Here is a 61,734-nt window from a genome sequence, read left to right as displayed (position 1 = left end):
ACCGCCGGACCCGCTCGATAAGGTGCTGGGCGAGTCGTTCAAGGAGAACCGGTCGGTGGGGCGCGCGGCGGCCGGCACGCGGCGGCCCTATCCCACCCGATATCCCAGCTAGTCAGGATAGATTCCTGGCCGGCCCGGTCGTGGACATTTATTTCTGTAATTGGCTGGGTCGAGCCGTCTTCGGGGAGCCTGACAGCTGAACGGAGAGGGTTGGGCCGACGGTCCGCCAATGTCCGGCCACGCCATCAGATGCGCTGATAATGAGCAGCACAGCCAATTAACCGCTGAGTTACATGCAGCCAAGGCACCCGGCGCACTAGTTCATATCAGGCCAACGGGCCAACAACCTAAACAACCCCGGGCCCCGTTTTTGCCTCCGTCGGGTTTTTCCACCCACTGATTGGCTTGTAAACCGTCGCGAGCGAACGGCACGGAGACGCCCGATCGGCCGGCCGATGTCCACGGAGACGCCCGATCGGCCGGCCGATGTCCAGAGCCGCCGCTTCGAAAGCGCGCGCGAGTGTGAACAGACACCCGAACATCAGCCAGCGGGCCACCGCCGACCACCGTCCCACGCCGCCAGGGGGTGGGTCGGCGCCTGATTCGGGGTTATGTGCAGCTAATGATCCGTGAATCAGGCCGTCTGGCCTTCCGCGCTTGCGGACACCAACCGTTACGGACCCCGTTCGCAACGTTCTCTCGGCGCCAGACCGTCACGGAAACAACGCCGATGATGCACCCCACAGCAAGAAGTTCACAGTCAAAAAAAGCGCAAGAAATGACAAAAAGCGCCGGTCGAGCAGGATTTCACGCCGGGCGTGACGTGTCCGAGGCCAAGCCAACTTAATTAATCCCAATGCGGAATGTCAACGTCTCCTCGCATCGGTGGACACAGGTGGTCGCCCTGACGGCGACATGCATCGTCCACCGTGCCTCGTCGTTACCCTGTCGCGCACGCCGGTGCTCGCTACACCCGGCAGCGCCGCCGCTTTAGCGACGCGTCGTTCTCCCACGGGGACCGTCGCTTTAAAGCACGCAGGCTCGGAAAAAACACGCAAGCGCGGCGCCGCGCACAGGCCGGCCGCCGCAGCCGGTCTTCGGCGGACAGATGGCCGCGGTACGCACCCGGCCGGCAGATTATGGACGGCGATAAGAATTGGAATTGTACTGACCGGCCGTGCGGGACAGATTTAAGCCCTTGGTCACAGGCGACAAGGGCATGTGACCCGGATCCGACGGAACACTTCGCGACGCGGCGGGAGAAAATACCGTTGGGTGTCACTGGCAGACGCGAGACAAGGGGGGTAGACAGACAAGGCTGCACGGCCCGTGTTGCGCATCGCCATACGACGGGGTGATAAAAAGAACACGACAGCCGAACGGAAAACTTCAAGATAGAGCTTGACCAGCTCGATTTCGACAACCGCCGTGCACTGGCCGAGCCTGGAACTCACCTGACCGGTTGGCCGCGCCGCCTCCCTCTCCGCCGGTGAGCGGGCGAGAAGGGGTGTCGGTGAGAAGCAGATCCGGCGGAACCGCGACGGCCGTCAACTCGCGGTCACGCTCCAGCCGCTGACCGTCGACCTTCTCGCTCGAACCGAGCCTCGGGAGCGCTCGGCGACTGGACGGCCAGCTCCTCGCACCCAGCTTGCTGTCGGTCCGCGGCAGGGTCGGAGGTCCGCCACTAGTCCGGCGGTGTCATCCACGCGCGCGCCGGGACAAGCGCACGCGTTCGGCGCCCACGAGCCGGTAATGCGACGGTCAACTGGCGAGTCGACGCGGCCGCGGCGCGAGCCCGGGAGGGGTAGCGGAACACCCGTCGTCCCCTCGGTCAGCAGTGCAGGGCTGCGGGTTCGGGGCGCGCTGACTCCGCTCGGCGAGGTTCAGAACCGCGGCGGAGACGACGCCCGTCTTCCCTGAAGCGTCGCGTGGCGTTTCTGGCGCGTCAGCGGCGCCGAGTCTATCACACAGAGAGGCGGGCGCGTGGCGACCGAAAGAAGCGTCCGCCGCGCCTCCGAAGCCGGCCCCGCGCCAGCAAGAACGCCGCGCATCCAGACCACGTCAAGCGCACGTCCGGCGCACGTCCAGCAGTGTCTCTCACACCCACCGCGCACGTCCCATGCATGTCCCGCGCGTGCGCGCAGCCCGCTGGCTCACACGTGGTTCGGCTGCACGACGCGGCCGTCGGGGGTCCGGTAGACGACCGCGGGCTGGCCGTATCCGCACAGTCGGCCCCACGTCTGCAGCGTCTTGTGCGACCACACCCAGAAGCCGGACGTGATCCCGACGATCAGCAGCATCACGTACTTGATCATGAAGAACTCGAAGTACGGTTGCGGCCGCAGCAGGCCGTCGGCGGCGGCCGGCGGGCAGGGGATGGCATATTTGGACCAGTTGGGGTTCCGCAGGCCACAGTGTTGCTCCTGCCAGCCGAGGGTCCACTGATCGAGGAACGCCTGCTCGTAAAACAGGCAGGCGATCACCAGCGTGGCCGGCAGCGTGTACAGCACCGAGAAGACGCCGATGCGGATCATCAGCTTCTCCAGCTTGTCGGTGCGCGTGCCGTCGTGCTTCATGATGGTGCGGATCTTGAAGAGCGAGACGAATGCCGGCCAGCAGGAATACGGTGCCCAGCGCCAGGTAGACGACCAGCGGCGCCAGCACGAAACCGCGCAGCGCTGGTACGTTCAGCACTCCCACGTAGCAGACGCCGCTCAGCACGTCACCTGGCGGCAGAGGGTCAGGATCAGTCGTGGCAGAGGGTCGCGGTCAGTCCCGGCAGAGGGTCGCGGTCAGACGCGACAGAGGGTCGCGGTCAGTCGCGGCAGAGGGTCGCGGTCAGTCGCGGCAGAGGGTCGGGGTCAGTCGCGGCAGAGGGTCGGGGTCAGTCGCGACACGAGGCATGGGTCACGGCCGAGTCAGCGCCACACGCCACGTTACGCGGCGCTCGGCTGACGGCAGGATGCGGATCGCACACGGAGACGTGATGACGTGTCAGAAGCTGCATACGTTGTCTTCCAAATGAGATAAACCTACGCCACCGATAGGACATGGGTCGCCATTCAGTGACGGTTGCGGCCGGCCTCAGTCATGCGCCTGACCAATGACGGAGACTGTAGCCTCCGTTTGCCGGACTCAGTGTCAATATGTACACAATACGCGCGTGCATTACGGATATTACGCATATGGAGCGACCAAAGCTCCACCGCCCTAACGAATCCGATGTAAGCCGACAACGTTCGCGCGATTCAGGCGCATTTTCAGACGCTACCACCCCCACCCACGCTAGAGACAAGGCACCGAGCAGGGGCCGGCTTGTGGGCACGAGCCCACGTGCTGGGCTCCCGCGGCCGGGCAGGGCTTTCTGTTTCGTCTGCGCGGCCCATTCCGCAGCTCGGCTTCGTTCACCTGAGACCACCAGGCGGTCGGAAGACACGCCCACGTCAGGTAACTCGCAGGAGGCTCCGATGCAGAAACGGAGGCCATGCATGGGCTGCAGCACATGCTCCGCTACTGGAGGGGACTCCATGAACCTCGCCGAGTCGTGCGAGGTTATCGCCCATACCAGCAGAACGTGCTGGTCGGCAGGGATGCATTTCCTCCAGTGTCTACCACCTTGTTCGTCCAACAACACGCTCGTTCCATGCTGGACACGCCGGGACCTCAGCCCATCCCACCCCCACCCCCCCCCCAAAAAAAAACACGCACCGTGACGCCAGCCCTCAGAAACGACGGCGACTCCGAAACAGCAGGCGTCGCTGCACTGAAAGCCGACTACGATCCAGAGCAAAGCGAGGAAAGACTGAGCGATCTCCAAATTCTCCATAAGCTCTCAGGGCCCACTCAGATGACTCGCCACTCCCGAGAGTCGCCCAGCTCCTCTGAGAGCTACTCAGCTCTTGAGAGACACCCAGCTCCCCTGAGAGCCACCCTGCTCCTCCTTCGACGGCCACCAAGCTCTTACGAGAGCTACCCAGCTCCCCTGAGAGCCGCCCTGCTCCTCCTTCGACGGCCACCAAGCTCTCACGAGGGCTACCCAGCTGCTTTGTGAGCCACCCAGCTCCTTTGTGCGCTATCCGTCTCTACAGAGAACTCCCCGAATCCACCAAGTGGTCCCCGATCGCCCGACAGCTCCCACCGTCCACCGAGCTCCCAGGATCCACCGTCGGCCAGCCGGATGCACGGCCGGCGCCGCCGAGAGCGGCGGCCGGTCGGCCGGTCGGCAGGTCCGTCGGTCGTTGCCACCACCGCTCACCGATCGGCCGATTGGCCGACCTGCAGTGGCCTGCCGCGGCGGCCGGAGCAGGCCGGCGAGACGGCACCGCGACGGCTGGCGGAACGGCGGGCTAACGAGGGGTCGCGTGGCCCGTGTGGAGGTCAGGTCCGACCGCCGCCGGCTGTCCCGGCGCTGGAGGAGAGGAGGCGAGCTCGCCATCTGCAGCTCTCCGAACACAGCTCTGCGCCGGCTGTCCCGCGCATCTGGTGAGCTGGACGGGCACCGTGGAGCGGTGCGGTCGCGGCGTCATCTGACCTGATGGCGTGCCGGCGAGGCCGACACAAATCGCATCACGTCCACCACACAATGCGACTTTCACGCCTGTGGGGCGCTCGCCCCTGCCCTTCACCGACACCGACAATGGCCCGCGTGACGCAAGAGCTCAGTTATCTGCATAACGCCTGATAATGATATGCGTAAGCAGCGGGCGCGATGCAGCCGGCCACGTCCTCTGCATGCATTACCCACACGGCGGCGGCGCCGCGGCGCGTGACGAGCAAGCGGCGAGCAGCCGGCGGGGTCGCCGGCTGCCGGGCCGGCCGCCCAGTCGTCCGATACGACCACTTGACACCCCGGCCGGCGGACGCCGCCGACCCGTATCGGCCCGGCGCGCTATCGTCGAGCAGCTGGTGGCGTATCGATGACAGCCGCTGCTCGGCGGCCGGTATCGGAGCCCCTGACCGCTACTGGCTGCCGCCGCTACCCGCTGACCGCCACCGACCGCTGCTGGCGGGCACGGATGGGCGCGGCGCACGGAGCGCCCGCGGTGGGGCACGCAGCGGCGCGCTGCCCACGGCTGTGTACTTCGAAGCACCGTCGCATCCGCCTTGCGACCGCCCAATTAGCAGCGCTGTGGAGCGCTGCAGGCCGATGCCAAACCGATGCCAGACCGATGCCAAACCCGACGCCGTAAAACGCTCCTGACGTGGCAGTTGGCCGTCGCAGACGCATGGCTGCTGGTGGCCGCACGCTGCCCCCGTATGCGGAGCGCCATAGAGGGCTGGCGACGCCACGGGATAGTGCGGAAAACCGATACAGTCGCGAGTGGGCAGCCTTGCTCCGACCGAGCCGCCCCGCTCACCGCGTCAGCAGCTCGCAGCCCAACAAGTGCTGCATGTCTACAGTTACCGGGCCGTCATACGTCGCCACACGACCATAGCCGCGACTTTTTGCCATGCTTTTTATGAAAGGATGATTCACATATTGGAATTCTTTTCATGTCACTTTTCGGGGCTGGTCGCGTTGCCAATCGCTTCCCTGAAAGCGAACGCCGCTTCAGCGAAGGACCGCGCTGCCGGCCCGAAACGTCGCCCCTCCGGGCACGCGCCCGGCGTCGCATCCGGCAACGCGACGTCCCGCCGTCGCGGGCCGACTCGACAACCTCCTCCGCCTTTTTGCTGCCCTTAACCTGACAACCGTCCGGGGCAGGCCGGCGCCCGAAGCGAGACGGGCGGCGAGACGGCTCTCGTCGACCAGCCAGCGCAGAGGTTTTTGCGCGGCGCGTGACGCGAATGCAGACCGAGTGTCGGCGCCGCCGGCGCGGCGCGGCGCGGGGGGCCGCGCCCAGGTGAAACGGACACGGGGCGTCGGACGGCCGGGCGGCGGCGTGCCGGTTGTGACAGGCGCTAATGCGCGCCGCGCCCGGCTGTCACAGCGAGCACCTCATCCCGCCGGCGACGGCTGAAGGGGGAGAGGCGGACAGGTCCGCGGCGGTTCCGCTCCGTTTCGTCCCACCGCCCGACTCCTCGCCGAAGGGCGAGCGGATGGGCGTGCGCGGCGCCGCTGTCCAGGCGACGGTCCGCTCGGAGTGATGCCAGTCGGCGGCCAGCGAGAGAGCTTCCATCGCCACCATGCAAAACATTGAACGGATGCGAGGTTTGTCTGCTTTGAGCCTCATAGGCTCTTAGGACTCTCTCAAAATATTTACACAACGGCGGCCTCTAATCTTTATTGCAGCGACCCAGATAAGGGCTGCACCAACTACTGCCCCCTTGGATTTCGTTTGAGGACATTATTACCATCGAGAAGGTTCTCAGAGACGCGGTGACGGCCGCCAACTCCGTGTGGCATCTGACAACGAGGGATGCGGTGACTCAAAGGGAACCCAGGTGCTGGTAACCTGCTCAGGAACTCCAGAAGTGGGGCCACACGTTCGCCTCCCACGTGTTTCGAAGAAAGCAACGGGCACGTGGAAGGTAATGTTTTCCCAGTATGACCAAGTCAGAATGCAGGTATCTGCATCAGCAACACGAATGTCCACCAAAGTTCCTATCAGCACAAATAACGGTGGGAACAAGTCACACCCCTGCACAAACACTTCAGCTCTGCAGCCTCTTGAGGACTTTGCGCGGCCAGACTGGTAGCACGGCCCACGCGGTGGCACCGATCTTCTTATCGTCGCGAGACACTATCCGCAAAGCCAACACGAGCTCGTCACCAATCGACGCCCATTCAAGGATGCACGTCAAACGCTGCCTCGAAACCACTAATCGGGGTCGGCTCCCGGCCGCGTGATAGCCGCGGTCCGCACCTTCCACGCCCGGAGAGCGCAACGCTGGGCGCACCCAACGCCCGCTGCTACACGACTGCTTGCAGGCGGACGAGCCTCGGTGGGTCGGCGGAGGACGGAGCGCGCAGGGGATGACCCGGACACATCGCTCCTCTAAGCGCTTGCAACACCAACAGCGGAGAACTATTTGTATACTCGGGTCAACGCCCACCCAACGCGCAGCACAGGCGCCGGGCGACAGGGATGAGGTCCAGGGGTCAAGCCGTGACCCCATCGAGCGACCCACCACCTCCGCCAAGTCAGCCAACTCATCTCCAGCCTTTGAGTGGGAGGTAAACACCCTTCGCCTCCGCATTCTCGCCAGCTTCCGCGCCCTTCCGAGGAGCGCAGAGTGAATCGAGACGCCGCCGCTGGTCCGCAGTGGCGCTCCTCCTGCGCAGCACAATGCGCCAGGAGAGGGCCTCCGCCGCCGCCGCCGCCCCGGCATCAAAGACGCCGCTGCTCCGCAGGAGCGGGCCGGCCCGCCCTTTGTGCGAACAGCAGCCCTGGCGTGTTGCTCCTCCCCCTCCCCAATCTCCCCGTCCGACAGACGTTAGCTATGCCGTCTCCCGACACATTTGCATAGCGGCGCCTCCGGAATGTCGCGTGAAGATTGGAGAGGCGGCCGCGCGTCCAAGCCGAGCCACGCCCGTTCCGCGCGGGGGCGCGATAACCGGCTGCGGGGTCACCAGCTGCGGGGTAGCCGGCTGCGGCTAACGACTCATTTACCCTGTTTACATGGGCAGCTGTGATTCGAATTAAGCCGGGACCCGTCCTCGATCCGAACTATCCGGCCCATGTATACACTCACGCGCCGTTCCGCTGATTCGAATCGTGCGCCGGAGGAAATCCCTTCCCGTGAGAGGATCATCCGTTCAGGAAGGGATTTCGTCCGAATTATCGGCCGTCAGCTGTCTAAACAAAAAAAAAAGAAAAATGCCTGGCGCACGCAGTTCTGTTCATAGCCATTTCAGCTTTGTGCGGTGTTACCGCTTTTCCACGGGTTTTTAGCTATTGCTCGAGACGGTTCAAGTCCAAGATGGTAAGGGAAAAGAGAAGGAAGGTGAAGTTGACATCATGCTGCTAAAACTACTCTTATTATTGAGGGCCTTGAGTGGCTAGCGGCACAGAAATGCTCACGTAATTTAGCCTTGCTAGGCGCTTGATCTATGCAGACAGCAGGCGTCGACGGTGTTTGGTGCTATCTTTCCGCCTAAAGGTTAGATTAGCTTACATCTGGGGTAGGCTCCATGCGTCCAAAAGCCAGATGGAGGTAATATGGTTATTTTATATAGCTTTGACTTGTTCTCATTTTAATTTTTGGATTGCTCAAAATTCTTGCAGAGAATGCCTCCAAGTTTTGTTCATTAAGTTAATACCTTAAGTCCCCAGGGGTGTTTTTGCAGATGTTCCTTAAATTAGGATGCTGGTTGCTTGTCAGTTTAATTTGTGTGAGAAAGGTAGCTTAAAAATTGCTGCATGATATGACGGATGAACAAATATAGATCATTGCAGTCAGCTCGGAATGTGAACTTTTTTAATGGTAGGACCGAAATTGCCCAATGATGGGGTCAAAACAGCAAGAAAGCAAATGTGAACACTGGATGAAAATAGTTGTCATCATTACTCTGCTAAATCCAAGTTTGTGTGTTCCATGTGCAGGAAAACAGTGCATAAACTAACACCTAACATGATGGCACATGCTGCATGGAGAACATGTCTGTGTTGCATATCATCACCTGTTTTTGTGCTGGTGATTAAATATGTCACCTTGGTGCTTTTTTGTGATGGGTGTCTTTGCAGGCCACTAGGTAGGTAATTCAACTGTTCAACAATTCTTGCAGGGAGTACCAATAGTTTCTTTCATTAGGTGAATGCATAAATGCCCCAGGATTGATTTTGCAGACATTCCTCCTGTGACTTGAACATTTGGTTGACCACCTATTGGCAGGAGGGATGTGCTGGATATTGGTGACTGGCTTGTCAAGGAAATATGAAGTTACGTCACACTGGTAGACCAACTGGCAAGGAAGTGGGGGCTGGAATATTTGTTTTTGATGCAATTAGGCTGTTTGTTGCTTGTCGGTTTAATCTGTGTGAGATAGGTAACTCAATAATTCCTGCATGATGCAAAGGATCAACAAATATAGGCAATAGATCATTGCAGTCAGTGCAGAATGTGAACTATTTTTAATGATGGGACCAAAATTGCCCAGTGATGGTTCCAAAATGTCAAGAAAGCAAATGTGAGCACTGGATGAAAATAGCTGTCATCAGTACTCTGTCAAATCCAGGTTTGTGCATTTCATGTGGGAGAAAACAGTGCATAAACTAAGTAAACCCAACATAATGCCACATGATAAGCAGAGAACATCTGTGGTGCACATCATTACCTGTTTTTGTACTGGTGAGTAAATATGTTACCTTGGTGCTTTTTTGTGACATGTATCTTTGCAAACCATGAGCTGGATAATTGAGCTGTTGTTGTAATTAATCATTTGCTATGAATTTTGAGCCCAGATTGCTTTTGTCATGACAGCTCTGGGGCTGGTTCACATGTTATGATCTTTGGACTGTGCGAACACAGCTGTTTGTGCCACCTAGCCATCAGTCCATATCAGCCAACGCTGTTGACTGCAAGGATATCAAAGCAGTTTTTCAACCCTATTATGTCAAGAAAGCAAATAGCTGCATTCTGACTTGCCAGTCCATGCCAAGTCTAAATGGCAATGCTGCCCTCAGGTACTGATGATGCATTGGATGGGGAAAGACAACATAGTTACACAATTTTTGCCACTAACTATGTAGCATTCATGAGTCATTTCTGTAGCTTAGCTCACTGTTGCAGGCTGCTCATAAATGCATTAGTGTGGGAGTAGGTAATGTGTTTCTTGGGCTGCGCAAAGTAGATGACATGATGCTGGGTGGCATACTGATATGAGTGTGGTAAATTTGTGAGTGTCATTGGCCAATACAAGAAAATACTGATTTCCTGCTAGCCAAAGTTTCCCGCTAGTAAAAATTTGCATATAACACTGCTTATGTGACAGATTTGGCAGTGCTGACTGCACAACTCTTGTGTTTCAAGTGTTATGGCTTGTGCTATAGCTATAAAGCCTATGAGTCCTGCACATATCATTTTTCCAACGGAGTCCATCTTCCTCCTCGCCCTCAAAGCTGTCTCGCGCCCACCATGGCTCGTGACATTCGCCATCCATACGCAGAGTACCTGCTTTTTTCTTCTTGTTTTGTTCAGTTCGCCTCAAAAGCGCAGTTTTCGCCCATAATCCGTTCCTTGATTCGAACTAAGCGGGATCGAACTATCGACCGTTAATCCGACGTAAAGTCGGTTTCGCCCATGTAAACGCCCCTCGCCGAGAGGGTTAACGTCGCATGATCCGTTCCGATCTTAATTCGAATTATCCTCGGCTGCCCATGTAAACCGGGTAATTGTCTGCTTCGTCAGCGGAACGTCGGCCCTTAAACGTATCGATTAGCCGCTTGCTTGCGTATTTTTGTCTCGGGCGTTCGCGCATCCCTTCATGGGCCACGCTGCGTGCCGGCATGCCCTGATGTCGGGCCAGGGAGTGTTCAGCTATTTCGGAGAATACACATTCATGTCAAGACAAACTTTTCGGTAGTGTTGCAAAGTTCTCTGACCTTTCGCACCGCCGCCCAAAACAGACGCTTATCAAGGAACCAAGCCTGTCAAAGCGCCGCCATGGCATCGCCGCCGAGTGCAGCGGCGCAGTACCATGTCATCACCATTTAGACACCTAACAGATGGCCAGTCATGCCGGCTGCAGTCGAATAATATAAATACGCTCGGCTATTTATTTACTTGACGGCTGCCGGCGGAGATGCTTGGGCAGCGGCCGTCAACGCGTCGCATTCAGCGCTAAGTGCCCACCAGCCAGTAAACAGCAGAGGCGCGGTTGCAAAGACCGTCGCTAATTTCCACCGTGGTACGTGCCACAGCGAGGCACACAACAGGACCGGTTTGTTTCCAGGTGGCTTCGCCAGGCCGGCCCGCGGGTTTCGCGGACCGGGGCGCGGCTTCGCACGCCGGGCAGCGAGTGACTGCACGCCTAATCAGCTCCTGCCAACAGCCGGCCCCCACCGCCGATCAGGCGTCACCAGTCCGCAGCTCGCCGCCCTCGCCGGCGCTGCGGCCGCCAGAAACGAGCGTTTCCGCCAGCACACACACACGCACACCCACCAGGAAGCGCCATCACCCGTCTGAAGCGGCCCACCGCCAGCGAGCTGCCGCGGCCGGCAGCCCCTCCTCCCGCCGTCTGCTCCTTCCACGGACCGCGAACGGCCGTCAAGGCCGCCGGCTGCCCGGCTGCAGTGGCTCCCAAACTAGGCCTTCTACGGCGACAGCGTGCGCGGCCGACAGCCGCTGCAAACTGCTCAACGTCCGGCGCCCAGGCCACGACCGACAGCGGGCTTTAAAGGGCGCTGGAATACAGCAAAATAAGGGTCGGAGACTAAGGAGGAAAGCGGAGGACGTAAGGCGTCCTTGGCTGCCGGACAGTGACTTTCAATGGAGCTGGAAGCGGCGGCGGAGGGTTGTGTCGTAGGTTCCTTGGCTGACGGACAGCGACTATCAATGGAGCTGGAGGCGGCGGCGGAGGGTTGCGTCGTGGGTTCCGCTTGTGATCGTGAGCCAATGTTTTCTGAGCCTGCTAGCGGCTCGTCTCCCTCTCCCTCGGCAACAGAGCGACGGACATGAGCCAACAGGCGCCCAGAGGCGGACGGTTATATTAGGCATCTTTGTAGAGCCAGCTAAAGGCGAGCGGCCACGAAAGCTTCTCAGTAGCTGGTGGAAAAATAGCGTTAATCTGAGGAGCTCCACCCACCGGCCGGGATCTTTACATTGGCCATTGGCAGCGGGTACCGCGAAATCGTGGACACGAGCTCCCCAAAATTGGCCATGATTGCGTCACAAGCTGCCATTTTCTGGCCTCGTTGGCCGACACCCATTCGCAGGTGCCGTTGGCACGCGCCACCACGCGTCACACAGGCGCCACAGGGGCGTCACGGAGGCGTCACGTGGGCCTTTCAAGCCGACTGACTAAGTCCTGACTTCCTGAGAGATAATCCGCTGTTGCTGTTGTCTGGTGCTGTGCGTACTTGACAGAACGTCGTAGTTTGAACGCTCTGATAAGCCCTGCGTCGGTGGCAAGAGGTTTCAAGACTAGTCAGGCTAAAACACGGACAACCTTAGAAGAGAAGAAAACTAGAAAAACCCCTTTCCAGTACCAGCGGCCCAAACATTACTCTTCAGATACTTGCCTTAAGGTCTGACCCTTGCATCGCTCCTACGCCAAACGACAGGGCGCCCACCCGGACCGGCTGGGTCGGGGGCGCCAGTTTGCCAGCGGGCCATCCGGACAGGCGGCCGGGTGCCGGGTGCGGCAGCGTCACCCTGGAGTCATCGCTGCACGGGAGGCGGGCGGGGCGCCGGGCCCGTGTGACGCCAGCTGGACCGAGAGGTCACTGAGAGGTCACCGGCAGGTCAGCGAGCCGTCACACCCCGGCAGGCGTCTCAGATGAGGCAAGAGGAGAAGCGAGCTGGAAGAGCAGGTGGTGCACATGACCCTTGCGCGCACATCGCCCCTAGCCCAACGCTGTGGTTCCGTGACATTCCGGGATCAAATCTTTTCCAAACTCTGTATCTCCACAAAGCATATCCTTGCAATAGTTTCCAAGACAGACGACCGATTCGAACGCCGCCTTGCGAGCGAACAGCTATGCACACAGAGACGGGAGGCCGTGGATGTTCCTCATGGCGGCGGCCGTTCAGGGCGCGACCCGGGCCTCGGCCCACGCAGCCTCGTCTGCGGCCTCTTCCGCTCCCGCCCGGCCCGGGCGTCGGCCCACACAGCCTCGTCTGCGGCCTCGTCCGCTCCCGCCCGACCCGTTTGGCTTGGCGGCCGTCCTGATGGCTCCAGGGATTCAGCTTCGCGCTGAGTCAGCGGGAGTCAGAGTCAGACTCTAGAGGACGGAGGACCGGCCGAAGACCCGACCCGGAGAGAGAGAGAGAGAGAGAGAGAGAGAGAGAGAGAGAGAGAGAGAGAGAGAGAGAGAGAGAGAGAGAGAGAGAGAGAGAGAGAGAGCGAGAGCGAGAGAGCGAGAGAGCGAGAGAGCGAGAGAGCGAGAGAGCGAGAGCGAGAGCGAGAGCGAGAGCGAGAGCGAGAGCGAGAGCAGGCGCGGCACATGGAGACCGCGCTGACAGTGGAGAGCTGCACACAAACCGTGCACATGCGAATCGGGAAAGTGAGCGGTGCGAGTCATCGGAATGATGGCGCCGAGATGGCCAATTTAGGAAATTCAGTCGAGAGGTGAAACGGCGTTATCTTCTTCAGCAATCTACCCCACCCACAGCTATTAATGGTTGTGTTAGACGGGACCAAAAATGACGAAAAAACCAAGGCACACTGGCGACCGAACTATAAAATATTTTCTTCGTCAGCGTCAACAGACCCCAGCATCCAAAATATCCTGAATTCAAAACCCTCCACCAGTCTATCATCAACACTGGTCCGCTGCTGTGATAGACGCACATCAGCCCCGTACACTGGAGGTCATCTGAGGAGGCGCCGCGGGCGGGCGCTGAGAGATGGCTGTAACAAAGGAGCCGCCGCGTGACCCTGACCGCGCGTGCGCACAGCCGCGGCGACTTCAAAGGGCATCGCCGACAGGCAGCCCCGCTAGTTCATCCACGACGCAAAAAGAGCGCTAGTTCAGCCTGACTGAAGCATTTCCCATGCACCGACTAAACGGTTCTCAGAAGACCCGCGAAGCCACGAAATCGACAAGTGGGGCTGGGCGGACGCAATCATGCACATCACATTATCTCGCTTATTTGTGAGCCACCGAGCGCAGCCGTAGCTGAAGAGAATGGGGTGTACAATGCGCATATATCAAATATCGTTTGCATATATTCCAGCCATTTGCATCTCAAAGGACCGTTCTCGAGCAAGAACGTCCGCCGTCGATGTTCGCCATGGTCAGGAGTGATGGAATCCAACCGAGACAGGACACGTTCTCGCGCTGCCCAGCAGGGAGGAGTCAGTGATTCTGATGATCACAGACGGTCTGGAAGGGGTGCAGTCCTTCCAGTTGGCGGAACGGATAGATTGAGTTGAAGGTGATAATAACGACAGCGTTATGGTGTACCCCTGAGGGCCAGTAAAGGCGCATTGTAACAGGGATTGTTATAGTAATGTACTACACATGACAAATCACTTTTCAGGCCAATTCAAAATTTTGAAAACGGACATAAAAGTGTCTGTTACAATATAGTGCAATGGATCCAACCCGTTCATGTGCGGATGACTTGCATCTGCACCTTACTAAAGGTCGTGTTCACTGTTAATTACCACGATAAATGCCGCCGTGGGCAAAAACAAACTGGGCACGTCTCAAGAAGCACGACCATAAATATACGACACACAACGAAGGTAGATTACACCGCGATAACATACCTCAGCACTCATGCCACGACAGGCCGGCTTGCGATAGCGCAAACCGGCCCAAACCGCCAGTCGGCGCCCGCCGAAGCTGACGCGTTACACGCTGTCCCCAGCGGCCGAAACATTCCAGCCGTTCGGATGGCGCCGATCAGGAAAAGGAACAATGGACACATCAGCTGGTGCGCGTTTTATCGCACTCGGCATCGCCGCGGAGGTGTTCGCGTCGGCTGTGTGAGGCTGATTCGGCTCTTGTGTGCCTGCATTCCGGCCATTGACGGCGTTCGATTTATGTTTCCGTCTCTGGCGCAGGGACTCCATCAGCCAGCTGGCAGCGGCGGCGACCGGCGCGGCCGTTGTCGCTACAATTGCCGCTCTCCCAGCGCGGCCTTGGAGTCCGCCTCTGTCGGGCCACCTGACGACCCATGCTCAGGAACGTGGACCGAGGGTCCGGCGGCGGTCCGGCGGCGGTCCGTGGACCGGTGCCCGTCCTCAGAGGCCGCCATCTACGGGGTCTTCAAGCTTTGTCCCAGGACTGCGGGGAACGGGTTCGAGACTCGGTCGCGGCCGGGTATCGCTTGTTACGCTATAATCTCCGGAGAAGTCAACGACGCTGATGATGGAAACGGTAAACGCGTTTCAAAAATGTTCGAACGATGATCATTATCGCGCGGCTGGCCTCGCTTCGACCGTCCGCCCGCTGGTCCCGTGCTGCACCCCCTCTCCAGGACGGGTGGGATGGGACGGCCGTCCGGCAGGTGCGTGCCGCTCCGCTGGAGCCGGGCCAGCGATGGCGCCGGCTGATGGAGTCTTCAGCTGCCGGCCGCCGACAGATGCCGTTTTTACGCCCCTATCTCCGGCGGCGGCGGCAGCGGCGTCGCTCGCCCCCCCCCCCCCCCCCCCCCCACTTCCACTTCCACACCTCGCTACCCTGGCCAGACTCGGCAGCTGCAAGAGCTCGCGATTCTTCCAGGCACAAGGCCCTGGCGCCGCCTCTGCGCAGTGCCCCCGCGGCCGCCGCTAACCCTCCTGCCCCCCGCCTCTGTTTGGGGACTGCTCGCGGAATGACGGCTAATTTGGCTGCCATGGAGGGGCTGGGTGCGCGCGGGCGCACCGGCTCGCAGGCCGTGTGAGCGCGACTGCGCGGTGTTCCGCACTGGGGCCGGTGACGCGTCCCAAGCCACTGATGTCCGTGCCGACCGTGCCAGCCGCGCGGCTACCGTGGGACTGCACCATCCTGTCATGAACGCCCGGCTGATGCATATTCAACAGCCCAGTTATCTCCTGCTTTGTAACCCTCGACTACAGAAGCTCTCGGCGCCGTGGGTATTTAGTGGCACGTGTGCGAGACTTGCCGCCCATCGGCGGCGTCAGGGTCGGCGCTGGGGCGTTCAAGCCCCGCGTGCTCCCCGGCGGACGGGGCGGTGCCGCGCCACCGCGCGCGGGCGACCGCCGCAAGGCATCCGTCACCGCCAATGCCTGCGGCGCGTCACCGGCAGCGGAGCGCCGGCCGCCAGGACAGTGAATCGCCGTCCGCCGCTTTCAGCCCTGTTTATTGCCACTGTCCAGTCGGCAAACAATGGTGCAGCCCAAGCCGGGGGGCCGCCTCGGCAGGAGGGTCGTGCAGCTGTCCAGGCGCGACGGACAGCGCATATATACCAGCGACCGGGCGGGAGCGATGGGGTGTCGGGATTCGGTCGGCTCCGGTGTCGGCCGGCCGGTGGCAGCCACGGGAGGCCGCCGGCGTACCTCCGGCCCGGAGAAACCCAACACGCCGGGCGTGACAGACGCGTGATACACCGCGCGTCCGGAGCGGCGGCGTCGCGGCCCGAGTGGGGACCGCCGTCCGGCCATAGGCCTGGATAGCGCTTTGTTAGTGCACAATATCACGGGAGGAAGCGGACGGCGCCGAGGCCCTTCTATCTAACGAGGACCGCCGCGCCGGCGGCCCCTTTGAACACCGGCGTCTCCGTCGCCTTTGAAGCGCCGCGGCGCGGCTGGCCGGCCGATAAAACAAACCGGCTCGTCGCGACAGGAGGGCCGCCGCGCCCCGCCGGGCCCGGCGACGTCTCAGGGTTAGGTCCGGCGCAGCGGTCGGTGTTTGGGCCGCGCCGACACCGCGTCGACAGCAGCCGCTCTCTATTTACGGCCGTCGGTAAGCAACACCGCGCGACAGCCTTCGCCGGCCCACACTGATGGCGGCGGCCGGGGACGACGCCGGCGCCTCGGCGCTGAGCCGCTCGGTGGTCAGCGCCGGCGCCCGCCAGCGGAGGGGTGCTGGGAGGGTGACTCCATCTGGTGGCGGCGGCTGCCGAGCGGCGCGGGCGAGAGCGCGGCCTGCGACGCAGCGCGCCGGTCCCGCCGGGAGGCTGCAGCCCTATCCCCGGTCGCCACAAATCTGTGTCATTCCATAAACATATCACCCAATCGGCGCACCCCATGTAAACAGGCCCGACATGGCAATGTAAACACGCCGCGCCAGCGCTGCCAACTGCAGGCCCGACTAAAGATAGCCGCGCGACGCCGCGACCGCCGGCGCGGCGCGCTCCAGCGCCGGCGAACGCGCCGCCGCCGCTGCGCGCTAGAAATGCCGCACCCGGCCGCGCAGCCGTGCCAAGACGGCCGCGGACCGCCAGCCACGCGGCGAGCCCCCAGCGGCCGGCGGCACCCCGGCGATCCCCGGGTCCGAGAGTGGTACAGACAGACGGCGGGGCAAGCCGCCGGGTGCCGCCGCGCGTGGCCGCCAGATGTCGCCACCGCCGCGCTCCGCCGGGCTAATTGGAACGTGAAAAATGTGGCCGGTCGTGCCGCGCGCCGAACGTGCCCCGCCGGGTTACGGCTCGCTTTACGACGCCAATATCCTGATGCAGCCGCGTGCGGACCGCGGTCCCGCCCGCGTGCGGCATCACGTGCCGTGGCCGGATCCTGGCGGCGTCGGCGCCGGCCATGGCCACGTGCTGACGCCGCGCCGCCGGCCCAGCTCGTGTCACGTCGGCAGCGGCCGGCGCCCCCACCCCCGGGTGAGTCAGAGGGCTCGGCCGGCGGCGGGCGGCGGCCAACCGGCCGGCCGCCGTCGCGCGGTATTGATCGTTGAGGCGGCCCGCTGCGGCAGCCACGCGCGCCCGCCGCTCGACGGTCAACGGCACCGGCGGCGGTCAACAGGCGCGCTGCTGCGGTCAACAGGGGCTGCCGTGGCTGCCGAGGCCCCCGGCGGCTGCAGGGGTCGGCAGGGGATCGTGGCAAACAGGGGCTAGCGGTTTACAGTGACTCGGTGGTCAACAGGGGCGGGAGGATCCACTGGCCCGAGAGGAAGCTGGAAGGCTGGCCGGGCGCTCCGGCCGGCCGGTAAACAGAGGCTGAATGGTTACCGTAACCTGACCGATCCGCAACAGGACGAAGGCAAACAGTGGCACTGATAGGTCAGCGGTGGCACGGTCGGGCAACAACAGCCCGAGTCGTCAGCCGTGCAGGAGCTAACGGTGCAGCGACAAGGGCAGCACGGGACGCGAAGAGGGTTCATCAGCAGTCAGCACGGTCACGAGGGGCCTGCCCGTGGCCAGCGGGACCGCGACACATGGACAAAGGACGACGCGCGCTCGAGAAGGTCCCGGCGCAGAACAGGCGGCAGAAGTGACGCTGGGACCACGGGGAGCGAGGTCGAACGGCGACCGCCGCGGGCGACCAATTGGAGGCCCAGTTGGGGGCCGATTCGTCGCCGATTGGACTGTCGAAGACAGATGGGCCAATCGGGCGGCCCGCGTGCCCGCGGGGTCCGCCGCTTGATCGGGCCGCCACCGCCAGGCCGCTGCGTGGGGACCACGGACACGGAGGCTGGCAGCCGCGTGCTCGGCACGGGCGCGTCCTCCGCCGACGCCGCTGGTGCAGTCTCGAAGCACTCGCCCAGTGTTCGGCACGCCGGAGTGCGTGTGTATTTTCGCCGCCCTTGTGGTCGTCGAGGGGAGAGAGGTCAGCGGAGGGCTCACATTCGGCGTGGCTGTCCAACACATGGGACGACGACCTCCTCGTGAACAACGGACCATGGCAAACCCGGAAAAGCTCCGGAAATATGAGCGGTCCATCAATAACTCTCATTTTCACAGCCGTACCGAAAAGGTCCGGCCCTGGTCCAGGCCCATTTACGAGATTGAGGAGATAAGCATTCTTTACTGCTGTTACAAAAGCACCCAAGAAGGGAGAAGCTTACGTAAAAAAATAGATCACGTCAGATAATAGAACTAAAAAACCGAAGCTAAAGGAATAAAAGGGCAACAAGACGTGAAATATAGCGGGGCGCGAGAAAAAACGGAGTTATGGCTGCGACTGAGATTGAAAACGCACCAGGAGCATGAAGATGATCGCGATAAGCGAAGAGAGGGCTGACAAGAAAAACGGATCAGGGACAGCAAGCAGACATTAGAGGGGAAGAAGCAAAACGATTTTTAAATACGGAGGAATAGTGTACGGCCCTCGGACAGCCGGCAGAGAGCACAAGAGGAAATCGTGGGTGACCGAGGGGTGATGGGAGAGGGCAATATGCGGATAGGAATGAACTGGATGGGCGGATAGAGAGCAGATAAAGTGTTATTAATGGGAGAATGGTCAAACAGGAGTGCATCAGAACGATACGAACAGAAAACAATAGCTTCCACGGTTTGATGACGGACTTAGACGTCTCGCGTCTTGTCAGAGTCACCCAACCTACCGCGCAACACAACCCGCCGCCAGCGCTGTCACAGCCCTGGGAACACCACCGGCGGTCTGCGGCCCGGCGGTCCCCCGCGTCAGTGTCAAGCGCTGACCGTAGCCGGCTCCAGTCTCCCTGCCTCCCTCCCCAACCCCTCAGCGTCGCACCCAGCAATATTTACATTAGGTCAGGTGTGACGGCGTTGCTGGAGCATCTCACAGGTGGAGCGGACCCGCCACGCCCGCCGGCACATCGACATCGTGAAACAAACTCTGTATTGGGCTGTCAGAGTGGAAAAGCCATTACAAATACAACTGTGATCTGGGAGTGGATAATTGGAGCCGGTCATGCTTGCACGGCCAGGCTAAGCGCACGGTGGCCACGAAGCGCAGATGCCACTCTACACGAGTTCACCGAAGCCCCGGGAACCAATCACGGCCTGGATCGCATGTTCCACAGAGCATCAATCCCGGTGAAGACGGCGGAGGACTCACGGGGCGAGCGCCTGGCCGGATCATTAGGGACGACGGTGCCGGTGACAAATGGTTCCCTGGGGTCGCCCGGCGCGCGAGGCCTCGGCACCATCGCGTGGGGAGGGCAGACACTGATAGCAGGGTCATTAAGCGAACACGTGACCGTGGTCGCGCCCGCACAACGGTCACACGTCTGTAACACGTTGTGCGTGACCTGAGGCTTGGGAAACAAAAGCCTGGGTCGAAACGCAGTCAGCGCCCAGTGAACTGAACCGCGTTCGTGCTCCAGGACTCAGAACCGGATCCAGAATGAAAGAGGGCATGGCATGTCCAACATCAATGTGAACGTCCAAAACCAAAAGTATAAGTCAGAACCTTCGGCAATCAAGTGACAATGGAGTCCACCTTCAATCAGGACAATGCGGAGAAGCGGCATTCGGGACAATCCGCAGTGACCGCCGGGACACTAGTTCTTCCCAGCGCCGCTGCGTGGCGCTGCTGCGGCCGACCGGCCCCGGGGCGGCCATCCATCAGGCCCCAACCAGGGCTTTGTGCGCGCGCGGCCGGGCGCCACTCGGACCACCCGCCGGAATGGCGCAGTCCGGGCCCGGAACGGCCCCGTTACCCGGCGCGAGCCGCGCAGATCGACGCGCCCCGCCGTCCGGCTGTGCGTGCCGTCCAAACGGCCGCTGGACGGCGGGCCGGCGCCGTCCAAACGGCCTCTGGACGGCGGGCCGGCGCCGGGAAATCGGGCATCTGCGTCATCCGGAGTCGAGTCGGCGATTATCGCCCGCCGGCTCGCCGATTAGCAGCGGGCCGCTCCGACCCGAACGCCGCTTCACGCGGGACTCGCTCCGTCTCGCGCCCGGGGTGCGCGGAACGAGGCGCGCGTAAACGCGGCCGGCTTCCGGCGGGGCGCCGCCGCCGCGTCCGGCGCCGCCGCAGCTGGCGACGCCTCCTAACGAGCGCACGCGGCCGCCGCCGGCTGTTCGGAGCCGACCGCCGAGCGCCGCTGACGGATGGCCGACCAATGGGGACGCGCAGCGCCGCTGATGGATCGGCCGGACGCGCCCGGCGGACGCCGCGGTGACGGCCGGTCGCGAGCAGCCGCCGCGGCGGAATGAGGGCCTCGCGTGCCGGCCGGCGCGCCCGTCCGCAGATGTCCGTGCGGCTCGCCTGCCAACCCGGCGCGCGGCACGTGCGGTGGCGCCCGCTCTTAGTCACGGCAGGCGCTGCAGCAGGATTTTGTGCTCTTAGCGGCCAGGTGCGTCGTCTGGTGCCGTGCGGTGACCACCCGGTGCGGACATCACCACCAAGAGTACAAGCCGAGAGCCCACGGACACCGGTGAAGACGCTCTGGCCTCAGGCACACCGCCCAGCGTCTGCGAGCACGTTCGGGGGCGTTCCAAGCGGAAAGGAGCACCTGCCAGAGGCCCGTCATTACGTCCCACTCTCGGTCAGTGAAGCACGGAAGAGCGCGCGCTGCACGCTTGCCCCAGCCCGTTGCCATGTGCCAGCGACGCTTGGCACACGACAAGCCGGTCAAGGCCAGACCCCAGCTGGCAGGCATGCACCGCCCAGGATTGTCCGTGTCAGATACGCATGCCAACAGTGACCAACAAACACGAACAAGCTGAGCTGATCGTTCCGCTTGTTATTTCGACCAGCAGCCGGACGGTTCGGACGGACGGGTCCATCTGGAGGCAACGCCGGGGGAGGTCTGTGTGGGAAGGCGACGTCGGTTCCATCCACACATCCATTACTATAAAGCTCTCCAATCACGGGTAATGAAATTCCGTGACAGAACACTACAAATGTAAATGAACTCTCAACAATACTTCTCACATAACACTCATTACAGCCAACTAGATGGCTACAAGAAAGAAAGCAGAGGAAAGGTTTGCCGACATGTTCACCGCTAATTCCCTGCATTTCATGGTCCGTGGCCTAGCTCCGCATCTATTCTTGGCAAGCGGATTTGGATAACATTCCACCACATTTTCGCGCGTGGGTAAACCCAATCTATGCAGCGTCTCGTGGACAGGACACCATACTTGACCTCATCCCCTAACCACCAACCACCCACCACCCGCTATCCTTCTCAAAATGCTCCCACGGTGGCCGCGTCCCGTCGTACTCGGACGGCCCCACCCAACTGAGACACGTCCTCCGCAGCAGAGAAGCGCGCTTCCACACTGGCCCACGACTCCCCGGGTGTGACGCCGCGGCAGGACCGTCATTAATCGCGCGGCCGACCCCCGGACAAGCCCACTTCTGGGATAGCAGCTCCGCCCCGTGCCCGGCTCAGCAGCCGCCGACGGTCCGCTGACCATTAAAGTAGCGCTGCCCGGGCCCAAATACCAGGATTTAAAGAATAACAACTGCGAGCGCCTACAGAGTCATTACTCACAGAGGGGATGGCTGGGTGATAAGAGGTGGCCGCATACGTAATTACGGGGGCAGGTCGGGGACAAAACAAAGAAATAATCCTCGGGCAGACGTTGGTAATCACTGTGAGAGTTTTGTGGCACCTCATTAATGCATAGGTTCGAGCGGTGCGTTCTTGGCTACACGACAGTTTTCTTAATCAATAAAGACCAGTCCAAATTTACCCAACCTAAGTCCGCCGTAGTTTGGGTGCCGTTCATGTCGGCAGTGTTTCGCCACAAGGTAACCATTGGCATGCACAGCCAGAGGTGGACAAATCGGCTAAATTAAGGCACGCATGCACGCACTGGGTGCACGCATTTCTCATGATTACCCCAAGCGGTATCAGACGCACTGGGTAACACGCAAATAATATACACAAGAGGTGGCGGCCCAAAGTGGTCAGTCGATTTTGTATTTCTACAAAGTCGAGCGTTCACAGCGTCCGACGCTTGCTTGCGCGGCAAACCGACGCTTGCGTGCGCGGCAAACCCGACGCTTGCATGCGCGGCGAACCGACGTTTGCGTGCGCATGATCGTCCACAAACCACGCCATGCGCACAAAGGACGCCAAACCTACACACAAACAAACAGCAGCGCAAATCGCCCAGCCGTGTTGAAATGCCCACCCTCCATCTCCCATCGGCCGCTGTCGGGCCGCAGCTCGTCGCAGCCGACCGCCGGCGTCCCCCGGCTGCCCCCCCCCCCCTCTCCCCCCCCCCCCCACCCCGTGGACTAACAAGAGCGCGCGGGCATGTCGCGCCGTAATCTGGCCGCTTATCATCACGAGCGACCCGTCCGACGCCCGCGGCCACCAGGCGGCCATATCTCGCCAGCGCGCTGTTTGTGTGCGTGCTGTGTTTACGGAGGCAGGGGCGGCCGGGCGACGGACCCGGCCCAGGACGGCCGAGGCTGGAGTGCGGTACGTATCGGGGTGCAGTCAGGAGGGTGCGCCTCCCGTGGGGCGGGCAGGGTGCAGCTCCGGGCGGGGCCTCCGGCCGGGGCGTAGTCTGAAGAGTGCAGCTCAGGGCGGGGCGTGCTCTGAAGAGTGCAGCACAAGGCGGGGCGTAGTCTGAAGAGCGCAGCTCCGGGCCGCGCGTGCAGAGCTGGACTGATGAGATGAGGCAGTGCGGCATCGCGGGGCAGAGCAGGGATGGACTCAAGACTACGGTTCAGGCGGAGCAGAGAGCTCTCTTCCGACAACAGTGCCGCCTCCAAGGACGGCAATGCTGCTATAGTCCGACATCGAACGCGGCTCACACGGCACGGCTCAGGCTCACACGGGATACAGCTTGCGTAAATGGCACGATATACCACCATGCCGTCACGGAACACTTTCCTTAGCAAACCCGAGCCTTTCAAAGACTAGACAGAGGTCATATCGACCATTCTGACGCACCTGCACCTCCCCACCTACCCCGTCCATCTCACTTCCAGCCAGCTTCTCACTCACAAAGGCGGTCGTGCCGCATCATTTCACAGCACGAGGAAAACCCGCTGCCAGTTTGTGTAGCCACAGGTCGCAAGTCAAAATTGTGATCAATAGCATAATACTTTAATGGGTACTGACGCCGAGCACAGCGTACCACACGGCCATCTCGTGCCGTCTCTGCACTGGCGCTACCCCGGTCCAGCCGATGAGCGTCGCTCGGACGAGGAGGGTCCAGCCCGGCCGGCGGCCGGGGGTCGGGCCCGGCCGGCGGCCGAGAGCAGCAGGCCCAGCGGTGGCCGGCCGGCGCCGGCTCCGTGCCGAATGGCGAGTACTATGTGCCGCCGATCACGATGGCGCCGATACCGCTAATGATCCCCTAAAACGCCAATTACCGCGATCGTAGTGCAAGATTATCGAGCAGATTGGCACTGCTCCACGAAAGGGCCCGGCGCCGACCGAGGCCAGCGCCAGCACTCGAGATGAGGAAGCCGAGGTTCGTTGCAGCGTCGACAGAAGATGCGGCTGCTGATTTGCTCGTTTAGGATAGCGCCCGGTCCCGTCTGGTCCGGCCATGTCCGCCGCAGGCGCAACAGCTGACGGCCGACGCTCACCGATGCAAACACGGCGCACAGGACATGTCGGTGCGGCGCAGGAGCATACCGAGCCGGCGGCGTACGCTGCGCGGCGACGCAAAAAGCTGATTGGCCTGGCCGATGTGATTGCTGTCGCGCCGGACACGAGCTGGAATCGGAGACGCGGGGCCGGTGGGTCCAGCGGAGGAAGGCTGGGAGGCGGACACGACACGGGACGGCGGGTCCGGCGGAGGAGGACTCGGAGGCGGACACGACACGGGACGGCGGGTCTGGCGGAGGAGGGCTCGGTGGCGGACACGGCACGGGACGGCGGGTCCGGCGGAGGACGGCTCGAGGGCGGACACGGCACGGGCCGACGGGTCCAGCGGAGGAGGATTCGAAGGCGGACACGGCTCGGGACGGCGGGTCCAGCAGAGGAGGGCTCGGAGGTGGATACGGCACGGCGTGGCGGGTCCGGCGGAGGAGGGCTCGAAGGCGGACACGGCACGACGTGGCGGGTTCGGCGGAGGAGGGCTCGGTGGCGGACACGGCACGGGACGGCGGGTCCGGCGGAGGAGGGCTCGAAGGCGGACGCAGCTCGGGGCGGCGGCTCCGCCAGAGTGTAGTCAATGGCTGCATCGACAAAACGATCTGTTCCGAATGCCCGGAGCTGGCCACGTGGCGCACGAGTCATCCTCTGACCCCAGGGATGTCGAATCTGCACACAAGCCACAAGCCCTCACGACGTGGCCCGTGGCGCACTGCCATGCTTAAACGAAACAGAACGTCAAAACTTGTCCAACTGGCTGTCAATGTAAGATTCATAGCGAAGCAGTCACCGCGTAAGCCGCCGTCAGCCGCTGGTTGCGCCCGCATAGGCGAGTCAAAACAGATTACGACCGCTGCAGCTTGAGCGCCGCCGCCGAATTCTTTCGCTGGCATCGACATCCGACATGAGAACCATTCATAACAACGTGCCCGGGCGGCCCGACCGCGAGGCGTCCGCACGTGCACTGTCAGGGTGCAAGGTGCTAACATGCCACTTAGCATGGCGGAGCCAAACAGAGGCGCGGCGCAACCACCGTCTGCGCGAGATGCCTGCCCTATACGCCGTCAAGCACTGGACTTTGACCCTTAGCGACCTTTCACAACCCTTTGCGGCTGCACAGGCGGTGGTCGGCTGCCCGCTGGCCTGGCGATCGCCTGGCGGAGACCCCTGGCGGCCACCAGGCGGGTGGTGGGGCCCGGCCGCAACCGCCCGCGGCCGGCCGCGGGCGGATGGGGTCCGCCTCGGCCAGCGGCGTACGACCGTGCGGCGTGGCGACGGCTCCATTCGACCCGGTCCCGGCGCGAGGCGTCGTCACGACTCCCGGCGTCTGGCGACTCTCCGGCCGCCAGCGCCGTGGCCGGAGACGCACAGCTCCGCCGCAGCAGACAAATAGCTTACCAGGACTTACTGGCACGCGACGCGCAGAGGGACGGGCCGCGCCGGCCTGTCGCTCGCCGCGTCCTGCGACCCCGCACCGGCGCCCGATTATGCAGATCGCGGGCCAGGCCGCGCCAGCCGGCCAGCTTCGCTCGTCGTAAGTCGCCGCCGTGTGGCGCGCGACACCTCGCCGCCCGCCGGACGCGCCGCTGCCGGCCTAATCCGGCCAGGAATCCGGCCGGCGCGGCGACACACGGCCCCGCCGCGGCCGGCAGGTCGCCTCCGCCGGCCACCGGCGGCCGGACGCCGGGCCACGGACCGCGAGCCGCGAGCCGCGGGCCGCGGACCGCGGACCGGGGGCCGCGAGCCGCGAGCCCGCGCGGCAGCAGGAGACGCGGCGCGGGCCGGCTGCCGCGCGGAGAGGCCCCGGCCGCCGGTAAACACCGCCTGCCCAGCTGGCGCCGGCCAAGATGGCGTCGCCGCGCGCCGGCCGCCGATTATGAACGGTAATCGGCCCGGAAACCGTCCTGGACGACAGCGCCATTAATAACTTGCGCTTCCAGCACAATGGCAGTGGCGGCGCCGGCGCTGTTCCGGAGCGCTGCTGTCCTGCGCCGGCGGCAGTAGCCTCTGCCCGACCGGGCGGACTAGTCCATGGCTGGGGGAGGCGGCCGGCCCCCACCGGGCCTGAGGACAGGTGCAGGGTGGCACGCGCCGAACGGGGCGGAGAGGCGAAGGGAGCTTCAGCACGCGAAGCTTGTGATGCAACGAAACAAGACGGAGTGAGAATGGAGGACGGAGAGAGTGACTCGAAGACGATCTGGAGGTGTGTCTATCTTGGGCGTGCGGCTGTGATTGTGGTAAATGACGACAGCATTTAATGCCGAGCAACTCGCAATGGCGACAGAGGAGGGAAGACACGGGGTGTGATACGCAAAATGCTGCTTTATACCAATACGGTGCATCTTGTACACGCATTGCGTCGTGCACACCTTTCTGCACACCTTTTCTGCACACCCGCCTCAGCGCGCGCCTCCTTACCTTCGACGTCGCCCATGGCGAGGATGGCGATGGTCTTGATGGCGGGCACGGCCCAGGCGGCCAGGTGGAAGTACTGCGAGTTGGCCTCGATCGCTTCCTGGCCCCACTTGAGGCCGGCGGCCAGGAACCAGGTGAGCGTCAGGATCACCCACCAGATGCAGCTGGCCATGTTGAAGAAGTAGAGTGTCATGAAGACGAACGTGCAGCCCTGCCGCTTGGTGCCCTGCGCGATGGTCGACACCATGTCGTCCAGCTTGGGGTACTCGGGCGGCGGGTCGAAGGGACTGTTGCAGGCGATGTCGTCGCCCATGGCGAAGGCGATGACGTACGTCAGCGACACCATGAAGTAGCACACGCTGAGGAAGATGATGGGCCGTTCCGGGTAGCGGAAGCGCGACGTGTCTAGCATGAAGGTGAAGATGGTAAAGGCGCACGAGGCGAGGCACAGCACCGACCAGATGCCGACCCAGCGGCGGGCGAAGTCGCGCTGCCACTCGGAGAAGAACATGCCGCGGCAAGGTGCGCCGCAGTCGGCCGTGTCCTTCTCACCCACGCGCAGCCGGTACGACAGGCCCTTGGGCACGCGGAACTGCACCGGGCACACGAAGTCCTTGCCGTCGTGCGGCTGCAGGTCGGTGGCGGGCGTGGCTGACGGGCTGGACGTCTCGTTCTGTGCCGCGCACAGCACCCCGGGTGCCGCCTGCGGGAACTTGGAGCAGTTGAGCTTCTCTGGCCAGAGGAAGCCGAACTTGTTCATTAGCCGCTCGCAGCCGTTGCGCGCCGAGAGGCAGAGCGAGCGGCACGGCGGCAGGGGGTCTTCGAGCTGCGTGCAGACGGGCGCGTACATCAGGCAGAGGAAGAGCTGCAGGTCGGGGCTGCACTGCACCTTGACCAGCGGGAAGAACTGGTGAACTTCCAGGCCCGCCTCGCCCTGCGTCGTGTGGCCCAGCAGGTTCGGCATGATGGTCTTGTTGTACTGGATGTTCTTGCACAACTGGATGTCGATCGTCTCGCAGCGGTCGTGGTGCGGGAGGAAGTCGCCGTCCACCACCTCTGACCCCCGCCGCTGCGCTGCCGACGGCCCGGCCGCGGCCGCCAGCAACGCACATGCCAGCAGAGCGCACGCGCGCATTGCGAGCAGCAGGCGGTCCACCGGAGAAGCGAATGTCTGAGCACTACGCTAGGAGCGATCCGGCCCTGTATCACAAGCACATGCACATTTTCACGAACTTGAGAGTCTACCGCGCGGAACCGCAGCGCAGCGACCACACCCGTCCGCAACCGCTCGCTGTCTGGCCGCCAGCGGCGCTGGCGCCCAGACGCCGAATCGCGCCACCTGATTGGTCGCGGGCTTCCCGCTCAACCAATCGTATTTGGTGAGATATTTTTATGAAAGCTGTTACACTCAAAGTGATTGGTTCAAAGACAACGGGAGTTGAGTGAGGCAGAGGCGGACGTAGTTTGGCGCAGAACCGGAGCGCATTGTGGGCTTACAAAGGCTGTGAGCGCACGTACCATCGCAGCTCTCATAAGCAACCCGCTGGTAGTGACACATCTTAGTACAATGGCCCTTTCGCTTGCAGCGACAGAAAAATGGCGATTTTAAAGCAAATATTGAGGGAAAGTTAGGATAAAGACGTATGCTGCAAGGTAAAGCAAGGACGAATCAGTCACATGCATAGCCTTACAAAGAGCAAAAGTGTCTAGCGTGTCAAATCTTAATAAACATTATAAGACTTGTCTCATTCCATTCTTCCCACTCTGTATATAGATGAGAAAGTAGTAATAGCCTTGTCCCTCTTACAAAAACCAGGGGAATGAAATTATAGGTACGTTGATATTTCAGCAACATGTCTTAATCGAAGCGTATAGCAGAAGCAAATTCAACATTGCCTGCCGATTATCCTGCTCGATTTTTCAGGTCTCTTTTTTCAACAGCGAGCCACAGGTTTGACAGGTCACTAACATCCAGGGGGTTAAACAAGGAGCAATTGCCAGCCATGACTACGACACAGTGCCTATCTAAATAATAGTTGAAATACGTTAAAAACGCATGTACATACAAACGAATTCAAGTAAGCAGGTGTTACGTATCACGCTTCATTCAAACATGCAAATGATTTCAAACAGTCGTCGCGCATTACGTGTTAGGCGCATCATTCATGCATGTAAACCATTTTAAGCTAGCAAACATCACACATCCATGCAGTTATATATTATATGTTGTTATATACAGCTATATATTATATATATCATGTTGGCGTAATTGTCAATAATGGGCCCTGTACGTTAAAGTGTGGTCGCCGACTTTTCACAAGAATTCATTTATTTTCCTGTCTGGGTGGTCCTGTGCTCCGTAGGTGACTTTGAGCTCTAAAAGGTACATTGGATCTATATCTCCCTGGATTTCAGCCTGAGCATGTTGTGACAAAAAATAAAGCCGAGAGGGGTATTCCCTGTTTTGTTTTTAGTGTCTCGTAGGTGTTCATGCTATCTCAAACTAATAGGACACATGGACTCCCTGACATAGACTATGTCCCTCCCGTGTTTTCACACAGTTTGCACTCAATTTTGCAAACCATGTGTTTTGTGTGTAGGCCCCTTGAAACCCAGCCTTGTATGAATGCCATCCGTTCCCATCTTGGCACTTAGGCTGCGAGATAGAAGATAGCACCAGAGACTTCTTTATGTTGTTGTTGTTTTTTGTTGTTGTTGTTCTTGAAAGCAATCCGCGCGCGCAGTTTTAATTTTCTAACGATATGTTTGAGTTTCCAAAGATGCACCTAATGACTTCCCACCCTGTGGTTGAAACGAATGGGGAATGGTGCCAGATTTTTTTCCAATTTCATTCATGCTAAAGAGAGTGGACCACCTTTATGTACTTTTCCCTTGTTGTTAGATCAGACACGTACGATTTCATCAGAAACACAAATGGTATCCTGGTCCTTCTGAACAACTCAGAATTTTGATTTGAATTAGCCGCTCCTGCGGATATTTTTTAAAAAATGTGCCCGAAGGTGGGACAATCCGTTCAAGGGGTTAAGGGGTTAAACAGTAGCTCTGGAGGCAACGTCTGTAGATCAAGGTAGGACTGTGGTAAGTAGGTTGAGTTACCTACCATGACCGCTCTGTTTTCTGTCCCACGCCTTTGATTGCTTTAATCAGACTTAACTGAAGTGGAGCTCAATTGAAAGCAGGCAATCTGACCAACACGGTGAGCATAGAACGCTTGTGGTGTAGACCATTGCCTACGACGGAATACGTCAAAACCGTTTATGGGACAAGGTCTACTGAAAAATCGTGCTTGGGTCGACAACATAAAGAGGTGCATTGCTTTTTCCTGATTTCTTAAGCATGTTCTCCAAAAAAGAATTCCTTTATGAGGCAATAAGTTTTAAGTTTCTGGTAAAAAAATGTACCCTAGCGAAGTATGACCACGGCAGTGACGCTTTCACGATGCGGTGTATCATAAGTCCTTTGAATAACGGCCGAAGTTGAAGTGTGAAGCTGGTGGGAATCACTTGGTGGGACTTGTGTGCGCTGAAAGGCCAAAATGACTATTTTTGTTTGGAAGCACGGATGACCATTTTTTGTTTATTCTGACAATATAAATGCAGTTCTGCTCGGAGGGCCGGATCCTTTGAGTACGACTTGTGCTCGTTTGTCTGGGACGTTCTCGTCATCCCGAGGTGTCATTTAGAGCCTGTTGGTAGCACGTAAAGCCTTGGACGGGTTTTTGTTAAAGGGAGTGTGTCTAGTCAAGTTGGGAGTTTTAACGATGCACGTGGAATGGTAGGGAATTTGGATGCAAAAATTTTGGTGTCATTGGTTTCTACCAATTCGCCTCCATTGACGAGATATTGCCACAGCCTCCAAATTGTATTTGGTTTGTATGGAAGAGCGAACTTATCGGGTAGCCCCCAAACAATATTCACTAGTTAACACATCGATGCCATTGAGAGGGTATCGTTAGCTCTAGCCAATGGCTTTTCGAGGATGTTGTTTGTCAGCGCTGACAGCAGCTTGCAAACGCAGTGATGGCGGCGGCCATTATGCTTGCTTTTTACGTTCTGCTGAGGGCTGCTGCTGCACGTGGTTGGCCATATGGCGAGGCTGGTCGGTTAATGCGCACCACGATCAATTCATGTTGACGTACTTTACGCTGCATTAGGCTCTGTGAAAATATAATTGTTCTTCGCCGTTTTGGCAGCGGCTAAAGGCAGCAAGATTACTCTGCCCTGACATTAATGACCGAATTCCGGATGCACGTGCATCGAATTCAGCGTCCTAAATAACAAGTCACATGCGCTGAAACTGTTCCTGCGATGTCGCTGGTACACCAATCATGTTCAGGATATCAAGTTTTTCCGTCTCGAATAACGTTAGGGATCTTCAATTGCGTACCGTTCTACACCGCCAGCGCTCTCCCTATACGCACGAGACCGCAGCAACCGGGATAATGACCGTGCCACTAGCACGCAGTTACTCGCCACATATAAGCCAGTGCACTCGTCCTTTCCGGTCCGCTGATTGGTTCATGTTTTAGCATTGTATCTGTTCATGTACAATCATCAATGTGATCGATGAAGTAAATAAGTAAAAACTATTGCAAGATCCAAGCGCACATTTGAACACCAAAGTTGGGTATAGATAGTTGTAAAACTCCCCATAGACGTGTATTTGGAAAGCTGAAAACACTAGGCATATTTTCTTTAATGGGCCGATTTCTCTTTTACCGTTTGGGACGAAACCAGGTGTCGTCTGCAGGATGAAAAGGCAAAAGGCAAAAGGCAAAGGCAAAAGGCAAAAGGCAAGACAAAAGGCCAAAGGCAAAAGGCAAAAGGCAAAAGGCAAGAGTGGAAATGTAAGAAGGTTCAGGGGGTCTAAAGGCTCAACTAGGGATATTTATATCAGAGTTTCCTGCCACAAGTTATCACAAACAAGACGCTCTTCAGCTACACGATAACGTCAGAAAAGACCCCATGCCAGTGACCATATCGTGCTGAACATTCGCAGTCCTTGCTGACTCAGTCTGGTTGCAAAAACGCTACGCCAGGCTACTGACTAAAACACAACGGCTGACGGCCACCCATGCTGTGTCATGGGCTGGTTTCTACAGCCAGTAAGGGCACACGCTAATAAAAATTATGAAGGATGATATGATGAAAGCCCGGCGAATTTAAGTAACTCATTTTCATCTAGCATTTCCTTCTCCATTAAATGGTCTCATTGACAGTCAACGCGATCAAAATTGTCTCATGGGTCAACCTTTCAAAAGTTTGTTCATCAGCCACTCAAGATTGCATATTCACACGGCCGCTGAACGGCAGCCCGACGAACAGAGAGACTGTTAACGGCACAGCTATGCAACATGTGACTTTCGATAAGTACGGTGCCTCAGTCTATACGCTGAAAATAAGCCCATAGTCTACGCCAGGATTAGGCCCTCATAGTCAAGGTGCACGGTTAATCTGCATATTATCGTATGTTTCAACCAATAGTAAATATACGACCGGAGTAAGCCTACAGTCGTTGTATTAACACCATCAAGCAGATGAGAACACAAATATCAAAATTCCTTGAACGTCGAACAATCTAAATTGTGCGTCACTCATGTATGTGATTATAATTATGTTTTTTACGATTTCAAAGTGCGAGAGACAAGAACATTCTTTGATGGGAAGCTGATCGTGCCCACGCATGCGGAGCGGGGGATCTGCATGTACGTACTACGCTTATCTGGTGCGTAGTACAGAGGCTGCATGGTTGACAGTATAAACGTGTCACACGGCAAGTTTAGCTGTATGTTAGTCTATCAGTTTTCAGGAAGTCAGAATTTTTTTACAGGATTCATATGTACCAAGGATCACGTCTCTCTCAATGGTATTAACCAGTGGCTGACCCATAGGAGTTCACGTGACCATGTCCGTCCTCATAGAGCTGGGAAGGGGCCTTCGCAGAGGCTATAACAGGCCGAACGGACGCAGTTTTCAACGAAAAAAGTTTTAACAGGGCACTAGTGAGACATGTAATGACTTTGGAAGCATAAATGATTACATGAACACGTTTCGATTACAAAGAGTTCACTTCGATAAAAGAATTAACAGCTAAAAGCTATGTAACGAACTAATTCCTGGAGGAATCTGTAATACTAGTTGATGACTAACGGAGTGGCTTTTACACCGTTCGAATCCTTGTGGATGTATTTTTTCAACAGCTTCCAAACTAGCCAACGCCGGCTAGCTGGGTCGGCTAACGACTCCCCGCGGCTACTCGATCGACGGCGTCTAGCCAGCTATTGGGCTAGCCGAAAACGAGCCTCATTGATCCGGCGGAATAGATATCCTTTTGTGCGGCGAAACATTCGGAAAACTTCCATTTCACGTGCTGCAATGACCTTACCGCAGAAAGTAAGCCTGCTTGCGAATGGCCCAACAGTAACTCTTACAGTAATCATAAATCGGGATGACTAAAATGACATCGCATGAGACGTATCTTGAAACCTGGGTAGTGCTAACCGAATGCGGAGATTTCAGTGTAATTTTGGGAGTTCTGCAGTGATTTAACTTTTTTGTCGCATTAGGGCATGGGCTCGGCTTCCTGGTAGCGTAAAAGCCGTCATGCGTTGTTTCGTTGCGAAAAAGGCAAATATTTGTCCGCATGACTATAAAGAAGGTGTAACAAAGTATTAACATTCGAACTGTGTCAATAACTGGACGCAAACGCAGAGGCGGCGCCACGGATTTTGAGTGGGGAGGGGATAAGATTTCCCAGGGCCCTCCTGGACATAACGGGGCCTCATCACAGGGCGGCCTCCCAGGCAGTAGTGTATTCAAGGGGAGGACCCGGAGACACGTGCTCCCTTATCAAATCGTTGCATGCATCATGCATATGCATGCAAGCAAACATCGACAAGTAAAGGCCAGGAAGAGGGTCTTCTGGTTAATACAGGTGTCTTATCATCCAGCAAAGCGTCTTCCAGTCCGAAAACAAACCCTCCTGCGCCGAAGAAAGGCTGTCTGACGCGTGGAGCGGTCTCCTGGTTCAGAACAGGATCATTCCGATTTACAAAGGGGTCACCAAATCCAGCGCAGGACCTCGTCATTCTCTGGCAGGAAATACCGATCCGAACGTACAGCTATCTGATACACAGGCCCGTAGTCAGGCGGGTGCACTCGGTGCCCGTGCAAGCCCTGGGATGTGTTTACTGCCTCGAATCTTGAATTCGGTTCGCTCAACAGTCACCCATGAGCTGGCTTTACAGGTATCTGCTCGCTACGACGTTCGCTAGCTTCGGGTCGTTACATCATGCGCTCACGTCACAACGCATTACGAAAAATATGTCACGGGCGATGTTACGAAATATCCTATAAAATACCATACTACGAACTGAGCCATTAAATATGATCATTTAAGTATGGTGTAATAAGATACGGCACGATAAATACGATACGGTAAAATATAAAGCTATAAAATGCGTCCGAATTCGAAACGATGAATCCATCAAATGTTCTAAATTGGCAACAGAGTTTGCAAAACTCAGCGTACACACACAAGGATGAATGCGAATGAACTGTAAGCACACATCACGCGCGTTTGAGTGATTGCCTATGTTTCTTTTTCAACATCAGGGTATAGCGACTATTCATTAGGACCTGCAGCGTTCATTATGCCTCAGAATGCCGATTAGTACTTTGGTTCCACCCCACGCGCGCAAGGCTCGAAAGCATGGACATCAAAACATTGTCCAGTATTCAACATGTTGTAGATTACAGGTGAGCCTCGATTAATAAATACCTGCGTTATTGCTGGCTGCAGAACAGCTTTACTAACACGCCCCGACTCTCCCGCTTGTAGTACGCTAAGGCACAGAGGGGTGGAGCGTGGCAGTGAAAAGTCTGTCTAAATGCTAGATGGAGGGGAGGCATTTGCTGTTAAACTTTCTCTTATTTTTGCGCAGCTATCCCTGCCCCCCCCCCCCCCCAATTCTTCACCCATGCTTACACTGAAAGCAGATTTACCCCTACATCTGCCAATTAACTCATCGCTGATGATAATGCATTGTTTACTCGCCCGCGAAGGATTCTCACCATTGTTAACTACTCAGTCACGGTAACTTTATGATGGTTATAGATCATTTCGGGAGTGAAAATGAATTAACGCCCCGGGCACGTCAATTTCAAAAGAATAGGGCCTTTGCTTCTTTCAGGGGAACCGTTTTCCTGCCGCTTTATTCCAGGACCGCGGGGATATCATTGGTTGACTCCTCTCGGCAGTGTATCTGTGTCCGAACCACGTGTGGATGAGAGTAGGCAACGACAAATGATATCATCATTACCCATAACTACTCAGTCTATTACCCGCGTTATCTAAAGGCTACCCGTGGCTCGGGAGTAAGCTTCCCATACATAAAACTCGGTCGTCCTGCTTTAGGTCGCCATTTTGTGCATTGTAGAGGTGGTTCGTAGACGGAGCATGTGCTTTGAAAGCGTGTTTCATGAATTGTTGATACCGTAATCGCTTTACATACCGCACATTCTGCAGTGCATGAGAAGCAGTGTCCGATAAAATGTGGGCAAGCCCGGGAAAGCCAGGCACAATCTGCCTGATGCCTTCGCCTTATAAACGCTTGGCGCACATATGCGCCATTTTCCTTGGTTTCTTTGCAAGATACTGGTCAGATACTGGCAATTGCTTCATGTATGCATCATCTTCATGGCTGATGGGAGCTCAGAAGAACCTTCAAAACCATTCCCAAATAATGCGTGCGTCGTAATCAACCGTGGGCAAGACGCGAGGTGAGTACTGATCATCTACCTGCTCACAGGCAACCCAAGGTGCAGGATGGGGGGTAGGGGTTCAGTGGCCCCGATCTTGGTAACAGTGCAATTGAGCACACCCTCTCTTAAGGCGATGATTTTACCGAACATTTTGTATCACTTCCACAGGCCCCACGTTTCCCAGGTCAACGGGTCCCACTTGAAAACGCGCACGTTGCTGGTATCGAAACATGCCTCGCACAAGGCCCCGTAATACCATGTTAATTCAATAATACTTGGGCCTACATGTAGGTGACCTACGTCGAAAGTAGCTGTCCCATTAATAAATTCAACGACGGAGATTCTGCACGTCGAGGGCGTTTGACGACCAAGGTCAGCGCATAAGCTCATGTTGACCGGTGTGATGTAGCCGTCGGCTGATGTGGGATGGGACGTTGCGGAATACTTCCAAACTTTGTGCTCTTTAACGTGACATATGCAACTTGAATGCCCGGACGGAGCCAGACTGAAACAGACGTAATGATGGAATTAAATGAAATGCATCTGATCTGTTTCCAAATGTAACTTTTGAAGTGCACCTGCCCAGCCAATTTGGAGTGTGAGATATGTGCTAATAACGTATATATATATATATATATATATATATATATATATATATATATATAGCTGCCGACTCAGCACTCACGAGCTTATTGACGCATCGTTCTAGTTTCCGGGCTTTGGACTTGGCATTATCACTTAGGTTAAAGATGGTTCGCACAAAATTACTCATATATTCGTTGCTCTTTACATTCTAACTTTTCGAGGTCATATCACATCGTCGGAGAAGATTAAATGGTACAAGAAATGGGTTTTGAGTTTTGAAGAGTGAAAATTGCGCACAATTGTTGGGAAAACATCTTTTGGTACGAAGAACACAAATAAGGCATGGCTAATTAACGTAAGACAGAATCCAGTTTTCACTTTAATGCTTACAAAAAAAACTCATAATGAGACTACAAAGACACAATGAGAACACTATTGATACAATCACAGCAATAGTGCTCACCGCCCAACACCTAATAGTTCAAGAGTTGTACAAGAATCTGTTTGTCTGTTGAGGGCTGCAGGGAGTTTGTTAATAAATATACTTTCCCAAATTTAAAGGCGTCTTCTGTCATTGCACGTCCGTAAAATGTCAGTGCTGTTTGTCAGTTGTTGTCGCGTCAATGTCCTGTCGTGTCCGTGTCGCATGTGGTCCGAAGGTGCCCCGTCACGTAAGTGCCTTGTCAGGCGTCGCGGGAGTGTCGTAGTCACACCAATGTAGTGTATGGAACGAAGTTTGCAGCCTTCGATGTTGCATTTGAATTGATACACTACATCGGTGCATTTTAGTTTGTCGGGTTTGTCTGGGCTGTTTCTCACAAGAAAGTTATAGATTTTCTTATTAGGATAATAAATGGCAATGTCTCTTTTGTAGTCATTTTTGTCTTTAACATGTCGAGAGATAATTTCCAGTAGAGCTTTTTCGTCTTGTTTGTGGGCATATGTCATTTGATTTTGATAATACATTGTGACAGTTGGTTGGATGTCTTGTCTTGGTATGCCGTCAGAGTGTCTTGTCCTATGCCGTTGTATTTCGTTTTCAGCGTCAGAATTTGAAAAAAAAACATTATTCAACAGGATCTGTTTGATTCTAATCAATTCTGAATGTAGTCCTGTCCAATCAGAGCAGCGCTTAAATGCACGTCTAATGCATGATCTTACGACGCTAATTTTGTAGCGTCGAGTACACTCACTGTCAGTATTTAAGCACCGTCCGTTGTTAATCCGTTTTCGGTATACAGACGTTTTAAATCGCCGTCCTTGTCCATCAACAGTCACGTCAAGAAAGGGCACTATGTTTTGCACGCTAAGTTCTTTTGTGAATTTTAGGGCAGACTGCTCTTCAAACTTTGTTGCAAACTTCGCAGCAAACAAGGACAAAATCAGAACACTACAAAGACAAAGACGCTACAAGCTTCCACAAAAAAACTGGAAATTTTGTTCTTTCCACTACTTTGGTGTGACAACGACACTCACGATGCCTGACAATGCACTTACGTGACGGGGCACCTCCGGACCACGTGCGACACGAACACGACAGGACGTTGACACGACAACAACTTACAGACAACACTGCCATTTTACGGACGTGCGATGACAGAAGACGCCTTTAAATTTGGGAAAGTATATTCATTAACAAATTCTCTCCAGCCCTCAACAGACAAACAACTTCGTGTACAACTCTTGGACTACTAGGTGGTGGGCGGTGAACACTATTGATGTGATTGTGTTAACAGTATTCTCATTGTGTCTTTGTAGTGTTCCCATTATGAGTGTATTTTACATGTGTCAAAGTGAAAATAGGATTCTGTCTTACATTAGTTAGCCATGTCTCATTTATGTTCTTCGTACCAAAAAATGTTTTCCCGACAAAAGTGCGCATGTTTTATCCTTTGAAACTCAAAACTTATTTCTTGCGTCATTCAATCTTCTCTGAAGAGGAGGTATGATCTCGAAACGTTAGAATGTAAAGAGCGACGAATATATGAGTAATTTTGTGCGAGCCATCTTTAACCTGAACGATAATGCCAGGTCCAAAGCCCGAAAACTAGAACGATGCGTCAAAAAGCCCGTGAATGCTGAGTCAGCAGTTATCTTAAATCGAACATGTATCAAAAATGGATGCTGCCAAAATATTTCTAGATAGATAGATAGGTAGGTAGGTAGATAGATAGATAGATAGATAGATAGATAGATAGATAGATAGATAGATAGATAGATAGATAGATAGATAGATAGATAGAGAGAGAGAGAGAGAGAGAGAGAGAGAGAGAGAGAGAGAGAGAGAGAGAGAGAGAGAGAGAGAGATATATATATATATATATATATATATATATATATATATATATATATATATATATATATATATATGTGTGTGTGTGTGTGTGTGTGTGGTATCTCGTGAAAAATATAGTATGTATCGTTTCAACTAAAAAACTATGGTAATATCTCACTGAAATCTGAATTTGTGTAGGTACAACAACGGGGTTGTCTAAGAGGAACATTTGAGTTAGCGGAAGCAACACAGTGAGAAGACATTAACGTGAGGCATGTGAAACCATAGCAGGGCCAGATGCGCTAGTCTTCATTTTCCTCAATAGGGTAGAAAAACATTGGAAGTAGTCGCCTAATTAAACATTAGTAATAGCACACAGCATTGTTACAAAAGCACAGACAAGTGCTTAATAGGGAGGAGAACGGCTTTTAGGCATTCCAGAAACACAAACGAAAACACATTAAATAAGACGTATTAAAACATGTGATCACTCGAGATCGAACAGCTATATATATATATACACATACATAAACAACCTTGATCAGTGGCCGTGAAATTTGGATGGAGATTGGAAGACAAACGTGATTTCCCCTTTTTTAAAATTATTTCTGGGCACCTGCTCCTGCGCCCAACTCACCACCCCCGACCTAGAGCGAGCCTGATGGGTATTGATGCTATAGAGTACACCCGGCTGCTGCGCAAAACCACCCAGCACCACTGTTTCGCATTCTTGGGTCATCACACGCCTTCGCGCGCACGAGAGTCCTATCATCACTGTGAGAACGGGTATCAGGGTTGAAAGAAACTTCTGATTTGCCGGATACGCTTGGCGACAAAAACGGAGAATTTTGCGAGCCAACTCGGTGCGAAAGTACGAAAATGAAACCAAATTACGACATGCCAGACCTTGTAACGACAGACCAGCCCAGCTCGACGAAACTTGGAGCTTAGTATTTGTATGTACTCGCTAACACTGGCCGCGTGGGCATGTGTCTAGCACATGTCGAAACGTCGATGTTTCGCTACATAGGCAAGTTGAGCCACAAGATGTTGCCAAACATGGTAGCTTTAATTAGGATAGTTTTTAGCAGGTGACAGAAATATACTACAAACTGTACTATATCAGTGCTGACGTTACATATCAGTGGTGACACAGTGTTTTTCCAATGCCCGGCGGACCAGTGCTTTTCACAGACTTTTTAGCCAAGTTCCACTTCACATATCAAGCAGTAAAAAGTACAAAATTAAGTAACTAGGCTTGTTATCGTTCGTAAGAATCGTGACTGGCCACAGCATCTTGAGACAAACGTGATCAGCTTGCTACTAGTTTGCTATAAGGGGGTGTCGGTACTGTAGTGGTTAACGCATCTGCGTTAACCACCGCGCGTCTGGGAAACCAGAGGTACGGGGTTCGATTCCCCGCGGTGCCCGCCCTTCCTGGCAGGGTGAGAGGCAGGCGACGCCATAAAGCCCCAGCAGCTGAGTGCGTCGTAAAGCCCCAATAACCCAGACGATCAGTTTGCTACGCTGCGTTTTACAGCATCGTACCACTTGAGACGGATGACCCCAAATGCTCGCCACGCGGTAATGAGTTGGGTTCGGTGCAAGGTTGTAGACAGCCGTTGGTTATGTTCGTGTCCTGAGAAGCTCACTGGCTTAGAGGACGTAGCAGGCATTTTATTTGTCTTTGTTTTTGTGATGTATCACATTTACAACTATATTGCAACGGTTTCCAAAAGATTTAAATCTAGGTGACAATTAAAACGGTCGCAAATTTCGTCGGTAGCAGAAAAAACACTTTTTTATCCCTGAAGGAAATGTTTATCCAAGGTACCGTTTGCCTACATGTGATGGCTGCAGCTGCCCAATTGCAACATCCTTTTTCCGCGCGGTACAAGACATTGTCACGGCCCGGCCCGGCCGACGGGTCACCAAGTCCACATTGCCCCTCGCAACACACGTAACTCGAACGAGGTCCGTATTCCACTGCCCGCCACACCCGCATTCCCGCTGACATCGGCGGCCGCAAAGACCTCGAGCCATTCCTGCGGCGCACTGTACAGAGGCGGATCCAGGGCGATGCAGGGTGTGACAGAGGCGGATCCAAGGCGATGCAAGGCATGATAGAGGCGGATCCAAAGGTGATGCAGGGCGTGACAGAGGCGGATCCAAGGTGATGCAGGGCGTGACAGAGGTGGATCCAGGGCGATGCAGGGTGTGACAGAGGCGGATCCAAGGCGATGCAAGGCACCACAGAGGCGGACCCAAGGGCGATGTAGGGCGTGACAGAGGCGGATCCAGGGCGATGCAAGGCGTGAAATTTTCCCTTCTCACAAAACTAAAATTGATTCCACGTAACAAGCAACGAAAATATAAATTCGTCATTCACTAGTATGTCCACCATCACCGTTTACGTGTCGTTCGACAACGCGGGTTAAGTATATGGACCAGGTTCAGACATTATACACGGCGTTGAATGACAAGTTTTTGTGGCATTCCTTACATGTGTACGACGAACAGGACCCCTCCCATCCAGGCCGAGAGCGGCCCATGCAACACAAAATAACAAATGGTTCAACCCACGGGCTATCCATTTTTGTCCTTATATCAGAGTTACGGTACCAGGCTCGATCACCTGATCCCAGCTTCCGTTTTATAACCCTACGTCGCTTATTGTACTGCGTTTTGTACTTTCTCATGCTCTCTGTCTCCTTCCTTTGAGCCTCCTGTAAGGTCGCCGAGAGAATTCGAAACTTCTCATGGACGAATTCCTATTTGTACAAACTCACTGGGCCTCCAACTAGCTGTGAAATGAGGCTGCTTGGATGACGAAGAGATTAAATCAAGAATGGGGTGTACCCATGGGTGCTGCATGCCCTCATTATTCAAGGAAACGGTTATACATGGAAAACGCTGTTCCCAGTCCGATCCCTGAGACTTGAGCACGGTGCGAGGCCGTCGCTTAACGTCCAAGTGTTTTCTTTCAACTTAAGCCGCGGCCTCACGATGATAGCCGACACTGAACTGTGCTCGAACGCCAAAATGCTCGCTCATAACCTGAACGCCCGAGTTTTTTTAGGAGATTTGACTCCGCGTCACTTTCCACTAATTCGGGCGGCCCAAACGTCAAAAGGTGATGCTCTACCTGTTCATGATGCCGTGAGACGACCCAAAATCAAGCGGATAACACGCCAAGAAAAAAAATCCCCACTGGTAAGCAGGTGACATGCTCCGTCACCGACCTCAGGGACATGCTAGTAATGCTAGTGACGAGGTTCTTCTCCGGATAGCTGGCCTCCTGGGGAAGGAGTGGTGAATTCTGCAGCCTGGTGCTCTTTCTTTGAAAGCACCGTTTGCAGCTCCGACAAAGTCCTCACAGTCTCCCTTCAGCCCTGGGTACCAAGCATACCTGTTCAACTGCTTATGCAGTTTAACCCCGCCTCCGTGAGCGTGATGGAATGTATCATCGTGGCTGAAAAGGAGCTCAAAACGCCTAGCAGCGGACCGCACAGTGAAATCAACACCTATCGACTGAGCCCTTTGGAGAATAATCCCGTTCCTCAGGCAAAACCGATTGGGCTGCTCTCGTTTCAGAGATGGAAAAACGAAGCGCGGGCATCGTGCATGGCTATTGTAATGGGCAATCGTTCTATAATTCCTGTCATGTTTCTGGTGATACACAAGGGAATCCAGCTGGAGAGAAAGCTGCACGAGAAAATCTGCAACTGCCAAATTAACCTCTGGAGCCCCTCTGAATTCGGGCCGTGTGCACTGTCCTCTGGCTGTGCAAGTGAAACGTCTGTCTGATCGCCTGTGCCAGTCAACACAGGCTGTCGTTGATTTTGGGATCTATACCCGTCGTCGCTTTCTGGCTAAGCATTACGGGCTAAGCAAGCCGGCATCTACATCATGGCCGCTTCCACCGAGCACCACGGCCGCCGACCTCGCCCCCCGGGACTGTCGGCTGCACACGTTTCCCAAATGCCCCGCCAGGGGCGCCAGCATTGGCCGGGGTGCCGGGCACGGCCCAGTCTGGCAGCGGGGCATGCTGTCCAAGTCTCAGGCTTCGTGCAGGCAGAACAGCTAGGCCACATGCTGCATCTGTGCGGCTGGTTTCATATGTGCCACGGAGTAACGGGATCGACTAACGGACACCATCCAGCGTGTCAGCCTCGGGTTGATGTGATACCGATTGTGCAAAATTTTAAGAGGGCTCTTACAGTCGCAAACCCATGTAAACGAGACATCCTCTAAATAGTTCTGGTCCTTTAAAGTCCTGAATGAAGCTACATACTTCTAGCCCAAAAATAGTCCACTTCCTCTAAACCCGGCTACGTCTGCTACCGTTATAAGGAATGTTGCGCTCCTCCCCGTCCCGCGTTTCAGACATATTTGGCCCGACCATTGTAACTACTAACTGTATATAACATTTGAGACAAGTTTGGCCCGACCCCTTGAAACTACTAACTGTATATGACATTTGAGACAAATTTGGCCCGACCCCTTGAAACTACTAACTGCATACAACATTTGAGACAAATTTGGCCCGACCCCTTGAAACTACTAACTGTATATAACATTTGAGACAAATTTGGCCCGACCCTTTGGAACTGCTAACTGTATATAGCATTTGAGACAAATTTGGCCCGACCGTTTGGAACTGCTAACTGTATATAACATTTGAAACAAATTTGGCCCGACCCCTTGAAACTACTAACTGTATATAACATTTGAGACAAATTTGGCCCGACCTTTTGGAACTGCTAACTGTATGTAACATTTGAAACAAATTTGGCCTCACCCCTTGAAACTACTAACTGTATATAACATTTGAGACAAATTTGGCCCGACCCCTTGAAACTACTAACTGTATATAACATTTGGGACAAATTTGGCCTGACCCCTTGGAACTTTTAACTGTGTATATCATGAATGGACAATCTCTGTACGGAAAGCTAAGAATTGTGGTGGCCATCATCTCCATACGAGGGTGGAAAAACAATGGTCCAGTTCCTCGTTACAGATGAATATATCGGAGTTGCACAAAGTGGCCAAGGCGTCTGAAAAACAATACTGAAAGACTGGACAGATTAACGGAACCATGAAAGGAAGCCAAACACTTTCTTCGCTTCTTTCACGTACATAGGCGGCTTCAGGTCAGCCATTATCTGAATACGATTTGGATCAATAGAAACCTAATCAGGAGCGATCTGATCAGCAAGGTATTCCAATTTCTTAAGAAACTACACTTATCCGTGGCGAGCTTGAGCCCTGCGCCGCGGAGTCTCTCCAGAATCATGTGCAAAAGCTGGTAGTATTGTTCAGTATGATGACTGCATGCATTCCATGGACATTCGCCGAGGGTAAAATGTTTTTCCGGCGGGTGAAATGCACACATTTTACCCGACTCTTCCGAAAGCTGTAAATTCCAAAACGCATACTTACTGTGAAGTGTTGAAGCGACCTTTCACCCATGCACAGAAAACATAAACTCATCAATCGTGGGGAAGACAAATTGTTTCGGAACGAGAAGATTATTCAACGACCTCATGTCCTGCACAATCCGATACGGATAAGACTCCTTCGGAATCAACGTGATGGGAGAGATCCAATCGGGGGTTCCTCTTTTTCGAGGGCACCACCCGTCTACAGATCATCATGCTGCAACCTCAGTTGATCTTCATGGGCCCATGGAATTGGTTATGGCTGTATGAACTGAGGATCGGCTCTCTCCTGCAGCTCCAAGCTAATATCTCTGCCGTTATACCGGCCTATGTCTACATAACCGCGGGAAAACACCTCCTGAAATGAGCAGATCAACGCCGCCAACTTATCTCTCTGAGAACCAGTGGTGGGGAGCCAACCACAAACCCTGATAACACCTCATGAGCGGTTTTTCCAACATACCGGCCGTCGTCGGCGGACACCGTGTTCACTTCTGCTGTGATGTCATCGACGATTCCCCCAGCTGGCTTAGGCTGGTGCGTCTCAACATACTCAATCCGCTCTGCACAGCCAGTGACGCTTCGCCTGCGCATGGTGGTCGGGCGATCAGGTCGGTTGCAAATGTACGCTGCGATCTCTGTCGACGTAAACGCCGCTATAAGAGAGTCCATATTTCAACTTCGCTTGAGCGTTGTCCCCCGAACAAATACTCGCCCTCACGCGACAAAGGCTGGCCAACCTTGACCGCCAACCACACAGCTGACTGCGGAGGGACAGACGCAGCCCTCGTGAGTCGCAGCTTTCACTTAACACTAGAATTCACAAAACAATTTAACACGGCATTGTTTTCCGAAAGAAAATCTTACCCCAAAACTACATCGCGCAAGTGGTTATGTACCACAATAAACTCGGCTACAGTTGTCTCTCCTTTCGTCCCTACAGTCTTTATGTTGAGGGAACAGATAACCAACGCGTCTAAATGATGACCTGGCGCTGACAACAACCCGACAGGCGGCTTGAACTGGACGTTAGGAGCTACACCTAAACGCGGCTACACCAAAGAACTACACCAAAGACACGGCTATCAATAAGGCAGACTTGACTACCACTGTCCAGAAACGCATCCCTTACCAAAACGCATGCGACTTAGGGAGCGTTTTCACTCCCTTGCCAGCCTGCCCGACCGCCCGTTTGGGCAGCGCCTCTTCAAGTGTCCGGAGCCCAGCAGGATCAGCATTGAGGCTCCCATCGACTTTGCCCTATGGGTGTAGGAGGCTGTCCACCGTCGCCATCTGAAGACGCGCTGTCGCCGTCACATGGCGCGCGCTGCCGCCGACCCGGCGGATAAGGACGGCGCGCGCCACCATCTGATGAGCACGTGAAGCGATGATTGGCAGGGCTTCCGCCAGGTGGCAGCCGATCGCTCCGGCGACTGCCCAGAGCCACGGCCAGCACCACTCACCGCGTGGCCAGACGACCGCGAACCGTACCGCTCGCGGTGTCAGTAGCCCTTCGGCTCGGCAAGCCCGTGACCGCGTCGAGACGACGCAGGCGATGACGTGGAGCGTCTGTCACGCTCCGCATGCACTACTCCACACTCCGACCGGTGCGCGCGCGGAGAACGCTACCGCTCACTTCCCACGCGCGGGAGACGAGCTCCTCTCGCTGGAGCTCATCGACAGCTGCGTCGAACGACGCCACGCCCTGGCGCGACATCAGCATCCTCTCTTCAGCTGATAATCCACTAAAAGATGGCGATGAACTGCAGCTTGGTAAGCTGGAGCGTAGGTCTTTTTCACATAACCAGCCTGGTAAAAAAAACTGAGCAAGCATGCTGAACAAGCCGCTTGATAAGAACAAAGGGCCCCAAAAGAGACCTTGTACCTTTGTGAGCGGTACTTAGCTGAATATCCGCCATCTGCGGCCGTTTGACATCGAAGTTTTTTCCAGTAAGGGGGGCACGTCCGTTTAGTCGAAACTGCTCTCCACGACCTGCAGAGCAAGTCCACGGCACCTCATCTTCATGATTCTGGAGAGCTGTTCGGTAGAAATGTTGCCCAGTGCTGCCAGACGTTGGCACTGCTCGATAAAGCCATCGGGCGGCACTGACCCACCAAAGACGGGAAAGTCGGCCAACGTAACACGAGCCATGACCGATGCGGACGCGGGAGCGGGTAGCTCGCCATCCATGGCACAGAACCGCTCCCCAATACCGCTGCCACCATGTTACGGCACGGCCCGGCCGACGGGTCACGAAGTCCACATTCACCCGGGCAACGCATGTAACCCGAACAAGGTCTGCATTTAACTGCCCGTCACACCCCAGACGCCTCGAGCCATTCCTACGTCACAATAGACAGAGGCGGATCCAGAGCGATGCAGGAATTGACAGAGGCGGATCCAAGGCGATGCAGGATGTGGCAGATATCTGTGATACCCGTCGAATGTTTTGTAATACAAGGATATAATACCCACATTTTGTCTGCCATACAAAAAGGGGCAAGAATATAAAGGGCCCGCTCCGGTAACGCGGAAGTTGTCATTTTCCGAGAAGGAGCGTGACGTGCTGATAACAAAACAGCTTTTCAGTTAATCACAAGAAAACAGCTTTATAGGTTGGGGTATGATGGTTTTGAGGACCAATGCTGGTAGGAAGGGAGTCACTACTCGGACAGCAATATAGGTGCTACCGTGGCCATCCGTGATCTATGACCTGCAGGGGAGTTCGTGATTCTTCTACATTTGCAATGTATACTTACCGAAAAACAATTGGATTTGTTTTTAGTTATCTATGGACAGGGACAAAAGATGTCATGTTTCGCATCCATATGCATGACTCCTTGCACAACCTTGGGCGTGCGATGACTCCCGTACAACCACTACCGAACTGGACTGTGATCATGCAGTGTTAGGAAAGCACCCAAGGGTTTCAAAGTTCTAAACACAGAGTACATGAACAAACTAGCAAAAAGTAAAATCATTTGAAAGCAAAGATTCATATTTGCGGGCGCACTTAACAGTACAAATAACAAATAGTAGAGTACAATAACAAACTGGCAAAAAATAAAATGATTTGAAAGCGAAGATTCGTATTTTCAGGTGCGCTTTTATTATCTTTGATATGATAAGCATCGATGATAGTTGACTGTCAAGACCTGAATGGTAACAGCTTATTTTCTTATCGAGACACGGCAAATCGAGCTTCACTTCGACTAGTCTCACAGCCGGACTGATAAAGAAATTATAATCAAGTATCATACTCACTGCTCAAGGTGGCGGTATATAAAAACGAATCTTTCAGGACTGTTGATTCAATTATCAATTGGTATGCTATATATTAAGATGTAATGCTTTCGGCACTCAGTGATGGAAGTTTAGGTTACGTAGACATCCTAACTCACATGAAAGCAGCAATAAGCACCACGATGGTAATCTAAGTTGGTGCAAGTTGAATGAACACCAGCCCTCCTGTTTTCGAACTTGAAGGTCAAGCCCCCAACTTGACAAAGAACTCTCACCAAGCACCGTGCTCAATGAACAACAAAGCAATTTTAGCAAACAAGTATGTAAACCACGGTCATTTGTTACTGGACATCCATGATGGAAATGCTTGCCAAATGCACGAATGCAACTGACCGATGTGTAATCCGTATGTTGTTTTTGATGCTCTCCAGATCAACCTCTGGAGCATCTGCATGGGTTCCGATGATTCGAGCGATGTCCAGCCCGCCTCTATCCAGATCAACGAGTGCGACCAGCCCCTGTCGTGAGGAGCGTTGCACACGGTGTTCGCTTGGAAACCGTCTCACGAGAAGTGCGTCAACACTGCCTGTCAACTCAATCTGGTCATGCTCAGATATCACCGCTTTGTGGCCCTAACCGAAGTCTCCCGACATTCCTCGGTGGTAAAAGTGATATGAGGGTGTTCTCTTGGTGCTCCTTGCTGACGAGGGTTGGTTAGGAATGATCACACGGTCTTGCACACGTGACCTGGCTGTAGTCATTCTGCCGTGGGTTCAGTCATGAACACCCCTGTTTAGTTCATGTCACAGCTGCCAGTCATTTTCGAAGGAGAATCTGAAAAAACATCGAATGCCGTCGCTACAGCTTTATGCCCTTTACGAAGTGCCATTGTCTAAGCTATTGTTAGTTGCGTTGGACACACAGTTTACTTATAAACGCTCTTTTTATGATATGTGTTGGTGTGACAAATGGGTGTCAACGAATTATACCAAAACACTGAAGGATGACGTGCAATTTCTTATGTCCACGTAAATTATTCTCACTCGTGTAACAGTGCGGAACTTTGCTTGTATTGAGGTGAAGCGCAGGCATTAAAAACACAAATTTTGTTGGGTGCAGTCATTTGTTCCTTGTCGTGCACACAAAGGTGACAGCTCATAAGCTGGTGTGTCGGCATCTGCACCAATGCTATTTATGAGCCGGAGTTTGTCGCAAAAAACGTAAATAGCCTATTTGGAAACAAAACCACTCAAACTGGAAACTTTCCAAATGGGTAAAACCGTCTAACACCGTCGAGTTGATGGAACCATACGGAAATCTTGCAGCAGAAGTTATTGCCGAATGGGAGAATAACGTTTGAAGCCGGCTATATCTTCGCATCTTCCATTCTTAACCCACAACCGGAGAGTGCTCATAATGGGATTACCTTGATGCCGGAAAAACTGTGGGGGAAAAATCCACTGCCCACCTAAATGTAAAGCGGATAACTTACCTCTACGTAGAGGGTGTGCCAGCTATATCCGTGAAGTTAGCGATTTATCAAAGCTTCTATGTTTACCCAATGCAGGAAGGGGCTACCAATACTAGATTGGGTAAACCTCTATGACGGGAGAAGCGTAGATGGGTTAACACCTGATAGCAGGGAGCTTGACTTCTGGCGGAGGGGTAACTGTATCTTTGGCTTGAGCGTAGAGGGATCCATGCATTACTCCTTCCAGACCCTGCAGCTGACGGGTTTACCCGCCAGAGTGGGGTAAATCGGCTTTCAGTGTGGGCAGTGACCAGTGATCTGAAATCATAAATGAGTGAAGCGTATGTATCATTTCTAGTGGCATTTCTAGCGTATGTATCATTTCTAGTGGCTAGATGTAACTCAGGTGCATTTGCTATTTGCATCCCTGGTCGTTATTGCCACGACATACTCATGGACCTTGTGGCATGCACCTCTTTCTGTGAAGTCAGTGATTTACATGGTAATAAACCCCTCTTCCAGGCCCCCACCCTCCAACACCTTCGCACTACCTGCCAACAGCAATAGTTTCAACACCTCCCTAAACAATTGACTCATGATCTGCTTCATGATTCAGCTCGAGTCGAACACGGATCTGACACCCACCACACAACTTTCCAAGGCCATGGCACACGCATGCCTGAAATCCCAACACCAGCCCATCTACCTCAGGACTATTGGCACAGGTGTCAATGGCGGGCGTCAGGTCTGACGACGCTCGGGGGACGAATGTTCGAAACGTTGTGTGTACACTAGCACACGGGGCGAAGGCGATAGTCCCAGCACTCTTACAATTCTCGGCGCCCACATGTCACGTCATGTCTTGTTGCAACCACTCCGTGAAACCCTGATGATATTTTTTGTTCCACTGGAAGTTTAGCAGAAGCGAAAATAATCCGTTTCACAAAATAGCGCTGTACACTAGATTTGGCTTCGGCTCGAGCCCTGTCACTTCAAGCTGATGTCGGCTTGGGCTTCGTGTTTCTCACGTTTGAAACTGCTGACTTGCCGTCTGCCTTTCGGTTCGGATTCAAGTGTTATAGTAAGAGGGCATTTAATTCGATGACTAGTCATTAGCAGTGTCTACTCGACATTAAGTGGAGAATCCATAGACGTGGTGACTTCTCTCGTTGTTTTGTTCCTTTTGAGTCTATTGGTACCAAGATGGATGAAAGAAAAAATGCTGGAGGTCGCCAGCGAGCAAAACATTTCTGCCTTTCTTTGCGAAAGTATCGGTGGAATTGTGCAAAGCTGCATCCGAATAAGCGACCATTTCTGTGACGACATTTTGGTGCCACGATCGTGCGCCCGAGTTAGTTAGTTTTAATCATTATACCCAAGCAGGTTGCCCTTCTTGGTCAGATGAAATCTTAACTTTTGCAAATTTTCCGAAATGACGTCCTTATGCATGCTCACACGAAATGCGAAGATAAAACTTATTTCAGGGTTGGGTTTCACCGCTTTTTTATCACTACACAATTTCTAAGCTATGCGACGTTTGCTGCCCCTAGCAAGCAAAATATAATTTACGCAGGGTCAGACCAGATTAGGTAACGATAGGTCAAGTGACGTTTGCGCAGAACCCTTCACTTTTCAGCTGGTCGCGGCCAATGATCGATCTCAGCGGAGTGCTCTAGGCATGCGCTATTGTATCTTATTCGTAACTGGACCTCGTGTCGCTTGCATGGATGTCTCCGGGGGCATTTTCTTGCCGAATATGATACACGATGGATGAAATAATGGTAGGGTTATTGCACCTACCTGATCACAAAATAGAAGAATGCGCGTAAAGAGTTCAAATAATGTTGTCTCTGTTGACACACAAACAGATATGTAGTTTTCTATTCCGCTTTGACGGAGTGTCAGCTTTCCCCAAGTTGGGGGAGGGGCTTAATTTATGAACCAGGTGCATAAAGTGCAAACGGCACGTACATAAAACGATTCAAATCCAAGTCGCCAATGATGAATCAATCAGAAGGCCGACGCTCAAACCAAGCGAGTTATCGGGACGGCCGGAGGTTTTCTGGGGCCTTTCCCACTACGTGGAGCTTATGTACGGCAAAAAACAAAAACAATACAGACGGGTGGGTAAGGCGTAAGTAGACCTGATTATGAATTGGCAAAGAGTTGGTGCTGGCTAGAAGACTTAACTGGTTGGGTAAAGCAATAGGCGCCCACGTGATATGAGTAACAGGTTGGGTTGGTATAGATTTTGGGAAAATATGTGCACTTATATGGGCAAAACGTTTGCGGAATGTCGGGTGGGTTCTACGGAAAATACATATATAAGACGTTACTGCTTGTACTACACTTAGAAATAATCAGTTCCATTTACACCACTTTTACGTTTACGTAAGTTGTTTGAGGTGCATTTGCGAACAGCATCATGCATTTAGATAAGACAGTACAAATGGTCTTATTTCCGTTTAAACTCTCTTTATAACACTTTTACAACTACAAAAATTGCAAAGCGCGTTTGCGAGGAACCTTATGCATATGGAAGACAGCTTCAAGAGCCCAGTTATGCGCTGAAGAAGACTTTTAGCTCTGTCTTATCTATGCTTTTAAATCACCTGCACAACAGAATAACTTTCGATATGATTACCTGTCTGGAAAAATGCAAACGAGCCGGTAGCGGCTGGGCATAGCTGTTCAGGGCTGGTTAATGGCCGGGTATGTGCATAGCCCCATACGAGTGGATTGGGTTAACAGGTGGAACTATCTAGTGTGGGCACAGCTCGAGAATAGCGCATGGATTCGGTAATGGAAATCTTACCCGTCAAGTTATCTACTCTACAACTGCCATGGCACTGCTACCTTCTGTTTTCCTAAAAATGCTCCCGGAATTGCAGTCGCAAATCCAAAGTATTTTGAAATTTCGAATGCATTTCTCAGCTGTTGGACGGTTAAATTCCCAGCGTGTGCACCAAATAATTGCACTCGCCATGTGTGGATCAACAGACGCCGCTCTGTTTGGTCTCGTTAAATATGCTATGCAAGTTCTTTACTGATAGGCATCATAACATGACAAAACTTGGAACCGTCTGGTCAGGGGATCCAAGATTACGTCAAGGGTGGGTGGAGGGGGGGGGGGCACGCAACGTTGTAAGGCCCCCTAGAATCTTGGCCCCCTAAAAATATCCCTGCATTCCGGTCATTACATTTAAAGACAAGTGGTATGCAGCATATATATACATGAGTTTTATAGGATACAAATTGTGCACTACTATTGGAAAACATCTTTTGGTACGGAGAACACAAATGAAGCATGACTAATTGAAGTAATACGGAACCCTATTTTCACTTTGATACATATAAGATACACTCGTAATGGAAACACTACAAAGGCACAATGAGAACACTGTTGCCACAATCACATCGATAGTACTCACCGCCCACCATCCAATAATTCAAGAGTTATGCAATTTTTTGTCGGCTTAGGGCCGGAGAGTTCGTTAATGAATATACTTTCCCAAATTTGAAGGCGTCTCCTGTCATTGCACGTCCGTAAAACGTCAGTGTTGTCTGTCAGTTGCTGCCGTGTCAATGCCCTTCCGTGTTCGCATCGCGTGTGGTCCAGAGGTGCCTCGTCATTAAGTGCATTGTCAGGCGTCGTGAGAGTGTCGTTGTGGTCACACCAATGTAGTGCATGGAACGAAGTTTACAGCCTTCGATGCCGCATTTGAATTGATACACTACATTGGTGCATTATAGTTTGTCGTGTTTGTCTGGGCTCTTTCTCATACGAAAGTAAGAGATTTTCTTATTCCGATAATTAATGACGATGTCTGTTTTGTGGTCGCTTTTGCCTTCAACAGGTTGAGAGATAATTTCCCGTAAAGGTTTTTCGTCTTGTTTGTGGGCAGATGTCATTTGATTTTGATGACACAGTTTGACGGTTGGTTGGATGTCTTGTCTTGGTTTCTTATCAAAGTGTCTTGCCATATGTTGCATTTCGTTTTCAAGGTCAGAATTTGAGAAACCGTTGTTCACCAAGGTCTGTCTGATTCGCATCAGTTATAAGTGTAGTCCTGGCCAATCAGAGCGGTGCTTAAATGTGCGTCTAATGAAGGACCTTATGACGCTAATTTTGTAGCATCGAGGACACTCACTGTCAGCATTTAAGCACCGTTCGTTGTCAGTCTGTTTTCGGCATACAGATGTTGTGAATCGCTGTCCATGTTCGTCAACAGTCACATCAAGAAAGAGTATTGTCTTGTACACCTAGTTCCTTTGCGAATTTTAAACCAGCCTGCTGCTCAAAGGTGTTTAGAGACGTGCTGGCTGGTCGATGTCCCTAACTTCCACAAGGATATCGTCTACGTAGCGGCAGGAAATGTCCGGTCTTATGTCGTTATTTTGTAGTGTGTCTGTTTCTACATGTTCCATAAAGAAATCAGCGAATAAAGGTCCTAGAGATGGGCCCATCGCAACATCCTCAATTTGGCAATGCATTCGTCCATTAGGTCCGCGGAGAGGAGCTTCCAACGTGCAAGCTTTTAGTAATTGTTCAAGAATTGCGCTTTTATATTTTGAGAGAAGGTATAACGGGATGATTGTAAACGCGGTTAAGGATGATGGATATGGTTTTTTCAACGGGCACGTTTGTAAATAAATTTTCAATATCTAGAGAGGCTAGCAGACCCTTAGGTTGATAAGATCGCATTATATCAATAAACTCATCCATTGACGAACAGCTGTAGGACATGGGAAGATGTGGGGACAGAACACCATTAAGACGTTCTGCAATTCTATAGGTTGGTAAAGGGATCCGTGAAATAACTGGACGAAGAGGGTTGCCGTTTTTGTGAGTTTTTACAGACCCATAAGCATAACCAGGCGCAAATTCAATGACAATAGCAGCGGCATTGGCAGCAGTGATTAGTTTGCTAAGCTTAGCCTTGAGTTTATCTGTCGAATCTTTTGTGATGCGCGGGAACTTCTTGTCGTTCAAGATACAGTTTAGCTTCTCATGATACTCCTTGTAGTCAAGTATTACGTAGAGTGATGATTTGTCCGCTCGCCGAACGATGGTGTACTTTTCTCGAAGTTACTTTGCCGCCGTCCTGAGTTCTTGTGTGAATATCTTGCTTCTATCATTTCCACGCTTTCTCGTGTTCTCTCCCATTAAGCTGTTCTTTAGATCTTTGTGTACGGTAACCCTGTCCTCTTTTTCCAAATTCAAGACAACATGACAAATATTTCTAGTTCTACTTCATCCTTAAGTCTATCATATTTCGACAAAACATGCAATTAAGTCCAAGATTAAGCACCTTTTTTGTTCCTCATTTAGATCATGGTGAGATATATTGACGTAACCATCAGCAGTTTTTTAATACTATATGTCCACCATGGAGCCTTGAGAGCTTTTTCAAGATTCTGCTTCTAGCAAGACGTCTAGCATCACATTCAACCACACCGAGTTCGTTAAGCACTTCTTGCTTGAGTTTATGTTCAGCGCAACATACCTGTAGCTCTTCTTCTAAAACTTTGCTCTTCCTCTTCAGGATTTCACAGGCCGTCTTGGTTTACTGCAGTTGGTGATTCACAACTCGTTCTCTATACCTTTAAGTAAAACCTTTTTTCTTAACTGCCTGGTCAGCTAGCTTTATGTTGGAATATTTTGGCAGAATCCTTTCTTTTGTACTTGTTTGATTAAAAATAGCTGCTGACTCGGGATTGGCAAGTTTTTTTTGACGCATTGTTCTAGTTTCCGGGCTTTTGGCTTGGCATCATCGCTTAGACTAAAGATGGTTCGCACAAAATTACTCATATATACGTCGCTCTTTACATTCTAACGTTTTGAGATCCTATCTCATCGTCGGATATATATGTATGTCCATAACAAATACAGAAACTCATCTTGCTGCGCGCAGCCATATAAAGCTAGGCGTGGTACGTATGCATTTACATAGATCTCACTCATTTTCTACAGATCATGTAAAATTCTGTAATATGGGGAAAATGATTGGTAACAGCGGGGAAATTAACTCGAGTTAACAAACAACCATCAAAATCGAGCACGGGCTTGATTCCTAGCTTATTTACGGCTAGTCGGCTAGACGATGTGATCAGCTGATGGCTGATGAGTAATGCAGAATTTTTCCTTCGCTGTAAGGCGGTACAAAATATCCTAGCATTCAAAATATGTTAAGACCGTGATGCACTAGTATAACAAGTGTCACGCACTCAAAAGTCAATGGAAATGGCGCATGCGCCGTCGGCGGCACGTAAAATTAAGCTCGACAATTGCACGTAGAAAATCACCGGAGCATATCCGACTGCTGTCCTAAGGCAAGGGCACCAAGGCCAACAGGGGCGGGACCTGAGAGCAAGAGACCTGCGACCTAGAGAGCACGGGCAGGTGAACAGAAAGAGCCTCGGTGGGAGTAAAGAGTCCTCCGCAAATAAGATTAAAGGAAAAGGTCCCTTGATCAAATTAGAGGGACCCTAAGCATCGAGTGACTCGGAGCTTTAACTTATAAGAGCCCCAGGAAAAGCACGAGGCCCACCAAGCAAGGGGAAAGAACCCGAGACTGATCTGAATGGCCGCTGCGTCACTAGGCGTACCCTGACATATAGGGTCCTGGAAAAAGCGTATAGAGCCTCTTGGGCGAATGCGAAGAATCAGTGGAAGAAAACGTGCATTGATGAAGAGTGCCCAGGCGTGGAGGCAGGTGGCGTCCCAACAGCAGCGCTAGAGACCCTACAAGAAAATACGAAGAGATCAAGGGCAACGTGGAAAGCGCCTTAGCGATCAGAACGACCCGGCAAGTGGATATATAGGACCAGGGCAGCCAAGAGCGTAATGGCTCTGGAGAGCGTTATGAACCCAAAAATTTCCCGAAGCAACACATTCTCAATCAGCGAAGAACCAACTTCGCCTGCTCATGAACTCTTTAATTTTACTAGCAATTGTTCTTGGTCGCCTATAGGGCCAAAGGGGGCCCCAGGAAAGAGCGGAGGGTCCTCCATTCGAACAGGAAGTACCCAAAACCAGATGCAGAGGTTCCCCAACGATCGAATAGGCCCAAGCATCGTATCAGATGGGGCCCGGACAAGAGCGTAAGGCCCTCCATTCCTCCTCACGCTCTTGTCTCCCCGACAAGAGCGTAAGGCCCTCCATAATAAGAAGTACCCAGAACCCAGTGTAGAGGGCCCCCGAAACATGGAGTGTACCCAGTTTACAGTGTACAGCAGTCTATCAGATGACCCTGATAGGAGGGCAGGGCCCTTATTTCAAACACCAAGACCCAACGTGCAAGGACTCACGAACAGTCCAATGTGGCCAAGGGGGCGAACAGATGGGGGCCCCCGACGGGTGCGTAGGGGCCCCATTAAAATCGGACATGCCCGAAATCCAATGAAGGGGGCCCCGAACGCTCGGATGTGCCCGAGCAGGTTATCAGATGCCACCCCTCGGTCCCCGAACGACCGATTTTCCACCAGTAGGCTATTAGATGGGCCCCCGACAGGAGCGTAGGACCCTAAGGAAGTGACAGAGAATTGGATGCGCCCCAGAGCCAAGAAGAGGGCCCCAGGGAGTGTGTCGGTAGGTTAACCGAGACCCACGTGAAGGGCCCCTGAGCGACTGAGAGTACCCCGGCAGGTTAAGATATGGGATCCCGGTGATAGCCCACAGAGCCTTCCTGGCGAATGGAAAAAATCCTTGGAAGCGCCCTTGATCAAAAAGAGTGTAACGGCACACTAGCGGGAAGGGCCCAGCAATAGCGCAGAGCCCTCCGAGCAAATGCAAAGAAAGCAAGGGTAACGTGGAAGGCTCCTTAACGATCGGAATGGCCCTGCAAGTGGGCATATAGGTGCCACTGAAACAGCACAGGATCCCTAGACAGAGGAATGAGGCTTAGAATTCCCAATTCACTACTTTTTAAGCAATGAAATTGTTTTTAACTTTTCGTGGGCGCTTCACGTTCGCTTACAGCTGTTCTTGGTCGCCTGGAAAACCAGAAATGTCTAAGTTTGTTGCGTTGTGTGTTAAAAAAACTGCGCCTGTTCGGCCAGCTGTGGCCCCCTTGGAGCCAATCGGCCTCTTCGGGGCCCAAGAGAGGGCATGGCCCCGTGCCCCCCTCCCCCTCCGGATCTGCCCCTGCATCTGGCACCAAATTTGCAAAAGGGCTTGGCCCGCAAAAGGGCTTGGCCTCGTGTCATGGCCCGACCTAACCTGACCTGTCATGGCCTGACCTGACCTTTAGGTCTAGCTAGGGATGGGCAGCAACAGCCGAACGAAGTAACGATAAGGAAACCCATTGTCTGCATAATAGCTTTTCATCTACACGCGCATGAGGGCTTCGTTTCGGAAGATATCTAACATTTGAGGCGTTGCTGATCCAGAAGGGCAATTAGCCAGGGTATATCAATAAAACTGATATGAAATGAAGGCTACATAACTAGGTGTAGGTATCACCATCTATACGATAGTGACACCTAAATATTGATACAGCAAGTGTTTACGTAATTAGAAACAAACTTGTCCGATTTTAGCCACTTTTCGAAGACAACTGCGAATTTTGAGCCTGATGCGCCATCCCAGATCGTTTTTGACTTCGTCGATTTTGGTGCCGGAAGTTCCAGAAGGAATGAGATAACAAGAAAAGTCGATCCCGTCTACGAATGTCAAAACTATATGCAAAGTGGGTGCGTCCATACTATTTACGAAGCAGGTAATCGCCAGTGCGCATTCTTATCGTGACTTACGTACTTTTCCCCCGGGGTTAGGAAAACATGCTCGTGAAGTTAGCGATTTTGAGACGTTTAGCTACACCCTAGGTTGATGCTTTAAATGCCCGCAAAGCTTGGTTAGGTCCCTCTAATAAAAAGTTTTGCTGGAGCCGGAATCAACAAGCCCATATGGGGTGTTATCCCCGTTCATGCGTATGCAGGTTTTTGTTTGAACGTCATTCGGAATTTTAACTCAAGGTGGTACTGCAAGAACGCCACAGAGCAATCTTGTCGGGGCATTTGTTTGCTTGGTCAGTAATGCATTAAAAAGTGTCACCAAAATAAAAGAACCCAGAATAGTGCGAGGAATCGTTTGCAACAAAATCATTCTGTAGTCAAATTTTGACCATTTTTGGTATAGGTGTAAATTCATGATCACAGATGACGAAGGTGCAGCATCACCTTCCGTCCCCGAAAATATTAAAGTGATGAAAAACCGCGATTGGAATACATTTATCGCATTAGATAATTGGGTAAAGATATACTTACCGTAATGGATTGTGAAAAATAGGAAAATCACGAGAATTAGGGTCGCCAAACCTATCATTTTGCCCAGCTTAGCTTTAGGTTAGATTTTTTCTATATAAGGTGCAAAGTTACGACAGCCAAATAGAACTGTCCATCATCGTGCGCGGGGGGTGCACATGACAGCACTGTGCATATGACAGCACTGTGGGTGGGATACTGCTCGCAAGGTAGATCGGTTGTTGGCAGACAAGGCCTTTTTGCTTGATAACGCGTCTGGCAGACCTGGAGAGTGGTGGGGAACATACAGCAGCCTTGGAAAATGCTCACAATCACGCGCCGAGAGTAGGACCGCGTGCATTTCACAGCACTGCTATAACGTAATAAATTGCGATAAAAATTGTTGGTGCCAGTTCTGACGACGCCGGCAGAGGGTCGACCGTCGTGAAGCTGTGCTGCGGAGGGCGGCCTCCAGAAAGTGGCCGTGCCTTCACGCATACCCAGTTCTGAAGTTTGACCCGCTTTCGCTGACCGATTTCACGCGGCCGAGGCTTTCTACCAGTGGCTGACACGGATACGAGTGCTGGCCGGTGGGGGTAGCCCCGTTCACACCTCCGAGCGAGCCTCAGGTTTGTAGATTGGAGGGTCGGGCACTCTGAGCCGCGGCCTCGTCGGAACGGTACTCCAGGTAATCTCTCCCCAGCTAAATTAATGCTGTGAGCGCCCAGGTGCCGGTACCACAGAAGTCCTGACAGCAGCCTTCAACTTGTCGGATGTTGCTTGAACTCACAGGTGCGAGGCGCCGGTGATCACGCTTACGACTGTCTCACAGTAAATTCAGAGGATCGTACTCTCAGGGGTTTAGTGTGCGTGTGTGCGATCATCCTTGCCATTCTACTGTAATCTTTGTCCACTCTCACCAATAAATGTTGCGTTGAATGAAATTTTTACCCCGCAGGGTACCGGACTGATCCACGGTGAACGCTGAGTTACCTAATGCTGACAAAGAAACAAATTTTACATTCCACGTATTTTTGACCGATTTCTGACTAGCTGGGCACTTCAAAAAGTTGTATCGCTCAAACGTTGCGCCTGCTCTTAATCCATGACGGTTTTTACAAGAATAGAATATGATGTACATTACGGGAAACACATTTCGTCACATCGAGGCTGTTTTTTCACTACGGTGAAACGTGAGCTTGAAAATGTCAACTTTAGCAAAGCCTTACTGGCTGCCTATTGCTTTCAGCACCATCATGTTTTCATGCCATTTAGAAACTACGAAGCTGTTACAACGTGCCAAGTTTTGGTATTTTAGGGAAAACTAGTGTCACGAGTGCTCATCAAACTATCCACTTTCCCTGTGAGAATTAGCATGAGAAAAACACCTAATATTTCCAGGATTCCAACCGCCTTTTGTATCTGTTACGAAGGAGGTGAGATACCGTTCACAAACATACCCTTTGTAAAGTTCTGCAACAAATATTGAACCCCCCAGCGTCAATGAAGTTTTAGACCCCAGTTGGCATGTAGCATACGAAACAGTTTAAGGCTTCAAGGAGCTGATTGGTCAGTTACTGGGGACACAATTGTCATTTCGTAACAAAGCAGCTCCCTACGACTGAGAGCAAAGTGATTATAGCGAGTTGTAGTTATAGTTACATTAGTTAAAGTTACAAGCAAATTATAAGCGAGGCTCATCCTTTGCCACGGACAAAAACTTATGAATAATGGTTCACCGTGAGACCCAAGTGGTAAAAAATGTAATTTCTGAAGGACTTCAACACCTCCATCCTATTTGTTATAAATTTGTCTTTAGGCGACAATTACAGTGGTGGAGTCAGTCCTGCATGAGATACCATACTTAAGGAGAAAAAAATGGAAACTGTTTTGACCAATTTCCTTAAAACGGTATGTCTCAAAAAGCAAGACACCTAGCCTAGAATATTCCAGACTTTTGTATGAGCGTTTACGAGACAAAGATTTCACTGATATATCCTGAACTTGAAATAGTAATGCATTTGTGGAATTTAGGAAAACTCAACCTGTCCTGGAATTGGGATGGATTCGGCCCATTTGATTGTGAGAAAGGGAGAAAAGGCCCATTTGTTTAAGTCTAGCGTAACACCAGCCAATATTCAGACGCGGCACACCCCACCTCTTGTGCTCTGTCGCGCCACTGCGCCCAGTGTTTCACTCACTTCATCCACTGGTATCATTTCCATTGTCCGTTTCTATTTCATTCGTGACCCGCCTTACTGCACTGAAACAGTCGCTGGCATACAATGCGGTATATCCAGCCTTGAAGTCCGAGCATATGTCGCCCCGCACTCCACCAATGACAGCCCAGTGTGTTGCTTCACCCCAGCCCCGGCCTGCGGTGCGCTGCTACACCCCAGCCCCGGCCTCCGGTGTACTGCTACACCCCAGCCTCGGCCTCCGGTGCGCTGCTACACCCCAGCCACGGCCTCCGGTGCGCTGCTACACCCCAGCCCCGGCCTCCGGTGCGCTGCTACACCCCAGGCCCGGCCTCCGGTGCGCTGCTACACCCCAGCCTCGGCCTCCGGTGCGCTGCTACACCCCAGCCTCGGCCTCCGGTGCGCTGCTACATCTCAGCCCCGGCCTCCGGTGCGCTGCTGCACCCCAGCCACGGCCTCCGGTGTGCTGCTGCACCCCTTAATGCACGTATGTGCGATGATCTTTGCCATTCTACTGTAATCTCTGCCTACACTCACCAATAAATGCTGCGTTGAACGAAACCTTTACCGCGAGGGGTACCGCACTGATCCACTGCGAACGCTGAGCGATTTGTTACCTCGCAGGGTACCGGACTGATCCACGGTGAACGCTGGGTGATTTGTATCCGGTTGCCAGTTTGATATACCCGGGCGGCAGGCGGAGGTGCATTAGGGTAACGGCAAACAGTGGCTGAGGGTTGTCACACTGCAAACAGCAGGTAACACCAGGTAGCGGCAAACAGCGGCTGAGGGTTGAAACATGTGCTGCAAACGGAAGGCGGAGCGCTTCCCGGTCGTGCTGCGCTAGTGTCGATAACGTATGACAAGTGACGGTAAGGTATGACTAGTGTCGGTAAGGTATGACTAGTGTCGGTAAGGTGCGACTAGTCTAGCACGACGTAGACTAGCACGGCCGCCGCGGTACCTCCGCACTTACTGGCATACCGCCCACCGGCAACGTGGTGCCAAACATGCATGTATATGCAGCCAACATGCATCTCAGGGCACGGATATTTCGACATTGGATCCTTGTATCACTGAAACACTGATGACATGACCCCGGATTTCCGTCAAGACTGACGGTAAGTGCACTTCATCCCTGACCTAGTCATTTTCCTGGCTTAAGTGTCAGGAATTTCTCAGTTTGGTTTTCGGATGCCGCAGCATCATTCCAAACAACAGAGTTAATCCGTCAAAGATGTTCTGAAAATGTATTTGCAATCTTTCACTATTCGTTTATGCACGCTCACTCCGTTCTGGAGCAAACAGCCGCTTTGTGTACAAAAGGGACACGAGATACGCATACAAAGATGACACGCATTGCGAAGCACATATGCCAAGCCTCTACAAGACAATAACATGATGATGCAACTTTGCTTTAAATAATGTGACGCCTCAAGCACTCAACTTTTCCAACCAAACATCCCAAATAGGATGCATACAAAACCAAATTGAGAACACACACACACACGCAAGACCTAAGCCAAAATTCGAAGAACAAAGGGCACACGACGCAACAGTCGTACACTACAACACGATTGTACACAACGGTTGCACACTCCCTGAGAAATACCGGCGCCGTCACGTGATCACAGCTGTCGGCCCGGAGTCAATCACGAGATTCCACGAGATTACATCAGCGCAACCCGGCACGCATCACACTCCTCGGAGGACCAACAGGTGCCGCCAGACCCCTTGTCCAGCGATCAAGAGGCGCACACGCTGCAAAGCGCTGGTGCGCCCCTACCGGTAAACCAACCACTACCGTCCGTCTCTTGGGAGGCCAGTACTGGTGGCGAACGAATGCGTTCAACAAATGCGCCCACACTCATTTCGGATCGGAACGCGGTTGGCAAGAAAGGTAGAAGTATCGATGCATACACAATCGAGAAGAGTGCGGGGATTCATCTACAACAAAATGACAAAAAAGTTGGCAGCCTGCGTGATCTGGTGGCATTGAGCCAGCTGTATAAATTACTCACCCAGCCATTCCCTGCACGTGAAGTTGTAAATGGTGATCCAACCGCTCCAGGATCGCTAAATCTGCTTAACATTACTCACACGCCACTGAGTGGCCAGTATTGATGTGGAATACAAG

At 53.6% G+C, this 61,734-nt stretch overlaps 1 protein-coding gene across 1 annotated transcript; it reads right to left on the bottom strand.

The window, feature by feature from the left end:
- Nucleotides 1-2,001: 2,001 nt before the first annotated feature.
- LOC119110420 (frizzled-7-A-like) lies at nucleotides 2,002-27,576 on the bottom strand. The gene is given in 3 exon segments (XM_037234243.1): nucleotides 2,002-2,606; nucleotides 2,608-2,726; nucleotides 26,358-27,576. Coding segments are annotated over 3 exon segments (1,704 nt in total). The 5' UTR covers nucleotides 27,490-27,576; the 3' UTR covers nucleotides 2,002-2,153.
- Nucleotides 27,577-61,734: the final 34,158 nt, after the last annotated feature.

This window comes from Pollicipes pollicipes, unplaced genomic scaffold (assembly GCF_011947565.3).
Source record: "Pollicipes pollicipes isolate AB1234 unplaced genomic scaffold, Ppol_2.1 Scaffold_7231;HRSCAF=8579_pilon_pilon_pilon, whole genome shotgun sequence".
NCBI lineage: Eukaryota > Metazoa > Arthropoda > Thecostraca > Pollicipedomorpha > Pollicipedidae > Pollicipes > Pollicipes pollicipes.
Note: the sequence above shows the minus strand (reverse complement) of the source record. Positions and strands in the feature narration are given on the sequence as shown.